At 47.0% G+C, this 60,948-nt stretch overlaps 2 protein-coding genes across 2 annotated transcripts; one reads left to right on the forward strand and one right to left on the reverse strand.

Moving 5' to 3' along the window:
- Nucleotides 1-11,859: 11,859 nt before the first annotated feature.
- Nucleotides 11,860-55,397, reverse strand: utp18 (UTP18 small subunit processome component). The gene is made up of 14 exons (XM_078225856.1): nucleotides 55,171-55,397; nucleotides 49,759-49,898; nucleotides 47,595-47,690; nucleotides 45,624-45,709; nucleotides 44,394-44,476; nucleotides 37,681-37,806; nucleotides 37,308-37,482; nucleotides 33,275-33,375; nucleotides 27,854-27,944; nucleotides 25,500-25,623; nucleotides 22,303-22,477; nucleotides 16,666-16,808; nucleotides 14,665-14,701; nucleotides 11,860-13,179 (listed from the first exon to the last, which is right to left on the reverse strand). Exons 1-13 carry the CDS (start codon nucleotides 55,309-55,311, stop codon nucleotides 14,677-14,679), a joined length of 1,506 nt encoding a protein of 501 aa, XP_078081982.1. The 5' UTR covers nucleotides 55,312-55,397; the 3' UTR covers nucleotides 11,860-13,179; nucleotides 14,665-14,676.
- A 245-nt stretch (nucleotides 55,398-55,642) lies between these two features.
- On the forward strand, nucleotides 55,643-60,509 carry LOC144501813 (nucleoside diphosphate kinase). The gene is made up of 5 exons (XM_078225857.1): nucleotides 55,643-55,711; nucleotides 56,787-56,919; nucleotides 58,665-58,766; nucleotides 59,729-59,841; nucleotides 60,250-60,509. The coding sequence occupies exons 2-5, from the start codon at nucleotides 56,791-56,793 to the stop codon at nucleotides 60,365-60,367; spliced, it is 462 nt and encodes a 153-aa protein (XP_078081983.1). The 5' UTR covers nucleotides 55,643-55,711; nucleotides 56,787-56,790; the 3' UTR covers nucleotides 60,368-60,509.
- The last annotated feature ends 439 nt before the right edge of the window (nucleotides 60,510-60,948 follow it).

The raw sequence follows: 60,948 nt of genomic DNA on the forward strand, positions 1-60,948 counted from the left end.
GCCTGATCCTGGGATCAGGTGGGATTATCAAGAGGATGCGAAACATGATGTATTAAAATTTTAGAATATATGTGAGAACCTGCGCTCGTGCTCCCACTCTCTCTGTTGCTCTCTCTCTCTTTCTCTCACTCTCTCTCTCTCTCTCACTGTCTCTCTCTCTCTCCCTCTCTCTCTCCCTCTCACGCTCTCCGTCGCTCTTTCTTTCCCTCGCTCTCTCCTCTCTCTCTCCCTCTCACGCTGTCCCTCTCTTGTGCTCTCTCTCTCTCCCTCACTCCTTCACTCTTTCTCTCCCTCAATTTCTCCTTCTCTCTCCCTCTCACGCTCTCCCTCCCTTGCTCTCTCACTCTCTCTCTCTCCCTCTCACGCTCTCCCTCTCTCTCGCTCCCTCTCTCCCTCACTCTCTCTCTCACTCTCTCTCAGCCTCACTCTCTCTCTCTCTCCCTCTGTTTCTCTCTTTCTCTCACCTTCTCCCTCTATTGCGCTCTCTCTCTCCCTCACTCTGTCACTCTCTCTCTCCCTCACTCTCTCTCTCTCTCTCTCCCTCTCACGCTCTCCCTCTCTCTTGCTCCCTCTCTCCCTCGCTCTCTCTCTCTCAGCCTCTCTCTCTCTCTCTCCCTCTCTCTTCCTCCGTCCCTCTCTCTCTCTCTTTCTCTCTCTCTCTTTCACGCTCTCCCTCGCTTTCACTCTCTCTCTGCCTTCTTCACTCTCTCTCTCTCTCTCCCCCTCTCTCTCTCCCTCTCACTCTTTCTCTCTCTCTCTCCCTCTCACTCTTTCTCTCTCTCTGACTCTGATGTTTTTTATTACTCTCATTCGTCATTTTCCATGTTTTTTTCTCTGGTCTCTTTGTCTTCCTGAGATATTTGGTCGTGGCTTTCTCTCTTTTTACATGTTTCCGTTTTAGACGTATTTTTCTTTTATTCTTGTATCTATTTTTATCTCAGCTGCTGGTTCTTTTTTCTCAGTGATTTTCCACCCACTCACTGATCTCCCATGATCCACTCACTGATCTCCCGTTGTCCACTCAATTACTGATCCACAGTGATCTACTCAAATCTTTCAAGAGGATGAATCTAAAAAGATGAGTAATGGTAAAGGAGCTCAAAGCCGTGGTATGCTCCTCCTGCTCTATGTGGGAAGCCGGGAACATTTCCAGTGCCCAGGACCAGCATGCGTGCAGCAAGTGTCTCCAGCTGCAGCTCCTGGAAGCCCAGGTTTTGGAGACAAAGCCATGGCTTAGGACATAGCGAGATGGAGAGCATCGTGGATAGCACATCTCGAGAGGTGGTTATACCACAGACTAAGACTCCACAGGCAGGAAGCATATGGGTCACCATCAGGCAGAGCAAGAGGACTAGGCAGGCAGTGCAAGCATCGTCTCTGGTCACTCCCCTGCAAAACAGATATACAATTTTGGATACTGTTGAGGGGAATGGCCAAAGTTGCTGTACCACGGTTGGTTCTGCTGCAGAGGGGAGGGGTAAAAAGTGTGCCAGTGCAATAGTTATAGGAGATTCCATTGTAAGGGGGATAGACAGGTGTTTCTGTGGCCGCAAATGAGACTCCAGGATGGTATGTTGCCTCCCTGTGCTCGGGTCAAGGATGTCTCGGAGTGGCTTCAGGACATTCTCAAGGGGGAGGGTGAACAGCCAGTGATCGTGGTACACATGAATATCACTGACATAGGCAAAAAAAATGGGATGAGGTCCTAAAAGCAGAATATGGGGAGTTAGGAAGAAAGTTGAGAAGTCTGATCTCAAAGGTAGTGATCTCAGGATTACTACCAGTGCAACATGCTAGTCAGAGTAGAAACAGCAGGATACAGCGGATGAATACGTGGCTGAAGGGATGATGTGAGGGGGAGGGTTTCAGATTCCTAGGGCATTGGAATGGGTTCTCGGGTAGGTGGGACCAGTAAAAACTGGACGGGTTACACCTGGGCAGGACCGGGACTGATGTCCAAAGTGGGATATTTGCTAGAGTGGTTGGGGAAAGTTTAAACTAAAATGGCAGGGGGATGGGAGCCAACGCAAGGAGTCAGCGGAGGGGGAAATCAAGGACAAAAACAAAGACAGAGGGGAATAAGAAAAGTGATAAGCAGAGAAACCAAGGACCAGATTCAAACAGGGTCTAGTCAAAAATAGTGGTAATAGGACCAGTAACGTGAAAAAGACAAGCCTGAAGGTTTTGAGCCTTAACGCGTGGAGCATTCGCAATAAAGTGGAAGAATTAATCATGCAAATAGATTTAAATGGGTGTGATATAGTTGGGGTTATGGAGACATGGCTGCAGGGTGACCAGGGATGGGAACTGAGCATCCGGGGATATTCAGTATTTAGGAAGGACAGACAGAAAGGAAAAGGCAGTGGAGTTGCATTGCTGGTTAAAGAGGAAATTAACACCATAGTGAGGAAAGATATTCGCTCCGACAGTGTGGAATCTGTACGGGGAGGACTGAGAAAAACCGAGGGGCATAAAACATTAGTGCTGGTTAGATGCATTGACCTGAATAGGTGCCGGACTGTGGCGACTAGGGGAATTTCATAGTAACTTCATTGCAGTGTTAATGTAAGCCTTACTTGTGGCTAATAAATTAACTTTAATTTTTTAAAGACCCCCCCCCCAAACTGTCGTGGGTGATTTGGGGAATTACATTAAACAGGAAATTAGAGACACCTCTGATAAATGAACATCTGTAATTATTTGTGATTTTTATTTGCATATAGATTGGGCAAACCTTTTAGAACTGAGATGAGGAGAAATTTCTTCACCCAGAGGGTGGTGAATGTGTGGAATTCACTACCACAGGAAGTAGTTGAGGCTAAAACGTAGTCTGATTTCAAGAAGGAATTAGATATAGTTCTTGGGGCTAAAGGGATCGCGGGATATGGGAGGAAGGGGGGATCAGGATATTGAATTTGATGATCAGCCATGATCAAAATGAATGGCGGAGCAGGCTCGAAGGGCCGAATGGCCTCCTCCTGCTTCTAGTTTCTAAATCAAATTAGTCACAGCACCGTACAGGAGGAATTCCTGGAGTGAATACGGGATGATTTACTGGACCAATATGTGAGGAACCAACTAGAGAGCAGGTCATTCTGGACTGAGTATTGTGTAATGAGAAAGGAATCATTGGTAATCTATTTGTGCGAGACTCCTTGGGGATGAACGAGCATAACGTGATAGAATTCTTCATTAAGATGGAGACCTCGCTGATTCTGAGCCCAGGGTCCTGAATCTAAATGAAGGAAACTATGATATGAGGCGCGAGTTGGCTATGATGGATTGGGAAACGTTACTTAACGGGATGACGGTGAATCGGCAATTGCAAACATTCAAGAAGCACACAGGTGAACTTCAACATTTGTTTATTCCTGTCTGGAACTAAAGTAAAACTGGAAAGGTGGCCAAACCATGACTTACAGGGGAAATTAGAGATAGTATTAGATCCAAAGAAAATGCATACTAATTGGCCAGAAAAAACAGCAGACCTGAGGATTGGGAGCAGTTTAGAAATCAACAAAGAAGGACAAAGGGATTGATTAAGAAGGGGAAAATAGAGTACGAGTGTAAGCTTGCGGGGAACAAAGAAACTGACTGTAAAAGCTTGTCTTGGTATGTGAAGAAAAAAGGATTGTTGAAGATAAATGTAGGTCCCTCCATGATCTCTCGCTGTCTCTATCTCTGTAATCTCCTAGTACACAACACTGAGATCTCTGCGCTCCTCCAATTCTGGCTGCTGGAGCATCCTGGTTTACTTCAGCCCACCCTTCGTGGCTGTGCCTTTTGCTGCCTGGGAACTTACTCCTCACCTTAGACAGTGTGTAGTGAAACATAGAAAATAGGAGCAGGAGGAGGCCATTCTGCCCTTCGAACCTGCTCCACCATTCATTTTGATCATGGCTGAACATCCAACTCAATAGTCTGATCTCACCTGGGCCCCATATCCATTGATCCCCTTTGCCCCAAGTTCTATATCTAACTGCTGCTTGAAAACATTCAATGTTTTGGCCTCAATTACTTTCTGTGGTAGCGAATTCCACAGGCTCACCACTCTACGCTATATCCTCAGACTGTGACCCCTGGTTCTGGACTCCCCCACCATCGGGAACATCCTTCCTGTTTCTACCCTGTCTAGTCCTGTTCAAATTTTATAGGTTTCTATGAGATCCGCCCTCATTCATCTGAACTCCAGAGAAAACAATCCTAACCTAGTCAATTTCTCCTCATACATCAGTCCCGCCATCCCCGGAATCAGCCTGGTAAACCTTCGCTGCGCTCCCTCGAGAGCAAGAACATCCTTCCTCAGAAAAGGAGACTAAAACTGCACACAATACTCTCGGTGTGGCCTCACCAAGGCCCTGTATAATTGCAGCAAGATTTCCCTGCTCCAGTACCTGAATTCTCTCGCTATGAAGGCCAACATATCAATTGCCTTTTTTACTGCCTGCTGCACCTGCTTGCTTACTTTCAGCAACTCGTGTATGAGGACACCCAGGTCTTGTTGCATATTCCTTTCTTTCAATCGGTAGCCATTCAGAAAGTAATCTGCCTCCCATTTTTCCTACCTCACATTTATCCACTTCATAATGTATCTGCCAATCATTTGTCCACTCACTCAGCCTGTCCAAATCACACTGAAGGATCTCTGCATTCTCCTCACAGCTCACCCTCCACCCAGCTTTGTGAGTAGCAATCCAGAGACCCAAGACAATGCTCTGGGGACCCGGGTTCAAATCCCACCACGGCAGACGGCGAAATTTGAATTCAGCAGAAATCTGGAATTAAAAGTCAAATGATGACTGTCTATCGTTGTAAAAGTCACTCTGGTTCACTCATGTCCATTAGTGCCCTCTGTAATGCCCAGTGACAGAGAGAACACAGCGGCACATTGCCCCCTCTAACCGGCACAGTGCCCTCTCTAACTGGCACAGTGCCCCCTCTAACCGGCACAGTGCCCTCTGTAACCAGCACAGTGCCCCCTCTAACCAGCACAGTGCCCCCTCTAACCAGCATGGTGCCCCCTCTAACTGGCACAGTGCCCTCTGTAACCGGCACAGTGCCCCCTCTAACCGGCACAGTGCCCCCTCTAACCGGCACAGTGCCCCCTCTAACTGGCACAGTGCCCTCTATAACCGGCACAGTGCCCCCTCTAACTGGCACAGTGCCCTCTGTAACCGGCACAGTGCCCCCTCTAACTGGCACAGTGCCCTCTGTAACCGGCACAGTGCCCCCTCTAACCGGCACAGTGCCCTCTGTAACCGACACAGTGCCCCCTCTAACTGGCACAGTGCCCCCTCTAACTGGAACGGTGCCCCCTCTAACCGGCACAGTGCCCCCTCTAACCGGCACAGTGCCCTCTCTAACCGACACAGTGCCCCCTCTAACCGACACAGTGCCCCCTCTAACTGGCACAGTGCCCTCTGTAACCGGCACAGTGCCCCCTCTAACTGGCACAGTGCCCCCTCTAACTGGAACGGTGCCCCCTCTAACCGGCACAGTGCCCCCTCTAACCGGCACAGTGCCCTCTCTAACCGACACAGTGCCCCCTCTAACCGACACAGTGCCCTCTGTAACCGACACAGTGCCCCCTCTAACCGGCACAGTGCCCCCTCTAACCGGCACAGTGCCCTCTCTAACCGACACAGTGCCCCCTCTAACTGGCACAGTGCCCTCTGTAACCGACACAGTGCCCCCTCTAACTGGCACAGTGCCCCCTCTAACTGGCACAGTGCCCTCTGTAACCGACACAGTGCCCCCTCTAACCGACACAGTGCCCCCTCTAACCGACACAGTGCCCCCTCTAACTGGCACAGTGCCCTCTGTAACCGACACAGTGCCCCCTCTAACCGACACAGTGCCCCCTCTAACCGACACAGTGCCCCCTCTAACCGGCACAGTGCCCTCTCTAACCGACACAGTGCCCCCTCTAACTGGCACAGTGCCCTCTGTAACCGACACAGTGCCCCCTCTAACTGGCACAGTGCCCCCTCTAACTGGCACAGTGCCCTCTCTAACCGACACAGTGCCCCCTCTAACTGGCACGGTGCCCCCTCTAACCGGCACAGTGCCCTCTGTAACCGACACAGTGCCCCCTCTAACCGACACAGTGCCCTCTGTAACCGACACAGTGCCCCCTCTAACTGGCACAGTGCCCCCTCTAACTGGCATGGTGCCCTCTGTAACCGGCACAGTGCCCCCTCTAACTGGCACAGTGCCCCCTCTAACTGGCATGGTGCCCTCTGTAACCGGCACAGTGCCCCCTCTAACTGGCACAGTGCCCCCTCTAACCGGCACAGTGCCCTCTGTAACCGACACAGTGCCCCCTCTAACCGACAAAGTGCCACCTCTAACTGGCATGGTGCCCCCTCTAACTGGCACAGTGCCCCCTCTAACCGGCACAGTGCCCCCTCTAACTGGCATGGTGCCCTCTGTAACCGACACAGTGCCCCCTCTAACCGGCACAGTGCCCCCTCTAACCGGCACAGTGCCCTCTGTAACCGACACAGTGCCCCCTCTAACTGGCACAGTGCCCTCTGTAACCGGCACAGTGCCCCCTCTAACTGGCACAGTGCCCTCTGTAACCGACACAGTGCTCTCTGTAACCGGCACAGTGCCCCCTCTAACCAGCACAGTGCCCCCTCTAACCAGCACAGTGCCCCCTCTAACCAGCACAGTGCCCCCTCTAACCAGCACAGTGCTCTCTGTAACCGGCACAGTGCCCCCTCTAACCGGCACAGTGCCCTCTCTAACCGGCACAGTACCCCCTCTAACCGGCACAGTACCCCCTCTAACCGGCACGGTGCCCCCTCTAACCGGCACAGTGCCCTCTCTAACCGGCACAGTGCCCTCTCTAACCGGCACTGTGCCCCCTCTAACTGGCACAGTGCCCCCCTAACTGGCATAGTGCCCCCTCTAACCAGCACGGTGCCCCCTCTAACCGGCACAGTGCCCTCTGTAACCGGCACAGTGCCCCCTCTAACCGGCACAGTGCCCCCTCTAACCAGCACGGTGCCCCCTCTAACTGGCACAGTGCCCCCCTAACTGGCATAGTGCCCCCTCTAACCAGCACGGTGCCCCCTCTAACCAGCACAGTGCCCTCTGTAACCGGCACAGTGCCCCCTCTAACCGGCACAGTGCCCTCTGTAACCGGCACGGTGCCCCCTCTAACCGGCACGGTGCCCCCTCTAACCGGCACAGTGCCCTCTGTAACCGGCACGGTGCCCCCTCTAACCGGCACGGTGCCCCCTCTAACCGGCACAGTGCCCTCTGTAACCGGCACGGTGCCCCCTCTAACCGGCACGGTGCCCCCTCTAACTGGCACAGTGCCCCCCTAACTGGCATAGTGCCCCCTCTAACCAGCACGGTGCCCCCTCTAACCGGCACGGTGCCCCCTCTAACCGGCACGGTGCCCCCTCTAACCGGCACGGTGCCCCCTCTAACCGGCACAGTGCCCCCTCTAACCGGCACAGTGCCCCCTCTAACCGGCACAGTGCCCTCTGTAACCGGCACGGTGCCCCCTCTAACCGGCACGGTGCCCCCTCTAACTGGCACAGTGCCCCCCTAACTGGCATAGTGCCCCCTCTAACCAGCACGGTGCCCCCTCTAACCAGCACGGTGCCCCCTCTAACCAGCACGGTGCCCCCTCTAACCAGCACAGTGCCCTCTGTAACCGGCACAAACACACATGATTATGGGCTAAGGACATCAGGGTAAACCAGGAGGAGATATTTCTGCAGCAACTCCCCAATATTCCTTCAGCAGCTCCTCCCAAACCTGCAACCTCTGCTACGTAGGACAGGGGCAGCAGACACATGGGAACTCCACCGCCTGCAAACTCTCCTTCAAGTCACTCACCATCCTGAATTGGAAATAAATCACTATTCCTTTACTGGATCAAAATTCTGGAATCGCTTCCTAACAGCATCATGGGAGTTCCTACACCAGATGGTCTGCAGCGGTTCAAGAAGGCAGTTTAACTTCTTACCGACAACTAGGGATGGGCAATAACTGAATAAAGATTAATGCCCAGTCTGTTAGAACGTTTGATACAACAGCACCATCTTGTGGCACAATTTAATAAACACAGCTGGGTCACAAATCTGATTTCATACAGAGAGGCTACAACACAGAACACAGGCCATTCAGCCCAACTAATCTAGATCGGTGATTACCCTCCATGGAAATAATAGTTTTCATCACATTAATCCACTCCATTCCCTAATCTCTTCATTGCTCCCCTTCGGGGCAGCAGGGTGGCACAGTGGTTAGCACAGCTGCCTCACAGCGCCAGGGACCTGGGTTCAATTCATGTAACTGTCTAAATGCTTTTTAAAAGACAAAATTGTACTCGCCTCTACTCCCACCTCTGGCAGCTTGTTCCAGACACTCCACCCTCTGTGTGAAAAAATTGCCCCTCTGGACACTTTTGTATCTCTCCCCTCTCACCTTAAACCTATGCCCTCTAGTTTTAGACTCCCCTACCTTGGGAAAAGATATTGACTATCTAGCTGATCTGTGCCCCTCATTATTTTATAGACCTCTATAAGATCACCCCTCAGCCTCCTACACGCCAGAGAAAAAAGTCCCAGTCTATCCAGCCTCTCTTTATAACTCAAACCATCATACAGTAGGATATAGATCAGTTGGTGACTTGGGCGCAGAGATGGCAGATGGAGTTTAATCCGGACAAATGTGAGGTAATGCATTTTGGAAGGTCTAATACGGATAGGAAATATACAGTAAATGGCAGAACCCTTAGGAGTATTGATAAGCAAAGGGATCTGGGTGTACAGGTACACAGGTCACTGAAAGTGGCAATGCAGGTGGAGAAGGTAGTCAAGAAGGCATACGGCATGCTTGCCTTCATTGGCCGGGGTATTGAGTTTAAAAATTGGCAAGTCATGTTGATGCTTTATAGAACATTAGTGAGGCTGCACTTGGAATATAGTGTTCAATTCTGGTCGCCACACTTCCAGAAGGATGTGGAGGCTTTGGAGAGCGTACAGAAAAGATTTACCAGTATGTTGCCTGGTATGGAGGGCATTAGCTATGAGGAGAGGTTGGAGAAACTTGGTTTGTTCTCACTGGAGCGACGGAGGTTGAGGGGAGACCTGATAGAAGTCTACAAGATTATGAGAGGCATGGACAGAGTGGATAGTCAGAAGCTTTTTCCCAAGGTGGAAGAGTCAATTACTAGAGGACACAGGTTTAAGGTGCAAGGGGCAAGTTTTAAAAGAGATGTACGAGGCAGATTTTGTACACAGAGTGGTGGGTACCTGGAACTCGTTACCGGGGGAGGTAGTGGAAGCGGATACGGTAGTGACTTTTAAGGGGCGTCTTGACAAGTACATGAATGAGATGGGAATAGAGGGATATGGTCCCCTGAAGCGTGGGGGGTTTTAGTTAAGTCAGGCAGCATGGTCGGTGCAGGCTTGGAGGGCCGAAGGGCCTGTTCCTGTGCTGTAATTTTCTTTGTTCTTTTGGTGAATGCCTGGAATGCGCTGCCGGAGAAGGTGGTGGAAGCAGATTCTATAACAACATTCAAGAGGCATCTGGATAGATACATGAATAGGCAGGGAATAGAGGGATATGGACTATGTAGAGGCAAGAAAATATTAGATTACAGAGGCATCTGTGTCGGCACAAACTTGGTGGGCCGAAGGGCCTGTTCCTGTGCTGTTCTTTGTTTGTAAGCCTACTTGTGACACCAATAAATAAACTTCAAAAAAATAAACTAAGCTTAACCTAGGAAGTGCTGCACTAGAGAGTGCAGTAACGTAAGGAGCACTGGACTGGCGAGTGAGGTAAGGGAGTACTGTACTGCCATAGTCTTCTTTCTAATGAGTCATTGAACTGAGGCCCCATCTCAGGTGGATTGAGATTCCATGCTGTTATTTTGAAGCAGTGTAGTCTCCTATCCTCAAGCAACATCCTTCCCACATATTATTTGGTTATACCAGTGTGGGAGCTGCTTGTGTGTAAATTGGCTGTGATTTTAGGAGTGCACTTCAAAAGTTCTTTGAAAGCAAATTACTGCAGATGCTGGAATCTGAAAAAGCAGAAAATGCTGGGAAACCTCAGCAGGTCTGACAATATCTGTGGAGAGAGAACTTATAGACTTGACGATTCCAACACTCTCCTGACCTTCCATGAACTTCAGTCCATCCAAAACTCTGCTGTCCATATCGTAACTCTCACCAAGCCCTGTTGTCTCATCACCTCGATGTTCACTATATTGGGTCCCCATCTGGAAATACCTTGAACTTAAAATTCCCATCCCAGTTTTCAAATCCTCTGTGGTCTTCTTCACTGTAGCTTCCTCCTGTACTGCATTCTCAAGGACACTATACTCCTCCAATGCTGGCCTCTCAGGTATCCCCAATTTTAATCACTCCATTGATGGCTGCCTGGATCCTAAGTTCCGGATTTCCCTCCCTAAACCTCTCCTTTAAGACATTTGTTAAAACTTACCTCACTCCAAGCTTCTGTCTTAATATCTCTCTTTATATGAATCAGTGTCAAATTTTGTCTAATACTTTTGTGAAGCAGCTGGGTAATTCCTTTTCATTAAAGCTGCTAAATACAAATTCTTATTTTACAGCTCACACATTGAAACAGTGATTAATATCGCAGCGAAAAGTCACTTCAAAAAGAACTGAAGATTTGTTTTTATGAAACAGATTGTCATTTACGAACAGCGTGCTCTCTCAAGCAGCAGTGGCAATGACCCAACGATCTGTTTTAGTGATGCTGCTTAATGGACAACATTGGCTAAGAGACCAGGGCGAATTCGGCTGCTTTTCTGAGGAATTGGAGCCAGTGGGTGCAGGGGAGGATCTTTTACATCCACCTGAGCCAGGAGATGGAGCCTTGGTTTAATGTCTCAGTGTAAAGACGGCAGCGCAGATGCTCTCATAATCCCGCAGTATTACACTGCGAATGTCAGCCCTGATTTTGGTGCTTCGGTTTGGGACTTAAAGCCACAACTTTCTGACACTGAGAGGAGAGTGTTACCCACATGCTGGGGCTGTCATAACACTGGAGGATGCCTCTGCCATTGTTCATTCCTGTACTGAGATTGAGATGCCAATGCATGTTTCTGCAAATCCTCTGGCCTGTTGGTCCCTGGCCATCTCATTCTGATTGTGCAATGCATAGAAATGAACCTGTAACATCTGAGTTGAAAACATGTAATATAAATAGAACTGACACTTCATACTACCAAAGGAAAGGCATCTTTTTAACAATGAGAGATGCAAGAAAAATTCAATTTAAAAGAATGCTTGTACTCGCTGTGAATAGGAATCTGTGAAGTGCAAGCTGCATTCTGATCATATCAATGTTAATATGATATATAATTGTAAAACACATATAGGATTTGCACACAATTAAATCTGACTTCTGTGATTTTACATTGTCAGCGCTTATCCGATTAGAAGAGTGCAAACATCTCTCTGCTTTTAAATCATCTCTTAAATGATGTGTTGTCATTTTAATTGCACTGATTAAATTGCCAAGCAGTTAGATTAAATGTGACGTGGCATTAATTAATTATATATGAAGATTCTTTGGGATGAATTATAAATTGTTAATATCAGTTTAATTAAATAGTGACAGCTTTTAAATGGTTGCCATTAATAAATGCAGCAGAACATTGTTTGATAGTAACATGCCGGCCTCTGCAGTCAGAGCGAGAGTTCAGTGTTAGAGCACAAACACTCATAGTCACTCAACAATGGGAGCAGACCTGATCTCCCATCCAGAATATTATGGGAATGCTGTCTCACTGGGAATTCAATGGGAGCAGAACATTCATTCAAATTCAGCCACTCAAGTCTTCTCACAAATTTTCACCCAACATAAGTCAAATAACCTTTATTTAGACCATAGATAACATCCATTGGCTCTCCTTGGTCTAACCTATTTGTTATCTCTTCAAAGAACTCTAACAGGTTTGTCAGGCACGACCTCCCCTTACTAAATCCATGCTGACTTGTCCTAATCCGACCCTGCACTTCCAAGAATTTAGAAATCTCATCCTTAATGATGGATTCTAGAATTTTGCCAACAACTGAGGTTAGGCTAATTGGCCTATAATTTTCCATATTTTTTCTTGTTCCCTTCTTGAACAGTGGGGTTACAACAGCGATTTTCCAATCATCTGGGACTTTCCCTGACTCCAGTGACTTTTGAAAGATCATAACTAACGCCTCCACTATTTCTTCAGCTATCTCCTTTAGAACTCTAGGATGTAGCCCATCAGGGCCCGGAGATTTATCAATTTTCAGACCTTTTAGTTTCTCTAGCACTTTCTCCTTTGTGATGGCAACCATATTCAACTCTGCCCCCTGACTTTCCTGAATTGTTGGGATATTACTCATGTCTTCTACTGTGAAGACTGACGCAAAGTACTTATTAAGTTCCTCAGCTATTTCCTTGTCTCCCATCACCAGATTACCAGCGTCATTTTGGAGCGGCCCAATGTCTACTTTTGCCTCCCGTTTGTTTTTAATGTATTTAAAGAAACTTTTACTATCATTCCTAATGTTACTGGCTAGCCTACCTTCATATTTGATCCTCTCCTTCCTTATTTCTCTCTTTGTTATCCTCTGTTTGTTTTTATAGCCTTCCCAATCTTCTGACTTCCCACTACTCTTTGCCACATTATAGGCTCTCTCTTTTGCCTTACCCAATCTACACCCCCACCCCCTCACACACAATGCAGAATGTTCATGTTCCCGGTGATCCGATCGGTGTTTGCAGTGAGGGCTCTTCCCAGGAAAGCAGCTCCATGGAATTGGCCGATCACGTGAAGGAGGCCATTAACTTCACAAAGACCTGCTCTCTGAAACACGGAGACTCCAGAGCAGCTCCATCACTCCCAGCGCTGAACTCCAACACTCACACCGCTGCTGTATTTACATATTCCATTTATTATACACAAATGATCAAGACAGGAGCAAGGCTGAAACCCATCATACAGACCACTTATCCCATAGAAACAAATCCATTTCTTTATAAAATACTCTGCGTTTTTCTCACACTGAGCGATAAGCTGCCCCTGTACAAGGTGAGCCAACTGATGAGACTGTTCTCTTCAACCTGCAGCGCCCAGTAAAAGGCAATGATTGTATCCGGGGAGGCTGACAGCAAACAAAGTCCAAAATAGAAACTGTCCTCCTAAAAAACAAGAAACAATTTCAGCAGATTTATAATTTGTTATCTACGAGTACGGGAGAATATGCCCTTTGTCTGTGAGACGGTGCAGCTTTACTGAAAGTTGCTGTGATTTGGAATGCACTGATTTAATAAACTTTCAAAATGGAATTGGATAAATACTTGAAAAGGAAAGGTAGGGGGAGGAGGGGAGGGGAGGGGGAGGGTGAGGAGGGAGGGGAGGGTGAGGAGGGAGGGGAGGGGGAGGGTGAGGAGGGAGGGGGAGGAGTGGAGGGCAGGGGGAGGGGTATGCCCTCCCCATCCCCCATGCAGCACAATGAGAGCTTTGCTGTTTCCAGGTTTAGGTTTGGTCTGTTGTTGGTGATTGTGGCAATTGGGATTGAAGCCAATGAACCCCACCGATCTGATTGTGGTTGGTTTAAGATAAGCTGTAAATTCAACCCTCCTTCATCGAACTGCCGCCCCAGAGGAAATGCAAATTGAGGCATTAGGTCCCGGAGTCAGATTCTCCATAAGCACCTGTCCCTGAACACAGCTGGCAGTACTTACCTACTGTCCAGAGCTGGCAGTGCTACTGTCCAGAGCTAGGAGTGCTGACCTACTGTCCAGAGCTGGGGGTGCTGACCTACTGTCCAGAGCTGGGGGTGCTGACCTACTGTCCAGAGCTGGCAGTACTGACCTACTGTCCAGAGCTAGGAGTGCTGACCTGCTGTCCAGAGCTGGCAGTACTTACCTACTGTCCAGAGCTGGCAGTGCTACTGTCCAGAGCTGGCAGTGCTACTGTCCAGAGCTGGCAGTGCTACTGTCCAGAGCTGGGAGTGCTGACCTACTGTCCAGAGCTGGCAGTACTTACCTACTGTCCAGAGCTGGGAGTGCTGACCTATTGTCCAGAGCTAGGAGTGCTGACCTGCTGTCCAGAGCTAGGAGTGCTGACCTGCTGTCCAGAGCTGGGGGTGCTGACCTGCTGTCCAGAGCTAGGAGTGCTGACCTGCTGTCCAGAGCTAGGAGTGCTGACCTACTGTCCAGAGCTAGGAGTGCTGACCTGCTGTCCAGAGCTGGGGGTGCTGACCTGCTGTCCAGAGCTAGGAGTGCTGACCTACTGTCCAGAGCTGGCAGTGCTGACCTATTGTCCAGAGCTGGGTGCTCTGACCTGCTGTCCAGAGCTCGGAGTGCTGACCTACTGTCCAGAGCTGGGTGCTCTGACCTGCTGTCCAGAGCTAGGAGTGCTGACCTACTGTCCAGAGCTAGGAGTGCTGACCTACTGGCACCGTTAGACAAGTAACTGGCTTAGTCTTTGCAGTTTGTGTGTTATATTCAATCTCGGCGTGTGGGCGTTGTGGGCAAGACCACCATTTATTGACCACATAGACACCCAGTTCGCATAGAGTCCCGTGTACACAGAGCTGCCCGCGTGCACACAGGACCCCGCGCGCGCACAGTGCTGCACACGGCAGCAACAATAGGAAACATGGACAGTGATTCACTCACCAAAGTCTCAGGTTAGAAGTCTGCATAGTGCTTCACCCTAGGAGGAGACCAAATCATTTAGGAATTTAGTTGAACAACAGAACACTGGAAATATTTATAAGAACAGTAGCTTTCTGAACATTTTACACCAACAAATTTCTTTTCACAGATTAGTGAAATTTAAGTTAATTCCGCAGACCTTTCGGCTTCATCCAGTTTAACTTGGAAACAGTGAAGGTACCATTCAGATCACAGCTTCAACACAGATCAGCATGGGCCGATGGAGCTTGCATACAAATGTACGCGTTAGGAGTAGGAGGCCACTCGGCCCCTCAAGCCTGCTTTGCCATTCAATAAGATCATGGCTGATCTGATTGTAACCATTTGGATTCTGGATTCTCAGCGGTGTCTCTGTGGGGAGCAGCTTCAGTGCTCCAGAGACAGGATGGAAAATTCAGCACTGACCAACATCTCGCAACAGGCTGGGAGAGGTCACGCGGTGTGAAATGGGACACTGCTACACTTGGGGCACACTCCCGAATTTTGGCAACAGTGTGGATCAAACCATGCTGTGCCTCATCACAGCGGGAGGATCAGTTCCCAATGCCAAACCCTCTGCAATTCAATAAATAGTAAATTCACAAACAAATAGCTAACACAGTATGGACAAACAGCAACGGTGCATTGGCTGTGGAGAGATTGCATCCATGAACCAGGTGGCCTGCTCCCAATCTCCTCGTGGTTTCACTGGGAGAGGAAGGGCGAGGCAGAGGAGCCAACCTTTACACTGCAGGTATTTCCATCTCTTTGATTGGTAATCTGAAGACCGGTGCTAAAGATCACACATTGTGATGTGTGCTGTGGAGAACCCTTCAATCAGGAAATACAATGGTTAGAAGCAAGATGATTTGTTAAAAATAAACTTACAGCGGACTTAACTGCCAACCTGCATTATTTATCACAGGGAGAGTAAAAGCACCTGCCAGTAGACTGAAGAACAGCTTCTTCCCTGCTGCCATCAGACTTTTTAAGGGTCCTATCATGTATTAAACTGATCTTTTTCTTCACCCTATCTGTAACTGCAACACTATCTTCTGCGCCCTCTCCTTTCCTTCTCCCCTACATACTCTATGAACAGTATGTTTTGTCTGTGTAACACGCAAGAAACAATACTTTTCACTATATCCCAATACATGACAACAATAAATAAAATCAAAAGCCAATAAAAAAACTAATGTTAGAAACCATTCCTTAACAAACTGTTGTAAAATCAACACACAAACCACACTCTAATTCACCAACGGTTAAGGTTGCACTCCTGGGATTCATAGGGTAACGGGGGTATGGAATAGCGGAAGGGGGGGGAGAGAGAGAGAGACAGGTATGCAGAGAGTTACAGTAATGATGAAAGAGGGGTACAGAGAAAGATTTTGATAGATGGAGCGGGATAAGGACAGATAGATGCATATAGATGAAGAGTACTATAAATATAAAAGAGGCAAGGATTAAGTTGCAAAAAAATATAGAGAGATAAATAGACAGAGAGATACTGAAAGATGATTAAAAACATAAAGAAAGACAAATAAAAGGAGAAATGGATCGAAAGAAAAAGAAAACTCCTCAGACAGAATGACAGTGGGAGTCGCACTATGAAGGGAGTGGAATAGCCAGAATCCCTGACCTTATTTGCATGGTGATAACTCCTGGTTGTAGCTCACTTGTGTGGACGTCACAAGGGCAGGATCTTCACAAACTGCTGACTTTATCTGGAGAGAACTAGGGGAGAAAACCAGCTCCATGTGGAAACTGCATCATGAACCAGCAGCTTAAGGGGGAGGAACCTCCTGTTCATCACTCAGAGCAGATTAACACACAGGGAAAGAGGGTGATGGGAGAGTGCGTTAACACCCAAACCCGCAAGGAATGTACCTGAATCAAGGACTAACACAACCCAAAAACCAGTTACAAAACGTCCAGACCAAACGGCCTTGATCTGTGTTGCGAGCTGTACGTATAACACACCTGTACAACAAGGCGCGGCCTCGGTTTGTGGCTATGGAGAAGAAGCCACTTCTGGGAGAGAAATCCATTTCCTGTGCCAGGTGGATGAACTTCCGACCATTCGCTGGGAAATTGGAAAACGCTGTGAAGGACGGGATGTGGATCTGCAGGAGAGGAGAGAGAATTATGGGTAAAAATGCTGCAGTTCAAATCCTATCAGCTGTGCTGCTGAACGGAAACACTGAATAGTTGCAGGAGATCTTAACCCTTGACACACGGAATAAAACACAGCTGATACAGCAACAATTCTGCACCCAGTGACTGCGATGTTTCATTTTATGGGAGACACAGGTGGATACCCCAGGGAGGTGGGGGGTGGTGTGTGTGTGTGCGTGTGTGCACGCGCACGAGTAGTGAGAGGTGTGGAATGCTTTTGCTGAGTAAGTTATTGATATGGAACGATGTTTAACTTGGTCTGTCCCGTTTGGGAAATTGCTTCCTTCGTGAGTCAACCACGGACTAACTACCATTGCCCAGGGTGGCCATCTATAACTCACCAGCTCCTTCCCTTGACGATCAGGTTAATATTAAGTCCAGACAAAATGAACAGCAATTGCACAGATTTCCAGCTTACTCTCTGATGCTGCTGCTTTGGGAGGGTTCTTGTTTAAGAAGAGAACATAAGAACTAGGAGCAGGAGTAGGCCATCTGGCCCCTCGAGCCTGCCCCACCATTCAATAAGATCATGGCTGATCTTCTCGTGGACTCAGCTCCACTTACCCGCCCGCTCACCATAACCCTTAATTCTTTTACTGTTCAAAAATCTATCTTTGCCTTAAAAACATTCAATGAGGTAGCCTCAACTGCTTCACTGGGCAGGGAATTCCACAGATTCACAACCCTTTGTGTGAAGAAGTTCCTCCTCAACTCATTCCTAAATCTGCTCCCCCTTATTTTGAGGCTATGCCCCCTAGTTCTAGTTTCACCAAGTAGTTTACTCAGTTCTGATTTGTTTATTTGAAGCAAATCAGGTGAAAACGGCATCTCACACAGACTGTCAGGGGCATATTTTTAAAGGTGGACTGAATGTTTAGCATTTCACTGTTTGTTGACGGGCCAAGTACATCATTCCTATCCCATCGCTGCGGAGAAGCACAAGGACCACTCAGGAATGGTTATCCTCACTCAGACTCCACATCCTCGAACCAGCTTAACCAAAAGAGACACCGAACCTGCCAACACTCCAGCATCAGGCAACCTCCTCCTCAATAATCCCTGGAACATCTAACTAACACGGGAAGATTCTGCTCAGACTGAAGCAGCGACACTCTGTTAACCACAGGATGAGAACATACCTCCTCAGTCTCTGCACGAGCAGCATTAGATTATTAAAAAGCTACACCTACAATTTCAGCTGGGGAGGCGATGGCCTAGTGGTATTATCGCTAGACTATTCATCCAGAAACTCAGCTAATGTTCTGGGGACCTAGGTTCGAATCCCGCCACAGCAGATGGTGGAATTTGAATTCAATGAAAACTATCTGGAATTAAGAATCTACCGATGACCATGAAACCATTGTCGATTGTCGGAAAAACCCATCTGGTTCACTAATGTCCTTTAGGAAAGGAAATCTGCTGTCCTTACCCGGTCATAGAATCCCTACAGTGCAGAGAGAGGCCATTCGGCCCATCGAGTCTGCACCAACCACAATCCCACCCAGGCCCTATCCCCATAACCCCATGTATTTACCCTGCTATTCCCCCTGAAACTGTGGGGCAATTTAGCATGGCAAATCCACCTAACCCGCACATCTTCGGACTGTGGGAGGAAACCCACGCTGACACAGGGAGAATGTGCAGACTCCGCAGTCACCTGAGGCCGGAATTGAACCCGGGTCCCTGGCACTGTGAGGCAGCAGAGCTAACCACTGTGCCACCACGCCGCCCATGTGTCCGGCCTACATGTGTCTCCACAGCCACAGCAATGTGGTTGACTCTCAACTGCCTTCCAAGGGCAACGAGGAATGGGCAATAAACGCTGGCCAGCCAGCGACGGCCACGTCCCATAAATGGATAAAAAACAAATTTACCCCCAAATGTTCTATTTTCCCTCTGCTTTATCCTAACTACGCTGAGCATCATTGTGTAACAAACGTTCAGGATCCCAAGCAGTGTGAGAGCTGTGTGAATAGCAATAATGTCACAGGCATTCTGTTTGACTGAAGGCAGACTCCCAGAGCTGATTAAAAATTAACTGGTGTGTAAGTCAGTCCTTCACTCCACTGTTCTTGGCAATGCTAATTTAGCAGAATATTGAAAGGTTCCATTAATCAAAGAAAATGGACGGGGATGAAAAAGGCTTAAACTCAGCAACTTGCTGCTTCATCAGCTTGTTTATTTAATAAGGACACGTCAGACTGCCGGTGTCCGAACTGTCCAGGGTGGCACTCAGGCTAGTGTTCCTCAAATTTAACAGATTAAGCCGTGATTTAATTAAGTGTTTAAAATGATTCCAAGATTTAATAGCAAGAAAAGAAAGAAACTATTTCCACTAGAGAGAGAATCTGGAACAAAGCTAATTAACGATAGCCAAGCTGTTCAGGGTGATGTCAGGAAGCACTTGTTCACAAAGTGGAAACCTGCAACTCTCTGTCCCAAAAAACCAGCGCGGGGGCACTAAGAAATTCCAAACTGAGATGACTACATTTCTGTTGGTTGAAGGTTTCTCGGGATATGAAAGACAAGCAGCGACATGGAGTTAGGCTGAGGGTCAGGAATAACCGAATAGAATGGCAGAACAGGCTTGAGGGACTGATTGGCTTCCTCCTGTTCCTGGGAGCTATATGGGTGAGGATGGTGGTAGTTTGGTTTCTGATCTGAAGTATTAGTTATTCTCATCTCACTGACGGTTGTGGTGCCATAACCGACGCCAGCAGCAGTTGGAGGAGGAAAGAATTGAGAAGAATCCGGCCGGATCCCTGACTCGGAGTGTGAGAGAGGAAAGGGTTGCGTTTGACTAGAATGCCAACCAATAATCCCTTTAACTTTTCTCTATTGTGCAAAGCCTGTTTGTTCCACATGTGCTTTAAGGATGCAGTGTGGTAACACAGCTCAAGGGAACATTAGATGCACACTACCGGTTTGTTGCATGACAGGACACGTGGCCAAGTACCCGTGCAGCTTAGGGAGAATATTGATGCCAGAACTCCTCCCAACTCATACCCAAGAGCAGCCACTTGGTTTCAGCAGCTGGTTACTGGCACCCAATTAACCATAAAGCCTGACATATGTCGCTCACTTCAGGATAATGGAATGTCATAAAGTCATCGAGTTTACAGCCTGGAAACAGGCCCTTTGGCCCAACTTATCCATGCTGCCCAGTTTTTATCACTAAGTTAGTCCCAATTACTCGCATTTGGCCACTATCCCTCTATACCCATCTTACCGTCTAAAATGCTTTTTAAAAGACAAAATTGTACCCGCCTCTACTACTGCCTCTGGCAGCTTGTTCCAGACACTCACCACTCTCTGAGTGAAAACATTGCCCCTCTGGACCCTTTTGTATCTCTCCCTTCACACCTTAAACCTATGCCCTCTAGTTTTAGACTCCTCTACCTTTGGGAAAAGATATTGACTATCTAGCTAATCTGTGCCCCTCATTATTTTATAGACCTCTATAAGATCACCCCTCTTAGCCTTTTACGCTCCAGGGAAAAAAATCCCAGTCTATCCAGCCTCTCCTTATAACTCAAACCATCAAGTCCCGGTAGCATCTGAGTAAATCTTTTCTGTATTCTTAATAATATTCTTACTATAATAGGGTGAAATCAAGTGGAATAAACTCTGTACTCAATAACCTGACACAATACTGGTTCCACTTTAACTTTACCCACCAGATGTCCCTCCATTAAGGTTTATATTTCACCTCTCTGCCCCCCCCCCCCCACCCCGCCCCACTCCTTAGTTTCAATAAGTTAGTTCGACTTTGAGAAGGTGTGGTGGCAAATAGACCTCCTTTTCACCCAAGGAACCCATGCAAGGTACTGGAAAGCAACTTGTGCCCAGAAAACTGTCCTCAGTATAAGTTATGCTTAAAGGGCGTAATGACTTCTTCATTCAGTCACAGAGCTGCACAATGTAAGTCAGCAAGTTAAGCCTGTCCAAGACATTCACACTTCCTTTGGTTCCAATATCATCCATTGCTTTATTTTAGACCTATCATCTGGCATCTGCATTGGATTTTCTGTGCTCAGGCTTGATCAATACCTCGTGGGATGTTGTGCAGAGTGCACAGCGCATAAACAGGCCAATCACCCAACTGAGCCACACCAGGGTGTGTCCACACAAGTCTCTGCCCAGCCCATCAACATACCCTTCTGTTCATTTCTCCCTCAAGTGTTCACCCAACATCCCCTTAAATACATCTTTACTATTCAATTCAACTACTCTTTGTGGTAACAGGTTCCACATTCTCATTACTCTGGGAAGGTAAGAAATTCCTCCCGAATTTCATTATATTTATTTGTAACTAACTTATATTGATAAACTTTAGGAACATAGGAATAGGAATTAGGAGCAGGAGTCGGCAAGTTCAGTCCTTCGAGCCTGCTCCGCCATTCAATCAGATCATGGCTGATCTGTCCCTGGTCTCAAATCCACCTCCCCACCTGTTCCCTAAATCCCTCTTTCCCCTTTTTTTTAAATTAGAAATATATCTATCTCCCTCTTAAAACAATTCAGACTCCACCCGCTCTGGGGCAACAAGTTCCACAAATTCACTTAAGTTTGGAATTTTAAAAAATATATTTATGGGATGTGGGCGTCGCTGGCTGGCCAGCATTTATTGTCCATTCCTAACTGCCCTCGAGTGTGGTAGTGATCTGCTTTCTTGAACCGTTGCAGTCCCTAAAATGTAGGTACACCCACGGTGCTGTTAGGGAGGCATTCCAGGATTTTGACCCAGTGACAGTGAAGGGACGGCGATATATTTCCAAGTGATTATGTTGAGTGACTTGGAGGGGAACCTCCAGGTGGTGGTGTTCCCAGGTATCTGCTGCCCATGTCCTTCTAGATGGTATAGGCTGAGAGTTTGGAAGGTGCTGCCAAAGGAATCTTGGTGAGGTCCTGCAGTGCATCTTGTAGATGGTACGCACAACTGCCCTTGTTTATCGGTGGTGGAGGGAGTGAATGTTTGTAGACGGGGCAGCAATCAAGTGGACTGCACTCATCCAGGCAAGTCGAGAATATTCCATTACATTCCTGACTTCTGCCTTGTAGATCAATGACAGGCTTTGGTGAGTCAGGAGGTGAGGTTCTCGCCATAAGATTTCTAGCCTCTGACCTGCTCTGGTAGCCACAGTATTTATATGGCTGGTCCTGTTTAGTTTCTGGTCAATGGTAACTCCCCAGAATGTTGATAGTGGGGAATTCAGCAACGGTAATGCCACTGAATGTCATGGGGCGACGGTTAGATTCTCTCTTGCTGGAGGTGGTCATTGCCTGGCACTTGTGCGGCACAAATGTTATTTCCACTTATCAGCCCAGGCCTGGATATTTACTGGTTGGGGAGGGAAAATATCCAATTACTTTAATGTAATTGCTTCAAAACAGATTGAGAATCCTGTACTCTACTTGTCATTGTCCAGAAACATCACCTACCATCTTGACCGCATCATCTGTGGCTTTAGAAGCAATTGCCAAGATCTCTGTTGTTGGGTTAAAGGCCAATGACGTTGCTGTGGTAACCAGATTCCTGATGACTTTCACAGGTTTCGGGTTAGTTTGATGTTGACAGGCATCTCGGGAGTAAACGTTCACAATTCCAGAACTAGACCTGCCAGTAAAAGCAAAGCAGTAGTTTCTACTAAAGACCGAGTACTTGAAAAGAAATAACAGTAACACAAACTGTGCCAGGGCATTGGGGTAGGGAGATGGAACAGGTCTGCATTTATGTAGCAACTCATCACATCTCTCAGAAGACAATGAAGTATTTTACATACAATAAATTACCATTGTTATGTAGTCAACACAGTAACCCAACAAGCACTAAGTGTGCTCACTGCACAAACTGCTGCTTTTCATTGTTAGTTAGGAATAGTAGAAGCACTCGATGAGAACTATTCAAAGAGCTTCTCATGAGCTGGCAGGACTGTTCTCTAAAGATGGCACTTGCGGTAATGCAGCACTCCCTCAGGGCTCCTAGACAGCAGCCAGATTTGGCAGGACGTGCATTTGCACTCACCAACATTCAGTTTAGTAAGAAGTCTCAGGATAAAGTCCAACAGGTTTATTTGGAATCACGAGCTTTCGGAGCGCTGCTCCTTCTCACCCAATGAAGAAGCAGCAGTCCAAAAAGCTCGCGATTCTAAATAAACCTGTTGGACTTTAACCTGGTGTTGTGAGACTTCTTACTGTGCCCACCCCAGTCCAACGCCGGCATCTCCACATCATAACATTCAGTCTCTGCAGAGATTGGCAGAGGGTCATCATAAGAGAGTCGAGAAAAGGTTTACCAGGATGTTGCCTGATATGGAGGGTATTAGCTCTGAGGAAAGATTGAATAAACTGGAATTGTTCTCCCTGGAAAGACGGAGGTTGAGGGGCAACCTGATAAAAGTTTAGAAAATTATGAGGGGTATAGATAGGGTGAACAACTTTTTCTCAGGGCAGGATTGACAATTACAAGAGGGCACAAGTTCAAGGTCAGGGGGGAAAGGTTCAGTGGAGATGTGCTGGGGAAGTATTTTTACACAGAGGGTTGTGGGGTGGTTGAGGCAGACACATTAGCGACATTTAAGACTTATCAGGATAGACACATGAACAGACAGGGAATAGAGGGATACAGGCAGTTGGCCTAGATAGGACAACATGATCAGCGCAGGTAAACCTTTTCTGTTCTCTCTCCAAAGCCTCCACATCCTTCTGGTAGTGTGGTGACCAGAATTGGACAAATGTGTTCAAATGTGGCCTAACCAACGTTTTCTACAACTGTAACATAATTTGCCAACTTTTATACTCGATGCCCCGTCCAATGAAGGCAAGCATTCCATATGCTTTCTTCACCACCTTTCCCACCTGTGGACCTGTACTCCCAGATCTCTCTGTGTGTCGATGCCCCTGATGGTTCTGCCATTTATTTTATAGCTCCCACCTGAAATGGATCTACCAAAATGCATCACCTCGCAATTGTCCGGATTAAATTCCATCTGCCATTTCTCCGCCTAATTTTCCAGCCTATCTATATCCTGATGTGTCCTCTGACAATCTTCATCACTATCCGCATTTCTGATCCATACCCTGGCCAGGTACAAACCACTCAACGGATTTGATGCTAAGCTTCCTCAACAGGATCAGAAAATAGCTCCGTAATCCCCCGTTAATCCATGGTGGATCCATTACTTTGTGCTTATTGCTTTCAGACCTTAATAGTGGTGTTACCTGAGAGAGGAAGTTTCCCAGTGGCCCACCCATTCAGCGTGCTCCTGACTATTGCTATTTCCAATGAGGCATTGGCCACATAAGAATGGGGATGGAGTGGTTCACAGTGTGAGACAGACTGAACATGCTACCCCCCGGGAACAGATTTGCATCCTGGAATCATCCTTAAAGCCCATTATTTTCCAAATCAAATCTAGTCACATTTCTGACCTATGAGAATGTATTTATTGTGTTTGTGGTATGCAGACTTGAATTTTTATTAATTTAAGCCGATCTAAGTATATAAAAATCATGCATATTTTCCAGTAAAGTAAGGCAACAGGAGAGAGAACTCAAATAGTGTGGGGAAAATGTGGTGAGTAAAAATGGTCCTTTAAGTTTCACCATCGAATATGAGCCCTCGATGTTCTGCAGTTAACAAGCATAGCTGAAGGTCACCGATTTCCAACTAGCAGTCACATGCCACCTTTCATTGAAAGGGTGAGTACTGTAATCACTCAGTTTACACAAGGTCTGTGATAAGGCATTGAAGGGAGGTGAGGTATGATATTTATCTTGGAAATAAATTAAAGCAAGCCATGTAACCGCAGAGAGTTAGAACAAGCTGATTAGGGACATTAAATGTAAAATCCCAGCTCATACTGCACATCGGGCAGTATCAGGAAGAGAGAAGGTCCCAGGGCTGCTCAGTAACTCTAATGAGGCTGTTGTACTGTAATCCTCTCACAGGTAACACCACTATTAAGGTCTGAAAGCAATAAGCACAAAGTAATGGATCCACGCGGATTAACGGGGGATTACGGAGCTATTTTCTGATCCTGTTGAGAAAGCTTAGCATCAAATCTGTTGAGTGGTTTTGTACCTGGCCTGGGTAATGGATCAGAGAGAATTCAAAATCACTCAACACAAATTGTCACTGCGTTACCCAAAACTTGGGGTGGGTCAGAGCTCAGACAGCAATTTAGTGCTGGGATTCAGAATAAATACTTTTTATATGCTTCAGTGTATTAAAAAAGTGTTTAAATGCATAATTACTAAGGAGTTGGTGAGGCAATGTCATCACCTGGAGTATTTAAGGAATTCAAGCTGAGCTCCCACACTGACACAGCAAGTAAATGCAGACATTGCTACACAGACCTGGTTCAGTCCCTCATGCCGCTATTACTGGGGTCAGTTATGAGGCCCTTTATTACTGGAATCAGTTGCAACGCCCTTATTTCAGGGACAGTTACGATGTCCTCAGCCAATATCTGGATAAACGGAATCGTCAAGGGAGCCTGACAGAGAATCCATAGAGGAGACTATTAAAACCTTGGAAAGATAGACTGGCAGATATGGGAAGGGTCTGGCTTCTTGTTTTATCTACCACAATACTGTAGGCATGGGGGCAGCACCGTACAGTACAAGATGTAACCTACCCACAAGCGAGATACTGCCCATTCCGAGAGACAGCAATACTTGTTCCTCTCAGGCAGCCTTCGTCGACGAACCTGGTCAGACACCTCCTACTCTTCACATCCCAAATGTAAACTTCTCCTTCATCTGGAACAGGAGCACAAAGTACAGCGTTACAACACTGGCGAGAAACTCTGGCCTGTTCCACCCAATAGAATTAGCAGCTGAAAACAATTGCTATCCCGTGGACTCAGAGGTTCAGAACATTTGTTGAGGGGCCAGTGTCAATGCTGGCTATTGGACCAGCTCAGCTAGAGCACTCTTTCATTAATACTCAATAAACTGGCACCTTCTACATTCGAGAAAAGTCTGAGGTCACATACCAACCAACTCAAGAACAGCTTCTTCCCTGCTGCTGTCAGACTTTTGAATGGACTTACCTTGCATTAAGTTGATCTTTCTCTACACCCTAGCTATGACTGTAACACTACATTCTGCACTCTCTCATTTCTTCTCTATGAACGGTATGCTTTGTCTGTATAGCGCGCAAGACACAATGCTTTTAACTGTATGCTAGTACGTGACAATAATAAATCAAATCAAATCAAAAGCGCTCTGTGCAATTTCTGACACTGAGAAGAAAGGTGAATCTAATAAAAAGATTATTGAAATCCAAGAACTACTCAATTGTCCAATAAAAGGTGAGTTTTAAAGAACAAACAAAGAACAAAGAAAAATACAGCACAGGGACAGGCCCTTCGACACTCCAAACCTGTGCCGATCATGATGCCCTATCTAAAAAGAAAACATTCTGCCCTTACTTGGTCCGTATCCCTCTATTCCCTTCCTATTCATGGACCCATCCAGATGCCTCTTAAATGTTGCTAATGTGCCTGCTTCCACCACCCCCTCTGGCAGCGCATTCCAGGCACCCACCACTCTCTGTGTGAGAAACCTCCCCCGCACATCTCCCTTAAACTTTCCCCCTCACCTTGAACCTGTGCCCCCTTGTAATGGACAGCTCCATCCTGGGAAAAAGCCTCTGACTATCCACCCTGTCTATGCTTCTTATAATTTTGTAAACTTCTATCAGGTCTCCCCTCAGCCTCCATCTTTCCAGTGAAAACAATCCTAGTTTATCCAACCTCTCCTCATAGCCAACACCCTTGAGACCAGGCAACATCCTGGTGAACCTTCTTTGCACTCTCTCCAAAGCTTCCATGTCCTTCTGAAAATGTGGTGACCAGAACTGCACGCAATGCTCCAAATGCAGCCTACCCAAAGTTTTGTACAGCTGCAACAGGATTTTGCAACTCTTGTACTCAATGTCCCGGCTAATGAAGGCAAGCATTTGTCACTTTTAGGGAACTGTGGACCTGCACGCCCAGATCCCTCCGAATGTTAATGTTCCTCAGGGTTCTGCCACTTACAGTATAATTCACACCTAAACTTGATCTTCCAAACTGTATCACCTCACATTTGCCCGGATTAAACTCCATCTGCCATTTCTGTGTCCATGTCTCTAATCTATCTTTATCCTGTTGTATCCTCTGACAATCCCCGGCACTATCAGCAACTCCACCAATCTTCCTGTCATCCGCAAACTTACTAATCAGACCCCCCACATTTTCTTCCAGAATATTTATATAAACCACAAACAACAGAGGTCCCAGCACTGATCCCTATGGAACACCACTAGCTACAGATCTCCATTCTGAAAAACACCTTTCCACCGCTACTCTCTGTCTTCTATAACCAAGCCAGTGCTGTATCCATCTCGCCAGCCCGACCCGAATCCCATGAGACTTTAGTTTTTGTACCAGTCTGCCATGTGGAACCTTGTCAAACACCTTACTAAAGTCCATATAAACTACATCCACAGCCCTTCCCTCATCAATTTTCTTCATCACCTCTTCAAAAAACTCAATCAAGTTGGTGAGACATGACCTCCCCTGTACAAAACCATACTGCCTGTCACTAACTAGTCTATGCGTGTCTGCTGAGGGGGTTGGTAGGGGGTACAACATTGGAACAGGGATAGGTCATTCAGATCTCGAGCTTGTTTCACCATCCAATGAGATCAATGGTTATAGTGACTGCACAGCACTGAAACGGTCAATTGTGTGGGCTCTGAGTATCGTAAATTACAATATAGGAAACAGCAAATCACTAATGTTTCATGTACAATATTCTCAGATTAAACGACAACCATTCCATTTTCAAAAAAAACCTTCATCTCTCCTAATTGCTAAATTGGTGAAGGGGTTATTACATCCCAGTTTGATCCCCAGCTTGTTACTGATTTTCCAGTTCCAGCTCTCTGCCCCACACTAGCCTCTTACTAAATCCAAAACCACAGAGCATAATATTGGCTTACCGGAGTTTGTGTAGATCATACTCCCATCAGGACAGAAGGTGGCTGAGATTGCCTGTCCATTGATTTTCATACTACCAACAAATTCTTTAGTCTGCAGAAGGAATGCAGACAGACAATCAGAATTTTCTGTCATTAGATATTGAGCCATCAATTGAACAAAAATATTTACTGCCCTACAAAATATGGTGCAGCTGCTAAGCTCAGGAGTGAATGCATTGGTCACAACAACATAGAAAAGAGCCAATCCCTGCTCCGAACTTGGAGCAGGGAAGGACAATCCTATTCCCAGTGTTACGATCCCAGCTGGTGCTGCCACTGGGGTGGAACCCAGCTTGGTAAATCCTCACATTTAGTTTTTGTTTAGATCCCTGGAAGGTGGCTGCTGAACAGAGTCACAAGAGTCAGCTGATAACTTTTTAACAAAATAATTAAACATTTATTAAACAAAAAAAGACTATAATGCACCACTCCTTCACCTCAACAATACCTTAACAGATATATACAGATTTTTATGGATAATTTTTATGAAGATCTATCTTATACTCTAATGGTTTCAGTAAATACACACCAATAGCCAAACTGTGTGGTCAGCCACCCAACACTCAGGAACCAAGTGACAGATGCCACCCAAACTATTTCTTCAGATTTCTCATCAATTCTCTCCAGACACTTGTCTCATTGTGAACCAACTGGTTTCACTGGAACTCAGTCTTTCACACGATAGTTTATAAAATCCTCCCTCGAAGAACATCTTCTTTCAAATGACACTTTTTTTCAAATGTTGTCATTTAGGATCCACCTCCAGGGCTTCAACAGGGCAGCACAGTGGCACAGTGGTTACACTGCTGCCTCACAGGGTCGATTCCTGGCTTGGGTCACTGTCTGTGTGGAGTCTGCACATTCTCCCCGTCTCTGCGTGGGTTTCCTCCGGGTGCCCCAGTTTCTTCCCACAGTCCAAAAGATGTGCTGGTTAGGCGCATTGGCCATGTTAAATTCTCCCTCAGTGTTCCCGAACAGGCGCCAGAGTGTGGTAACTAGGGGATTTTCACAGTAACTTCATTGTAGTGTTAATGTAAGCCACTTGTGACTAATAAATAAACTTCAACTTCTTTCAATGTTCTTCCCTTGTTTCGCCACGTGCATTTATAAGCTTCTTTTCCACACAATCTCTCGGATACTCAGCCATGTCAACTTAACACTGTTTCTAGGCCATATTAAGGGTCACCTTGGACCTCTGGTTTATCACGAAACCACTTCAGTTTACATCTGCTTCCTGCAGTTGCCATTTTGGAGTCTCTCTCTGCCCTTTACTCTTCAATGAACATGACCTGTTCTTGATCTTTGTCCTCGTTCCTTGAACTTCCTGGAATTTTCTTCTATCCCATCCCATAGTTTTTGCAACTATTTTCTTTAGTTTGGGACTTGCTTTTTACCCAATGGCATTGCCCTGCCTGTTCTAGTAGCGTCTCTGGAATCTGCTTCCAACTGCACTGACATTCTCTGAACTGAATTGATTGCTGTTGCTGTCTCTGTGGGCCCCTGGTTAGAACAACCCAGTTTTTTAATACTGTCTGTTTGCCTTAATGAGTTGTAAATTCCTTTTAAAGTGAAACTAAAACTGAAGTTCATAACACATAACTGCAGAAATATAAATTAAGCATAAACTTAAAGCTATACCATATTCCTAACACACACAAATAACAATTACTTAAAACTGTATCTATTTCCTAACACTAATAACATTCGCTGGGAAGTGGGGGACAGAAGAAACTACAGGAGGCCACAGAAGCCCAAGTGAGGAGGGGGAAGTTAGTGTGGATTGTTGAGCCTTGTCTGCTATCCAGTTGAAGATATGTGTGACCAGCTGATGTAGTTATGCCCATTGGCCACATACAATGTCCCATTTAGCCAAATAGACTAGACCACACACGAAAAGTGGCCACTCAAGCAAGGTTTTACACATTTCCGAGTGGTCAGCACTCACCTGACACACCTCTGAGCTCTGAGAATACATCAGTTTCCGGAGGCACAAAGTGGTAACGGTGTAGGTGAATGTGACTGAGAGTTCCCAATCTCACCCTCACCCTTCTGGGGAAATGTTGCGGATGTGTGGGACAGGGTGGGCTGACGGGAGGGTGGGGGGGAACGTCAGCTTCCTGCCTCCTCTCAAGACTGGGTTCAAATCCCGCCACAGCAGATGGTGGAATTTGAATTCGATAAAAAATATCCGGAATTAAGAATCTACTGATGACCATGAAATCATTGTCGATTGTCTGGTTCACTAATGTCCTTTAGGGAAGGAAATCAGCCATCCTTACCCGGCCTGGCCTACATGTGACTCCAGAGCCACTGCAATACGGTTGGCTTTCAACTGCCCACTGAAATGGCCCAGCAAGCCACTCAGTTTCAAGGGCAATTAGGGATGGGCAATGATACCCATGTCCTACAAATGACAATTTTGGGCGGCACGGTGGCACAGTGGTTAGCACTGCTGCCTCACAGCGTCAGGGACCCGGGTTCGAATCCCAGCTTGGGTGACTGTCTGTGTGGACAAACAAAGAACAATACAGCACAGGAACAGGCCCTTCGGCCCTCCAAGCCTGCGCCATTCCCTGGTCCAAACTAGACCATTCTTTTGTATCCCTCCATTCCCACTCCATTCATGTGGCTATCTAGATAAGTCTTAAACGTTCCCAGTGTGTCTGCCTCCACCACCTTGCCCGGCAGCGCATTCCAGGCCCCCACCACCCTCTGTGTAAAAAAACGTCCTTCTGATATCCATGTTAAACCTCCCCCCCCTCACCTTGAACCTATGACCCCTCGTGAACGTCACCACCGACCTGGGAAAAAGCTTCCCACCGTTCACCCTATCTATGCCTTTCATAATTTTATACACCTCTATTAGGTCACCCCTCATCCTCCGTCTTTCCAGTGAGAACAACCCCAGTTTACCCAATCTCTCCTCATAACTAAGCCCTTCCATACCAGGCAACATCCTGGTAAACCTCCTCTGCACTCTCTCTAAAGCCTCCACGTCCTTCTGGTAGTGTGGCGACCAGAATTGGGCGCAGTATTCCAAATGCGGCTGAACCAACGTTCTATACAACTGCAATATCAGACCCCAACTTTTATACTCTGTGCCCCATCCTATAAAGGCAAGCATGCCATATGCCTTCTTCACTACCTTCTCCACCTGTGACGTCACCTTCAAGGATCTGTGGACTTGCACACCCAGGTCCCTCTGTGTATCTACACCCTTTATGGTTCTGCCATTTATCGTATAGCTCCCCCGTACGTTAGTTCTACCAAAATGCATCACTTCGCATTTATCTGGATTGAACTTCATCTGCCATTTCTTTGCCCAAATTTCCAGCCTATCTATATCCTTCTGTAGCCTCTGACAATGTTCCTCACTATCTGCAAGTCCAGCCATTTTCGTGTCGTCCGCAAACTTACTGATCACCCCAGTTACACCTTCTTCCAGATCGCTTATATAAATCACAAACAGCAGAGGTCCCAATACAGAGCCCTGCGGAACACCACTAGTCACTGGCATCCAGCCGGAAAAAGACCCTTCCACTACCACCCTCTGTCTTCTGTGACCAAACCACTCCACCCATCTAGCCACCTCCCCCTTTATCCCATGAGATCCAACCTTTTGCACCAACCTACCATGAGGGACTTTGTCAAACGTGGAGTTTGCACATTCTCCCCGCGTCTGAATGGGTTTCCTCTGGGTGCTCCGGTTTCCTCCCACAGTCCAAAGATGTGCGGGTTAGGTTGATTGGCCATGCTAAATTGCCCCTTAGAACCCTGGGATGTATAGGTTAGAGGGATTAGCGGTGTAAATGTGAGGGGTTGTGGGGATAGGGCCTGGGGTGGAATTGTGGTCGGTGCAGACTCGATGGGCCGAATGGCCTCCTTCTGCACAGTAGGATTCTATGATTCTATGAATAAAAAAAAATCAGGACAGCACTGTGAGGATGCCTTGCAGTGTCACAGGCTATGGACGTGCATAGCACAGCGAACAATGAAGCACAAGGAAACCACACAATCCTGTCCTCGCCCTCAGCATGAATACAAAACCAATTCCAGCAGTCATTCAGAAACTAATTTGCGTGGGCATGAAAAATTTAAGCTGTGCTAATTCCCAGGTGACACATATCTGATGTGACAGATGACCTGCAATTTTCAGAGCAAAGTAATAACACTGCAATTCCATCTAGGTAACCATGTGCATAATGAACAAGGCAATGCTGAAACCTAATTAACTTGTCCTGTCAGGAGTGAGTTTTCCCAGTGATACCGGGCACATTATCTCAGTATCCACATTTGCATGGTACACATGTGAACTTTAACCTTTTTTGTGCACTTCTTGGTAAAATTGAGAGATTAAGTAGCAGAAATCCGAGTCCATATTCTCAGTCTATACTGCTCCAATTGTCTACAAGCACCACTCGGATGAAACATGTCTGATAAATATACATCAGAATTCCAAACTTTGGTGAAAGGGAAAGACTGCAATGTCTGACTCTGAATGGTGGCATTTGTTAAGCAAAATTACACAAAATCTGTTTGCAAGTTTATCCTGAGATCTCTGCACTCTTTTACTCCAGGCCTCAGGAGCATTCCTGATTTGAACTGATCCACCACTGGCCGTCATGTCTTCAGAGCCCCAAGCTCTCCCGAAACCTTGCCCTTCTTCTACTGCTCTTCCTTCCTTTCAGATATTTGTTAAAGTTTATCTCTTTAACCAAGTTCTTATCTCTTTACGCGGCCCAGAATCAAATTTAAGTTTTAAATTCAGGTTTACTGATTAGTGTCACAAGTAGGTTTACATCAAATACATTAACACTGCAATGAAGCTACTGTGAACATTTTGCTCTTTAACACTTCTGTGAAGTGCTTTGAGATGTTTTATTCTGTCAAATACACTATATAAATTTTTTTTATTCATTCATGGAACATTTATTGCCCATCCCTAGTTGCCCTCGGAGGGTAGTCGAGCGTCAATCACACTGCTGTGGCTCTGGAGTCACATGTAGGCCAGATCAGGTAAGGACGGCAGATTTCCTTCCCTAAAGTACATTAGTGACCCAGATGGGTTTTTCCAACAATCGACAATGGTTTCATGGTCATCAGTAGATTCTTAATTCCAGATATTTTTTATTGAATTCAAATTCCACCATCTGCTGTGGCGGGATTCGAACCCGGGTCCCCAGAACATGAGCTGAGTTTCTGGATTAATAATCTAGCAATAATACCACTAGGCCAACGCCTTCCCAAATGCAAGTTGTTGTTTTCTATTGAGGTTAATGATTAAAACAGTGTCACCATAGCCACACTTATAGATAGTAATTTATATTGGACTCAGGTTTACACAGTCCCAGTAAATTACAGAGTTGATACTTAGGAACTTACCTTCATGGAGAGAAGGTGCAAATACCCTGAGGTCCCAATGAGGAGCAGAAACAAGCCATCTGGCGAAACTTCAAACTTGTTAACTTGCTGTTCTTCTAGCCCTACAAATCCAAACAGCAAAGAGCTTTAATGGCAGAGTATAGCATGCACAAAAATCAGGGAAAGGCAGACACCCACAGTGTAAAACCAAATTACTGCCGACGACGGAAGTCTGAAATGGAAGTAGAAAATGTTGCAACTGCTCAGCAGATCAGGCAGCTTCTGTGAGGAGAAACAGAGATAACATTTCAGGATGATTATCTTTCTGAGTTTCTGTCTCTCCACAGATGCTGCCAGACCTGCAGAACAATGCCAGCTGACAGCCCTGTGACCTGTCTGAATCCTCTAAAGTTACACTGGCAGATCTTTGTGTGGCTGTGAAGCAGAGAAGCAGCTTGCAGCAACATTAAAGCTGGCAGAATGAGGAGTTAATACTCAGGGCACCTGAAAGGGAATGATGGCTTTTGTAAAATTACACCCCAATTTTTACATATACACACAGCAATTCCTTTACAAGAGTAGACACTTTCTCATCTCATGCTGTGTGTGTAAAACAGGGCAGGTCCCCATTCCATAGGGGCCAGTGTCAGGAAACTCATCCTGTGAGCAGGTCCAATACAACTGAGATCATGGGTAAAGTAGTAAAGAATGAGGAATCAACAAGGGAACAAGCCATCCTGGACTGGGTGTTGTGCAATGAGAAAGGATTAGTTGGCAATCTAGTTGTGAGAGAACCCTTGGGGAAAAGTGACCATAATATCTGGAATTAAGAATCTACTGATGACCATGAAAACATTGTTGATTGTTGGAAAAATCCATCTGGTTCACCAATGTCCTTTAGGGAAGGAAATCTGCCGTCCTTACCCGGTCTGGCCTACATGTGACTCCAGAGCCACAGCAATGTGGTTGACTCTCAATTGCCCTCTGAAATGGCCTAGCCAGCCACTCAGTTAAAGGGCAACTAGGGATGGGCAATAAATGCTGGCCAGCCAGCCATACCCACATCCCATGAATTAATTTAAAAAACCATAATATGGTAGAATTCCTTGTCAAGGTGGATAGTGATGCAGTTGATTCTCAGACCAGGATCCTGAATCTCAATAAAGAGAACTATGATGGTATGAGGCATTAATTGGCCATGATGGGCCGAGAAACATTGCTAAAAGGGAAGACAGTGGACAGGCAATGTCAGGCAAAGGCATTTAAACTCTAGAAGTTGTTTATTCCTGTTTGGTGCAAGAGTGGGAAGGGAATTGTGGCCATACCATGGCTTACAAGGGAAATTAGAGATAGTATCAGATTCAAGGAAGAAGCAAACAAATTGGCCAGAAAAAGCAATAGGCCTGAGGATTGGGAGCTGTTTAAAATTCAGCAAAGGAGGACCAAGGGATTGATTAAGAAGGGAAAAATGGAGTGTAAGCTAGCATGGGACATAAAACCTGTTTGTAAAAGTTTCCATAGATATGTAAAGAGAAAAAGATTGACAAAAACGAATGTCGGCCCCTTAGGCCAGAAACGGGAGAATTCAAAGCGGGGAATAAAGAAATGGCTGAGGAATTAAATTTGTACTTTGCTTCAGTCTTCACAAAGACATGAATAATGTACCAGAAGTTCTGAGAGAAACATGTTTTAGTGAGGAGCTGAAGGAAATCAGCATTAGTAGAGAAACGGTTTTGGGGAAATTGATGGGATTGAAGGTGGATAAATCTCCAGGTCCTGATAATCTTCATCCCAGAGTACTTAAGGCAGTGGCCCTGGAAATAGTACATCCATTGGTGGTTATTTTCCAAAATTCTTTGGACTCTGGGTGGTTCCTACAGTTTGGAGGATAGCTAATGTAAGCCGGCTATTCAAAAAGGGAGGGAGAGAGGAAACAAGGAACTATATAGCAGTGAGCCTAATGTCGGAATTGGGGAAGTTGCTAGAGTCCATTATCAAGGATTTCATAACTCAACATTTGGAAGGCAGTGGTATAATCAGACACAGTCAGCATGGATTTACAAAAGGGAAATATGCTTGACAATTCTATTGGAAATCTTTGAGGATGTAACTACTGGAGTTGACAAAGGAGAACCAGTGGATGTGGTTTATTTAGACTTTCACAAGGCTTTCGACAAAGTCACACATAACAGACTACTGTGTAAAGTTAAAGCACATGGGACTGCAGGTAATGTCTGCAATCAGGATTGCAGATGGATAGAAAGCTGGTTAGCAGATAGGAAGCAAAGAGTTGGTATAAATGGGTGTTTTTCCGATTGGCAGGCAGTGACTAGTGGAGTACCACAGGGATCTGTGCTAGGATCCCAACTGTTGGTGAGACATGGAGTATCGTGTGCAATTTTGGTGTCCTTATCTGAGGAACAATGTCCTTACTATAGAGAGGATACTGCAATGGTTAATCAGGCTGATTCCTAGGATGGCAGGTCTGTCATATGAGGAGAGATTAAGTCGGTTAGGATTATATTCACTGGAGTACAGAAGAGTGAGAGAGGATCTCATAGAAACTTATAAAATTCTAACAGGGTTAGACAGGGTAGATTCAGAAAGAATGTTCCCAATGGTGGGGGGAGTCCAGAACTAGGGATCATAGTTTGAGGATAAGGGGTAAACCTTTTAGAACTGAGGCGAGGAGAAATTTCTTCACCCAGAGGGTGGTGAATGTGTGGAATTCACTCCCACAGAATGTAGTTGAGACCAAAATGTCTGATTTCAAGAAGAAATTAGATACGGTCTTGGGGCTAAAGGGATCAAGAGATATGGGAGGTTCAGGATATTGAATTCAATGATCAGCCATGATCATAATGAATGGCATAGCAGGCTCAAAGGGCCGAATGGCCTCCTCCTGCTTCTAGTTTCTATGACAGGTAAAGTGTGAGAAAACAGAGCTTGCTCACAGCTCAATATTACTCACATATCCAGCGCACTGCCTCGTGATGGAATAGAAACATAGAAGATAGGAGCAGGAGGAGGCCATCCGGCCCTTCGAGCCTGCTCCGCCATTCATTACGATCATGGCTGATCATCCAACTCAATAGCCTAATCCTGCTTTCTCCCCATAACCTTTGATCCCATTCACCCCAAGTGCTATATCCAGCCGCCTCTTGAATATGTTCAATGTTTTGGCATCAACTACTTCCTGTGGTAATGAATTCCACAGGCTCACCACTCTTTGGGTGAAGAAATGTTTCCTCATCTCCGTCCTAAATGGTCTGCCCGAATCCTCAGACTGTGTCCCCTTGTTCTGACTCCCCCACCATCAGGAACATCCTCCCTGCATCTATCCTGTCTAGTCCTGTTAGAATTTTATAAGTCTCTATGAGATCCCCCCTCATTCATCTGAACTCCAGCGAAAACAATCCTAACCTCGTCAATCTCTCCTCATACATCAGTCCCGCCATCCCCGGAATCAGCCTGGTAAACCTTCACTGCGCTCCCTCGAGAGCAAGAACATCCTTCCTCAGCAAAGGAGACAAAAACTGCACACAATACTCTGGGTGTGGCCGCACCAAGGCCCTGTATAATTGCAACAACAATGACGCAGAATGACGTGGAAAATTCTCATTCTTTATGTATTTAATTGAATGTTTCACTTTTGAAATGTATTCTTCACTGCAGACCCCGATTGTTTCACTCGTCCCACCCTCCCCCTCTGCTCTATCAGGGGTCGGTCTCTCACTAACCACACACATGCTCTTTGGAACTTTCCTCTGAATCCACTTTGCATTTCCGCTACACTCTTTCTTCAAATGTCGCTCTCAAAACCTGCCTGTGTTCACTCCCTAATTAAACTTCCCATGTACTGCCCAGTTTGCCAATCTCCTTGATTTAAAGCCACTGTTCCAGGTGACGAGCTTCAGTAAAAATACATTTTTATTAGCCACAACACTTTAAAAATTAACAGCAGCTTCTGATTGTTAACATGTCAGAATCCTTCCTGGCCATTCAGGGGGGACGTTCAAGTCAAAAATAGTTTCAGAAGGGCAGAAGTTCTCACCTCGGACATTGTAGACTGGAATGACCTTCCCTACCATCATATCGTATATATAGAACACCTTGTTGTGGACACCTGTGGCAATAACCTGCTCTCCGTCTGTGCTGAAGCGAGCTTGGTACACAGGAAACCGTTCCAGGTGAATACTCTGAATCTTGGGGTTCGTCTTCCCATCGACCTGAACAGGAGTGAAGATTGGCAGTTGCTAGTCTGAGTCAGTGTGGCCCGCACAGTTCACACACCCTCACGCAGTGGGTTGTACATGCTCACACAGGTCACTGTCAGCAATGCTCACTCACACCACGTTGCAATATGAAAGGACAGGGCGAAAGGGATAGTATTGATCGATAAGTAATAATAGGACTAGAAAACATACCTGAAAGAGTGAGATGGACTGATCAAGCCCAGCAGTTAGGATCACTTGAGCACCTGGATGGAACTGAGTAGTTGTCAGTTTTGCACCTGATGGTCTGGTGTAATTGGCACTTTTACAATTCCTTATCTATTGAAAAGCAATCGAACTCATCAGAACAAAGAAACCACTTTGTCATACAGCCTATTTTTTTAAAGATGTGCCTTAACATTTCCCCCAGAGGTACCTGGCTGCATTAGAACATGGCCCCATAGGTGCTAACTGCTTACGCAAGCAGCCATCCTTCCTTTCCGAGTTCAATGAGTTTTGGAAAGATATTAAAGATTGTGAGTATCAGCACAGCCTTTACCAGGCAACAGGAGTGACAACTAATCAACTCCTCCTGATCTACCTGCCTGAACCCGGGAGAGTGAGGCCAATGGTATTGGCCCTTACCCCTGTCCAAGCTGAGATAAAGGGTGGCAATGGCCATGCTCACACCTCACTGAGCTCACTCTACACTGCACTCACCCAAAGGTGAGCTATTTCCCACCAAAACATTCTTACAATCAAAAGCTTGGGAATCTGTTATTAATTGTCAAATCACTGGAAGTTTTAATAACACATACTGCCCACAGCGTGTCTCACTGACTGACAGGCACACCATGCAAAAGGTTGAGAATGACTGGCTGAAACTTTGGATGCACTTCTGAAAATTCACAAGCTCAAACGTTCACCCACATCAGAGCAGGTCAGAGGCAGCATCCCCACCCCTGGATCGGAAAGGCTGTTTTTTCAGTCAAGCACTTAGACTGACCCTCCTAGTCAGGGAGGGCCACACTGTCAGAGGGTCAGTACTGAGGGAGTGCCGCACTGTCAGAGGGTCAGTACTGAGGGAGTGCCACACTGTCAGAGGGTCAGTATTGAGGGAGTGCCGCACTGTCAGAGGGTCAGTACTGAGGGAGTGCCGCACTGTCAGAGGGTCAGTACTGAGGGAGTGCCGCACTGTCAGAGGGTCAGTACTGAGGGAGTGCCACACTGTCAGAGGGTCAGTACTGAGGGAGTGCCACACTGTCAGAGGGTCAGCACTGAGGGAGTGCCGCACTGTCAGAGGGTCAGTACTGAGGGAGTGCCACACTGTCAGAGGGTCAGTATTGAGGGAGTGCCGCACTGTCAGAGGGTCAGTACTGAGGGAATGCCACACTGTCAGAGGGTCAGTACTGAGGGAGTGCCGCACTGTCAGAGGGTCAGTACTGAGGTGGTGCCACACTGTCAGAGGGTCAGTACTGAGGGAGTGCCGCACTGTCAGAGGGTCGGTACTGAGGGAGTGCCACACTGTCAGAGGGTCAGTACTGAGGGAGTGCCACACTGTCAGAACATAGAACAGTACAGCACAGAACAGGCCCTTTGGCTCACGATGTTGTGCCGAGCTTTATCTGAAACCAAGATCAAGCTATCCCACTCCCTATCATCCTGGTGTGCTCCATGTGCCTATCCAATAACCGCTTAAATGTTCCATAAGGGTCTGACTCCACTATCACTGCAGGCAGTCCATTCCACACCCCAACCACTCTCTGCGTAAAGAACCTACCGCTGATATCCTTCCTGTATCTCCCACCACGAACCCTATAGTTATGCCCCCTTGTAATAGCTCCATCCACCCAAGGAAATAGTCTTTGAACGTTCACTCTATCTATCCCCTTCATCATTTTATAAACCTCTATTAAGTCTCCCCTCAGCCTCCTCCGCCCCAGAGAGAACAGCCCTAGCTCCCTCAACCTTTCCTCATAAGACCGACCCTCCAAACCAGGCAGCATCCTGGTAAATCTCCTCTGCACTCTTTCCAGCGCTCCCACATCCTTCTTATAGTGAGGTGACCAGAACTGCACACAATATTCCAAATGTGGTCTCACCAAGGTCCTGTACAGTTGCAGCATAACCCCATGGCTCTTAAACTCCAATCCCCTGTTAATAAAAGCTAACACACTATAGGCCTTCTTCACAGCTCTATCCACTTGAGTGGCAACCTTTAGAGATCTGTGGATATGAACCCCAAGATCTCTCTGTTCCTCCACAGTCTTCAGAACCCTACCTTTGACCCTGTAATCCACATTTAAATTAGTTCTACCAAAATGAATCACCTCACATTTATCAGGGTTAAACTCCATTTGCCATTTTTCAGCCCAGCTTTGCATCCTATCTATGTCTCTTTGCAGCCTACAACAGCCCTCCACCTCATCCGCTACTCCACCAATCTTGGTGTCATCAGCAAATTTACTGATCCACCCTTCAGCCCCCTCCTCTAAGTCATTAATAAAAATCACAAAGAGCAGAGGACCAAGCACTGATCCCTGCGGCACTCAGCTAGCAACCTGCCTCCAATCCGAAAATTTTCCATCAACCACCACCCTCTGTCTTCGATCAGACAGCCAGTTACATATCCAATCGGCCAACTTTCCCTCTATCCCACACCTCCTCACTTTCATCATAAGCCGACCATGGGGGACCTTATCAAACACCTTACTAAAATCCATGTATATGACATCAACTGCCCTACCTTCATCAACACACTTAGTTACCCCCTCAAAAAATTCAATCAAATTTGTGAGGCACGACTTGCCCTTCACGAATCCATGCTGACTATCCCGGATTAATCCGCATCTTTCTAATTGGTCGTAAATCCCATCTCTAAGGACCTTTTCCATCAATTTACCAACCACCGAAGTAAGACTAACCGGTCTATAATTACCAGGGTCATTTCTATTCCCTTTCTTAAACAGAGGAACAACATTCGCCATTCTCCAGTCCTCTGGCACCATCCCCATGGACAGCGAGGACCCAAAGATCAAAGCCAAAGGCTCTGCAATCTCATCCCTTGCCTCCCAAAGAATCCTAGGATACATTTCATCAGGCCCAGGGGACTTATCGACCTTCAGTTTATTCAAAACTGCCAGGACATCCTCCCTCCGAACATCGATTTCCTCCAGCCTATTAACCTGTAACACCTTTTCTTCCTCAAAAACATGGCTCTGAGGGTCAGTACTGAGGGAGTGCCGCACTGTCAGAGGGTCAGTACTGAGGGAGTGTCGCACTGTCAGAGGGTCAGTATTGAGGGAGTGCCGCATTGTCAGAGGGTCAGTGCTGAGGGAGTGCTGCACTCTCAGAGGGTCAGTACTGAGGGAGTGCCGCACTGTCAGAGGGTCAGTACTGAGGGAGTGTTGCACTATCAGAGGGTCAGTACTGAGGGAGTGCCGCACTGTCAGAGGGTCAGTACTGAGTGCCGCACTGTCAGAGGGTCAGTACTGAGGGAGTGTCGCACTGTCAGAGGGTCAGTATTGAGGGAGTGCCGCATTGTCAGAGGGTCAGTACTGAGGGAGTGTTGCACTGTCAGAGGGTCAGTGCTGAGGGAGTGCTGCACTGTCAGAGGGTCAGTACTGAGGGAGTGCCGCACTGTCAGAGGGTCAGTACTGAGGGAGTGTTGCACTATCAGAGGGTCAGTACTGAGGGAGTGCCGCACTGTCAGAGGGTCAGTACTGAGTGCCGCACTGTCAGAGGGTCAGTACTGAGGGAGTGTCGCACTGTCAGAGGGTCAGTATTGAGGGAGTGCCGCATTGTCAGAGGGTCAGTACTGAGAGAGTGTTGCACTGTCAGAGGGTCAGTGCTGAGGGAGTGCTGCACTGTCAGAGGGTCAGTACTGAGGGAGTGCCGCACTGTCAGAGGGTCAGTACTGAGGGAGTGTTGCACTATTAGGGGGTCAGTACTGAGGGAGTGCTGCATTGTCAGAGGATCAGTGCTGAGGGAGTGCCGCACTGTCAGAGGGTCAGTGCTGAGGGAGCGCCGCACTGTCAGAGGGTCAGTGCTGAGGGAGTGCCGCACTGTCGGCGGGACTGTTTTTCAGGTGGAATATTGAACTAAGGGTTCCTCTGCCTAGTCAGGTGAACAGATCATAGGAGACGCCTGAAAGTTAAAAACAAAATGTCCTGACCAACGAAAAGCTGATTGATTGATTAGATATCCTGTTTGCTTTTTGGGATTCTGCTGTATACAAATGAGTTGTCACATTTGCCTTCGCAGTGGCTACAATTCTGAGGTACCTCATTGGCTGCGAAGCACTTTGAGACATCCTGAGGACGTGTAAGTTGCTATACAAATGCAAGTTCTTTCTTTTTTTCTCTGTGGGGAGATTTGCAGGAAAATCATTTCCACAGGGACAGTCTCTTTGTTCCCTGCCCACAGAATCCCCATCTCCAACCTAATACCCACTGCCCCACAACCGCAGCCTCTGACCAGTGCTGGGATTCATCCTTCTTTGCAGCATTTCTTTAAATAAAAATAATGGAGGAATTCCTGAAAGATACTGACAATAGAAAGAAAGGATCAGACACAGTGGGATGAAAGGGGGCAGAGTGGTGAAAATCCATGAAAGACAGGAAACTGCCTTTATTCAATGGAACTGCGTGTCCGAAGAGGATCTCGAAAGGACTTTCACCATCTGTTTTGGTCAGGGAAAGTGAGGGAGGCAGAATAATGTGTAACAAACTAATTCCTTCCTGACAGGATCCATATTCTACGTAATTCGCCAGATAGTTTACTCAGCAGGGAGGTTTACAGAGGTTTGAATAAACAAGAACCGTGCTGGTTAAATAAATGTTTCTAAACCCTGTGACATCACCTGAACTCAGGCATTTGCAATCTCGAGAGTCACAACTGGGAGGACAGAGCTGATGTAATGTGCTGAGCGATTCCAAACACTGAACTCCCCAAGCTCCATATCAGCAGCCCCAGCAACACCAGTGCAGAAAGCCGACAAGCCTAAACAAGATCTCCTCCGCACTGAGTGAGAGAGGAAGCTCGAGGGGTTGTCAGGCGGGGCAGCTCTCACACGCATGTAGAGCACAGCTGGTGACAGCCTATGAGCAGCCCTTCAACCTCAACGGTTAGCATGGACCTACACTAGCTCCCAGATATCTATCCAACCATGCCTGATATCTGATGCGAGATGAGGTTATCACTTGTTATCCGAGTTATGATCTGGAATGCGCTACTTGAAAGGGCAATGGAAAGAGAGTGATTTGTAACTTTCAAAAGAGAATTGGATAAGTACTTGACAGGGAGACATTTGCAGGTCTATGGGGCAGTCAGGTTAAATGGATTGCGTTTTCAAAAAGCCAGTACAGATGCAATGGGCCAAATGGCCTCCCTTCTGCACCATACTATTCTATGAGGGACAGCTCGGTGGATAGGATATTAGTATGTAGATAGGCTGGAAAATTGGGCGGGGATCCTGGATTCAGGATTCAATCCTGGACCGGGGAGCGGCGTGGGCTTGGGGGGCCGAAGGGCCTGTTCCTGTGCTGTATTGTTCTTTGTTCTTTTGATTCTATCATCTCAATTCAAAACTGAGTGCTTTCCCCAATTAAAATCAAAATGGAACTGTTGGAATTATTGCAAAAGAGCTCCTCCAATTGTACAACAGTAACTAATTGAAGCGAGTTATCAATGGAACAGCAACGCAAAATGGTGTATCTTTCTCTCCCGACATAGTGCTCTCGAATGGATTCAGAACAGCTCACAGACAATGAATTTGAAGGGCAGAGATTGCTGCTGCATGGTATCCGTTTAGGATATCTAATTCTAACCAATAACTCAGTACCGTAGTCAGGTTTCATTCTTGTGTTTTAGGATGTTATACAGAAACCCTCGATTAGATTCCAGTCTGTAACTCACTCCCGGATCTCTGTTATTCTGTATATAAACCACCCGAACCCCTCGATTGGATTCCAGTCTGTAACTCACTCCCGGGTATCTGTTATTCTGTATATAAACCCCCCCGAACCCCTTGATTAGATTCCAGTCTGTAACTCACTCTCAGGTATCTGTTATTCTGTATATAAACCCCCCCCGAACACCTCGATTAGATTCCAGTCTGTAACTCACTCCCGGATCTCTGTTATTCTGTATATAAACCACCCCGAACCCCTCGATTGGATTCCAGCCTGTAACTCACTCCCGGATCTCTGTTATTCTGTATATAAACCACCCCGAACCCCTCGATTGGATTCCAGCCTGTAACTCACTCTCAGGTATCTGTTATTCTGTATATAAACCACCCCGAACCCCTCGATTGGATTCCAGCCTGTAACTCACTCCCGGGTATCTGTTATTCTGTATATAAACCACCCCGAACCCCTCGATTGGATTCCAGCCTGTAACTCACTCTCAGGTATCTGTTATTCTGTATATAAAGGGCATCTATTCTGCAATAGGCAATAGTCCTGCCACTTACAAAAGGGATGATTCTGACAGTCCCACAGGTGACAGTAAATCCCCCGACACCTCCTCCAAGGGGCTGTAGTCCCAGGGACTATTGACCCAACAACAGTCTAATCCTGTGCTCACCTGACATCTACACACTCTCATTTTCCAGTAGCAGACCACCAAATCCAGACTGAGGGAGCCCACAACAATCTATCCTTTCTATAGCTCAGGATGAATATATCCTCCGGTCCACTCTCCTCCTTATTATACGCTGACAGAGCATAATACAAAAAAAGAGATAATGAGGGAGCACTGCACCGTCTGAAACCCTAATCATTCAGACACAAGCATCAAATCAATACCCAAACCAGAAGAAGTACCTTAACAACTCTCCCCCTCACACACAAATTGACAAACATGCTGCACTGTGACAACCACAGCTGTTATTTTAAACACAGTGTCTCAGTGAGAACCCTCACCTCTAACAGGCCTTTGGGAAGAGCATCAGAGCGAGACACAAAATTGCCGGTTTTCCGCAACAAATCCTCGTCTTCATCACTTTCTAATAGAACAGAAAAAAAGAATACAATTCATTAGGCAAACACCAAAATATAAAAGATTGAACTTTTTAAACATCTGAGGTATCGGTTTAGGAGACCTGCATTTTAAACAATAACTCAGCACCTTCGTCAAGTTTTAATCTTGTATTTTAAGATGTCATATAAAACCCCTCGATTAGATTCCAGTCTGTAACTCACTCCCGGGTATCTGTTATTCTATATATAAACCACCCCAAACCCCTCGATTAGATTCCAGTCTGTAACTCACTCCCGGGTATCTGTTATTCTATATATAAACCACCCCGAACCCCTCGATTAGATTCCAGTCTGTAACTCACTCCCACGTATCTGTTATTCTATACATAAGAACATAAGAAATAGGAGCAGGAGTAGGCCATCTAGCCCCTCGAGCCTGCCCCGCCATTCAACAAGATCATGGCTGATCTGAAGCGAATCAGTTCCACTTACCCGCCTGCTCCCCATATCCCCTAATTCCCTTATCGATCTGAAATCTATCTACCCGTGATTTAAACATATTCAACGAGGAAGCCTCCACCACTTCAATGGGCAGAGAATTCCAGAGATTCAATACCCTCTGAGAGAAGAAGTTCCCCCTCAACTCTGTTCTGAACCGGCCCCCACTTATTTTGAGGCTGTGCCCTCTAGTTCTGGTTTCCATTCACTCCCGGGTATCTATTATTCTGTATATAAACCACCCCGAACCCCTCGATTAGAATCCAGTCTGTAACTCACTCCCGGGTATCTGTTATTCTATATATAAACCCTCCGAACTCCTCGATTAGATTCCAGTCTGTAACTCACTCCCGGGTATCTGTTATTCTATATATAAACCCCCCGAACCCCTCGATTAGAATCCAGTCTGTAACTCACTCCCGGGTATCTGTTATTCTATATATAAACCCCCCGAACCCCTCAATTAGATTCCAGTCTGTAACTCACTCCCGGATATCTGTTATTCTATATATAAACCACCCCCAACCTCTCGATTAGATTCCGATCTGTAACTCCCTCTCTGATATTAAGAATTCTCTGAATAAAGTTTGTTGTGTTTGTGTAACTGTGAAACAGTCAGCAAGAAGCAGTCTAACCCATTTACAATCAACGTCTGTTCAGATAATGGTGACTTACCATCATCCGAGTCTTCCTTGTCCTTTCTTCTCTTTTTATCTTTGCTCTCTGCCCAGGCTGGTGTTCCACCCATTGCAGTCTGGAACCTGTTATTAACGTGTTTTGGGGATGTACATTGAAATTACAGATGTATAGAATTGACCCCCTTTGGCAATGCTCCCACCCCCTGGGTAGGTGACTGTCCATTAATAGGCAGGGAAAGCAGATGTGGCATTGGACACACACATGATGGTCACTCATCTGTGCACAGTGCCTCTCACATGATCAACTCTACCAACATGCAGAGTTACCCCCACAGCTCAGCAATTTACCACCACGGGCTTTATATTTTCACTTCTACAATTAACAAGGAATGATTTCTCTCTTTGTAATGAATCTGCAAACACGCTCCTCATAATTTCATAGCAGATGGTAAACAGAAAATCTGCTCTGCAGTTTTTCCAACCCATTGCTCCACATCCTGCAGCTGTGAGAGGGCCCCTTGCTGTCAATCGAGCTGTAAGATTATATTTGGGAAGCACACAATGACACAGGGATCACACTGGTTCCTTTTCCCCTGCCCCTTAGTGTCCCAAGATGTGTAGGTTAGATGAATTAGCCATGGGAAATCATAGAAACCCTACAGTGCAGGAGGCGGCCATTCGGCCCATCGAGCCTGCACCGACAACAATCCCACCCAGGCCCATGCATTTACCCGACTAATTTGCTCTGACACTATGGGGCAATTTACCACAGCCAATCAACCTAACCCGCACATTTCTGAACTGTGGGAGGAAACCAGAGCACCCGGAGGAAACTCACGCAGACACAGGAGGATGTGCAAACGCCACACAGTCACCTGTGGGCCAGAATTGAACCAGGGTCCCTATGGCTGTGAGACAACAGTGCTAACTACTGCGCCACTTGGATTATATTATTCGGGGTTTAGAAGAGTGAGAGGGGATCTCATAGAAACTTATAAAATTCTAACAGGATTAGACAGGGTAGATTCAGAAAGAATGTTCCCGATGGTGGGAAAGTCCAGAACTAGGGGGTCATAGTTTGAGGAGAAGGGGGTAAACCTTTTAGGACTGAGGTGAGGAGAAATTTCTTCACCCAGAGGGTGGTGAATGTGTGGAATTCACTGCCACAGAAAGTAGTTGAGGCCAAAACGTTGTCTGATTTCAAGAAGAAATTAGATGTAGCTTTTGGGGCTAAAGGGATCAAGGGATATGGGGGGGAATCAGGATATTGAATTCGATGATCAGCCATGATCTGTGTGGCAGTGTCTGCATGTGCCTGCAGTGGCACAGCAAGTAAATGCAGACACTGCCACACAGAGCTGCTTCAATCACTCATGTGCCTATTACTGGAATCAATTGCGATGACCCTCAGCCAACCTCTGGACAAACAATCATCAGGGGAGCCTGACAGAGAATCCATGGTGGAAACTAAAAACTTTGGAAAGATAGACTGACAGATATGGACTTCTTTAATTTGTCCCAGTTTGTTCATTCAGTGTACCTGGTAAATGCAAAGACACACTCGCACGCTCACGCACGCTCGCACACACCCGCACGCACTCTCTCTCTCTCTCTGCAGCAAGGGCCACTAGGGGATGAGCAGGAGCAGCAAGTGCTGATTTCCTTCCACTGCCTCAGCTCTGCAAATACGGAGCAGGGAATTGAACCAAGATTCCCCGGATACATTAATCACTGTCACCAGCTGAGCCACCACAGGAGAGAACACATTCCCTGTCACAGTGTCACTGCCTTGTGTATCTGCTCCACTCTGCACACACTTCCTGCAGGAAATATAAATGGGGCCATTGTGACTGCACTGGCTTTTTGAAAGGGTTATCCACTCTTCCCCCCCACACCTCTCCTCCAACCAAACAAAGTGTCATGCCTGGAACTAAGAAGCTAAAAGTCACCCAAGTGAAAAGGAATGTGTCTGGACAGTAAAACGTGCAACTGAGGTTTTGGTACGTACTGTTCCTTCAGTCTCTGCTGCAGCTGACCCACACTCAGAGTCTTCTCTGTAGAACTCTTCTGTAAATTTTTCCGGAATCGATGAGTCATATCCACACTGTAAAGTAGAAAAGAACAAAAGTCTGTTCACAATAAACTGAATTCCATTCATTCTGTGAAACACCAGTCTGCAAGGGGAGCTGTCACCTTCTGTTCCAACTGTCCAGACCAGCCACAACTCTGTCCCTGCAGCCAGCGCCTCCTACTGTCAGACTGCTTCATTACTCCCAACACTCACTGCCCTTCACACAAGGTAATGGGGGCGATTCTCCCACCCCGCCACGCTAATTTTCTAGCGCAACATGGTGGAAGAAACTTGCGTTCAGGCAGGCATGAGATTCGTGCGTGCATTCCCACCGCGTGTGCATCTCCATGCGCCAAATTTCCAGCGGCACCTAATTTGCACTGGAAACCAGCGGGAACACCAGGTAAGTACTTTACATCTTATTTTAACGTGATTTTAATGTGACTCGTGGCCCGGACCGAATTCTCTGGGCCCACTAGCATCTCCCACCTCCCCCCCCAGGAGTACTCCACTTTCAGGGAACTGACAAGACAACCCCGCTGCAGTGAAGGGGGGATGGGGGGGGGGGGGGGGGGGGGCAATCAGGGCCCCTCAGGGGGTCGGGTGGTGCCCCCAGGAAATGGGCACCCTGGCAGTGCCAGCCTGTGTCCCCGGCACTGTCCAAGGGGCAAGGTGCCCATGCCCAGGGGGCACATTGGCACTGCCCACCGGCCATGGGGCAATGCCAATGGGGGGGGGGGCAGGGCCTATTGGGGGCGATGGGTCAAGGTGGGGGTCCCGCTGCCAGTCCGATCAATGGAGGCTGGAGGGAGGCCAGCGATGGGGGCGGGCTGGGGTGAAGAGTGGTCATGTGGGGCGGGGGTGGAGATTGGCCAGGCCAGCGGGAGGCTGACAGTTCGGGACCATTGCGCATTGGCCGCTGGTTCCAGCCTCTCCAGCGGGGATAGGCCCCGCCCCTGTAGTTTAATGACATTCGCGCTGGTGGCCTCTGCATTGCATAGAGTGTTGGGAGATTCTAGTGTGAACTCTCACTGAAAAAAAGCGTGAATTACTCCAACTTTCCCACAATTTCAACATTCTTGGGAGAGTTCCACCCAATATCTCCAGGAATTGGTTCCAAATTTCCCTGTTCTGATCCTGCTCTGCTGCATGACTTGAAAGTAATTCAGGATTCATGCAATATTTCATAAAGAATCCCTCAGTGAATCTGATCTCAAGCCTGTGGAACTTGTCAGTTTGAAATCTTTTCTCACAGTTCCTGCTGTGTGCAAGCTGCAGTTAGATTCCAAAATGCACGTTAAGTAGAATTCAAAGGTAAAAAGCACCTTGATTTCCCTCAAACGCTCAATGTTTTGGATTCCTGTTTAAAGATATTCTCTCTCTCTCGCAGATTCTATTCCACACAAACAACAATCAGGTTTATGGTCCACAAACTCGAAAGGTGTTTTGATCTGAATTTCAACTAAAAGATTTACTCGGATGCTACCGGGACTTGATGGTTTGAGTTATAAGGAGAGGCTGGGTAGACTGGGACTTTTTTCTCTGGAGTGTAGGAGGCTGAGGGGTGATCTTATAGAAGTCTATAAAATAATGAGGGGCACAGATCAGCTCGATAGTCAGTATCTTTTCCCAAAGGTAGGTGAGTCTAAAACTAGAGGGCATAGGATTAAGGTGAGAGGGGAGAGATACAAAAGTGTCCAGAGGGGCAATCTTTTCACACAGAGGGTGGTGAGTGTCTGGAACAAGCTGCCAGAGGTAGTAGTAGAGGTGGGTACAATTTTATCTTTTAAAAAGCATTTGGACAGTTACATGGGTACGATGGGTATAGAGGGATATGGGCCAAACGCGGGCAATTGGGATTAGCTTAGAAAAAAGGGCGGCATGGACAAGTTGGGCCGAAGGGCCTGTTTCCATGCTGTAAACCTCTATGACTCTAGTATGAATGCAGTCAGAGCAGGGCTGAGGATGATAATGGAAGCAGTAGACTGGAACAGAGTTCAATATTCAGAATGATTACACAATAAGAGTGTGGGAGTTTGTAACCCAAACACCAATATTTGAGCTGTCAGGCCCCTCCACTCACAGAACAAATCTCACTCACGTTTGGTCTGCTTCATCCTCTTCATCCGCCCACGCTGCTTTCTTGGCTGGAGGGAAGCCCGACTTGGCTTCATTTTCCACTTCAGAATCACTGGAGTCATCGTCAAGCAAGGTTCTGCCCCCTTTCTTCTCCTGTCCAGACTGTAGACACAGCAGAAACAGTTATAAAGACCCATCACAGATCAGCAATAAGGTAAAGTCACCATAGTCCCTTTAATGGGGGGAGGGAGGGGGAGAGAGAGAGACAGAGAGAGAGAGACAGAGCGTGCGCTGGCTAGTGGTGATTTAACCTGAGGGTCACCACACCTCAAGCGAGAGGCAAGGCTGAGAAAGCAGGGCCTTCGTGGATAACATCTGCCGGTACGGGAATTGAACCCACGTTGTTGGCATCGCTCTGCATCGTGAACCAGCTGCCCAGCCAACTGAGCCACACCGACCCCAATCGTGCCAATAGTGTCAGCCACAATACGGGATGTCGAACAATTCACCAATCATGTTTATTGAATGCATTAACTTGTAATTCAACCAAAGCCTTGCTGTCTATACCCTGACTCTCACCAAGTCCCATTGACTTATCACCCTCGTACTCATCACCTACACTGGCCCCCAATCCAGCAATCCCTCCATTCTCAGTGGCACTCCAGACACAAGCCCTTTCCTCTACATCTCAGCCACGCAGCTAAGATAGAGATAGATAATAAGATATATCCAGAGAGACAGAAAGACCACCTGAGAGACAGCAATGACTGACAGAATAATTGCAATGACTGACAGAGAACTTGCCTCAAAGAGGAGTCTCCCTCTTTTGGGGGGGGGAGGGAGAGAGAGAGAGAGAGAGAGGAGAGAGAGAGAGCCCCTGATAGGCAGCTACCAGCTGAATCTCCTTCAGAGAGTGACAACCCAAGAGAGTATCTTGCACAGAAAAACAGACTGAGATCATCATAGAGGGAGAGGAACAGATTACCCAAAGATGGCAAAAGAGAGGACAAGGTCCTGATGAGGACTACAAGAATAATTTAAAAGCTAACAATGCAGAATCTGCAGCAGGAGGCACTCACCTCGCATTTATCTAAATTAAACTCCATTTGTCAGCCCACTGGCCCAATTGATCAACGTCTTGTTGCCCCTCGAGCCCTGCTTCACCATTCGATAAGATTGTGTCTGATCTGATGGAGGTCTTCACTCCACTTCCCTGTCTGCCGCCCATAAATAATCCTCAGTCCCCTTGACCAACAGAAATCTGTCTAATTCAGCCTTCAGTAAATTCAATGACCCAGCCTCCACTGTCTCTGAGGATGGGAATTTCACAGACTAACAACCCTCAGTGAAAAATCTTCTCCTAATGGTGCTGAGTCCACTGTTATTTGTCATTAATATTAATGATTTGGATGAGAATTTAGGAGGCATAGTTAGTACGTTTGCAGATGACACCAAGATTGCTGGCATAGTGGACAATAAAGAAGGTTATTTCGGATTGCAACAAGACGTTGATCAATTGGGCCAGTGGGCTGACAAATGGAGTTTAATTTAGATAAATGCGAGGTGACGCATTTTGGTAGATTGAACCAGGGCAGGACTTACTCAGTTAATGGTAGGGCATTGGGGAGAGTTACAGAACAAAGAGATCTCGGGTACAGGTTCATAGCTCCTTGAAAGTGGAGTCACAGGTGGACAGAGTGGTGAAGAAGGCATTCGGCACGCTTGGTTTCATTGGTCAGAACATTGAATACAGGAGTTGGGACGTCTTGTTGAAGTTGTACAAGACATTGGTAAGGCCACACTTGGAATACTGTGTACAGTTCTGGTCACCCTATTATAGAAAGGATATTATTAAACTAGAAAGAGTGCAGAAAAGATTTACTAGGATGCTACCGGGACTTGATGGATTGAGTTATAAGGAGAGGCTGAATAGACTGGGACTTTTTTCTCTGGAGCGTAGGAGGCTGAGGGGTGATCTTATCGAAGTCTATAAAATAATGAGGGGCACAGATCAGTTAGATAGTCAATATCTTTTCACAAAGGTAGGGGAGTCTAAAACTAGAGGGCATAGGTTTAAGATGAGAGGGGAGAGATACAAAAGGGTCTAGAGGGGCAATTTTTTCACACAGAGGGCGGTGTGTGTCTGGAACAAGCTGCCGGAGGTAGTAGTAGAGGCAGGTACAATTTTGTCTTTTAAAATGCGTTTAGACAGTTACATGGATAAGATGGGTATAGAGGGATATGGGCCAAATGCGGGCAATTGGGACTAGCTTAGTGTTAAAAACTGGGCGGCATGGATAAGTTGGGCCAAAGGGTTTGTTTCCAGGCGGTGAACTCGATGGCTCTATGACTTTCTCTCCATTATCCTGAAGTGAGCGACATACGTCAGACTTTATGGTTAATTGGGTGCCAGTAACAAGCTGCTGAAACCAAGTGGCTGCTCTTGGGTATGAGTTGGGAGGAGTTCTGGCATCAGTATTCTCTCTAAGCTGCATGGATACTTGGCCACGTGTCCTGTCATGCAACAAACCGGTTGTGTGCATCTAATGTTCCCTTGAGCTGTGGGACTAGCTTAATGGTTTAAAAAAAAGGGCGGCATGGACAAGTTGGGCCGAAGGGCCTGTTTCCATACTGTAAACCTCTATGATTCTACAACCACAGTCTTAAATAGGAGTCATCTCATTTTTAAACTGTGTCCACTTTTTTTAAACTCTCCCACAAGGGGAAACACCCTCTCAGCATCTACCTGTCAAGATTTCTCATATGTTTCAATAAGATCACCTCTCACTCTTCTGAACACACCTTGCTCAACCTTTCCTCACAAGATAACTCCTTCGTCCAAGGAATCAATCAAATGAACTGCCTCTAATGCAAGTATATATTTTTAAGTTAGGAAACCAAAATTCTACATAATATTATAGATGTGGTCTCATCAAGGCCCAGTGCAGCTGCAGCAACACTTCCCTATTTTTATATCCAATTCCGCTTCTAACAAACGCAAACATTCCTTTTGCCTTCCTAATCACCTGCTTTATCTGCATACTAACTTGTTGTGACTCATGCACCAGGACACCCAGGTCCCTCTGTACTGCAGAGTTCTGCAATTGTTCTCCATTTAAATACCACGCTGCTTTTGCATTCTTCCTATCAAAGTGAACAAGTTCACATTCCACCCTCCATTCTACTCCATCTGTTATTTTTTTGCAATACTACTCAGTTAACCTATCTGAATGCCTCTGTAGACTCCTATGTTCTCTTGACAACTTCCTTTTCTACTCATCTTTATAACATCAGCAAATTTAGCAATACACAATGTCTTTTCAGCCAAATCATTGATATAGATTATAACTAGCTGAGACCCCAGCACTGATCCCCCAAGGCATTCCACGAGTTACAGCTTGCCAACCTGAACTTCATAGAAGAATCATAGAATCCCTACAGTGCAGAAGAGGCCATTCGGCCCACTGAGTCTGCACCAACAACAAACTCACCTAGGCCTTATCCCCGTAACCCCACATATTTATCCCGCTAATCCCTCGAACCTACACATCCCAGGACACCAAGGGTCAATTTAACATGGCCAATGCACCTAGCCAGCACGTCTTTGGACTGTGGGAGGAAACCAGAGCACCCAGGGGCAAATCCACGCAGACACGGGGAGAACGTGCAAACTCCACACAGACAGTGACCCAAGCCAGGAATTGTACCCGGGTCCCTGGCATTGTGGGGCAGCAGTGCTAACCACTGTGCCACCGTGTCACCCCTTGACCCAACTATGGCGATTCTTTGCTTCCTGTTAGCTGACCAACCCTCTGTCCGTGCCAACGTTAATATGCATGAGCCATATTGTCTCCCAAAACAAGCTCTCAATCCCGAGCTATTTCATGGCAAACTGTTAGCAGGAAGGCAGAGGAAAGGTTTCAGGGATTATCTTCAAAGCCTACCTGAAAAATTGCAACATTCCCACTGATCCGTGAGAATCTCTTGCTTGAGGCCACCCAAACTGGAGAGGAAGCATCCATGAAGGCAGCAGCCATTCCGAAAGTCTCCTACTGGCCCAAGGAGGCCAAACAGCGGAAGGAGCAGACAAAATCCGAGAATCCCATCCACCCAACACTACCTACCCCACCTGTGGCAGAGTGTGCAGATTCAACAATGGATCTTACTCCTGGACCCACAACCCCAGAGTGGAAGAAAGTCATCCTCAGTCCCAAGGGACTACCTAAGAAGATGTCAGCAAGTCTGGCAGCATCTGCAAGGAGAGAAAAGAGCTGATGTTTCGAGTCTAGATGACCCTTTGTCAAAGCCCTTCGTACAAAGGGTGATCTGGACTCGAAACATCAGCTCTTTTCTCTCCTTACAGATGCTGCCAGACCTGCTGAGATTTTCCAGCGTTTTCTCTTTTGGTTTCAGATTGCAGCACCCGCAGTAATTTACTTTTATCCTGCCTAAGAAGCTGTTACCCACCAAACAATCAGCTCTTATTCTGTGAAGAAACCTTTAACGTGGCATCTTGTCAAATGTCTTTTGGAAAGGAGATTACGAAAAACAAGGAAAATGGTTAAGAGCTGGATAAGAAAAACACAAGTGGAAAACATTCCGAATAAACCAAAAACCGTATCTGATCAGACCCTCACTGTGGGTTTGTTTAATGTGAGTGGGTGTCTCTGAAGGGCTGGTGGGCCCTGGGGGAAAAGAGGTTGTGGATGATTCAAGTACATGACAGGATTTGAGAATCTGTACTGGGTTTGACTGAAGCTGTGGCAAAGCGAGAGTGAAATCCTAAAGAGAGAGAGATCCTATAGGGAGAGAGATCCTAAAGGGAGAGAGAGATCCTATAGGGAGAGAGATCCTATAGGGAGAGAGATCCTATAGGGAGAGAGATCCTATAGGGAGAGAGATCCTATAGGGAGAGAGATCCTAAAGGGAGAGAGAGATCCTAAAGGGAGAGAGAGATCCTATAGGGAGAGAGATCCTATAGGGAGAGAGATCCTATAGGGAGAGAGATCCTAAAGGGAGAGAGATCCAATAGGGAGAGATCCTAAAGGGAGAGAGAGATCCTATAGGGAGAGAGATCCTATAGGGAGAGAGATCCTATAGGGAGAGAGATCCTAAAGGGAGAGAGAGATCATATAGGGAGAGAGATCCTAAAGGGAGAGAGAGATCCTATAGGGAGAGAGATCCTAAAGGGAGAGAGATCCTAAAGGGAGAGAGATCCTATAGGGAGAGAGATCCTATCGGGAGAGATGCTGAACTTTGACTAAACACAGAGATTTGTGGGAAGAAGCTGCTCCCCCCCCCATCCCTCCCCAACACCCCCATCCCTCCCCAACACCCCCATCCCTAACCCCCCCCCTCCCCTCCCCTCCCCTCTTCCCATCATCCCACCCCCCCAATCATCCCCGCCGCCCCCCCATCCCCAACCCCCCCGGACCTGCAGCCGCTCCAGTAGCTCCTCCTCGCCCCCGAACAGCAGCTCCTCCAGCCGCCGCTCCACCTCCACCTCCTGCTCCCCCCCGCCGCCGCCGCTGCCGCCGCTCCCGCCGCTCCTGCGCTTCCCGGGCTTGGCCGCCATGGTAGCGCCGCTCACTCTCCCCAGACCGGAAACAGCGCCAGCAGGGGGATAGCAACCGCATGCAGACTGGGGGCACGTCCGGGTCAGAGGGCAGGGCGGGGAGCTTCCGGGTCAGGGAGGGAGCGACCACAGCATGGCGGGGGAGAGTGAGACAGATTAATATCAATAATCTCAGTTACTGACACGGTGTGTAGCTCAGATCAGAGAATCAACAATAGTGTTAACAATATTCTGATTGTAAAGAGTGGGGAATTGTTGCTGATGTCTCTCAGGGCTGGCTCTGTTGAGGTTAATTCTCCAATTCCCCCCATCCTGCCAATGGTACAGGCCGGATCCGGGTTTATAAAGCGGCGCGGCGGAGCCGGCGCTCCCTCAGCGGCTGCACAGCGAGCCTGAAGCGGTAGGAGCCACGGGGAGGGGGAGCCGGAGCCGGAGCCGGAGCCGGCAATGAGCGCGGCCAGGCAGAGAGCGCCCGAGGGGGGGGAATGCGGGAGCTGCAGCGCTGAACCCGGAGGGGAGTGGATGGAGCTCCGGAAGCGGCGCCCGGCCCGGGGCCCCCGCGGATCTGAGTGTCTCCCCTCAGCCTCTGTCCCGGGGCTTTGATCCGCTTGTTGTCTCCACTCAATGGGGAGGATTCAGTCTGGGGGCCCGCGGGGGCAGAGCGAGCCCGGGGAGCGGGATACCCGGGGGTGGGGTGACCTGGCTGGGGTTGGGTCGGGGGGAGCCGTGGGGATTGGGTTGGGGGGTGGGATGGGGTGGGGTGGGATGGGGGGAGTGTGGGGCTGGTTGTGGGGGTGTGGGGCTGGTTGTGGGGGTGGGGGGAGCCGGGGGCTGGTTGTTGGGTTGGGGGGTGGGGGGAGTGTGGGGGTGGGGGGAGCCGGGGGCTGGTTGTTGGGTTGGGGGGTGGGGGGAGCCGGGGGCTGGTTGTGGGGGAGCCGCCTGTGGAAATGCTTTGTTTCCCTCCCCAGAGTCTGATCATTAAATCAGTGTCTGATCTGATTGATCCATTTCCTCTGCACCACATCCCCTCTCTCCCTGATGTCTAACTCTCTGCTATCCATCCCCCTGATTCCTGTCCCCCAAAATTACTGAGCATTTGCTGCTTCTGTTTGTGCAGCTTCTGCGAGCCTCCCTCTGAATGATTTCTACAAAGTATTGTCCCTTTGTGTTCTGGTGAAATTGCTGATCTCTGACTCTGGTGAATAAAGTCTTCCTGGTAACCCCCATATTCCAGCTGCTAAATCTGATAGTTTCTGTAGGATGTTTATTAAATAAAAGGGGTGCTGCGGTTTTCATGGGGTTCAGAGAAATATGTTGGTTGAATCCTAAATTCTCAGCAGCAACTTTGGGAACATTTTGATGAATTTTGTCTCTGTGGTTTCAGTTATGTTAAACCCAATTAAAATATCCATTAATAACTATGGAATTAATGACATTATAATTTAATGGTCTATTAATACTGTGGAATCTTTTAGAAACATGTCTGGGAACAAGGAACAAACCTTCATTGCTGTGAAGCCCGATGGCGTCCAGAGAGGCATTGTGGGTGAAGTCATCAAACGCTTTGAACAGAAAGGGTTTAAGCTGATCGCCATGAAATTCCTTCAGGTATGTGAGGGTCAGGCTGTGCGTGGAAGAAGTGATCTGAGTCACAACTGCTTGGCATTTACGGGGTTCTAGTCTTTCATGTTTGCTTTGAGCAAAATCAATTTTTCTGACTTTTATGCTGGTGATTGGGTAAAAATGACAATGTGATCCCAACCTCTGACAGTGGCAGTACAGTTAACTGAGGGACAGTGTCTTGGTTTGTAGGAGATTCGGACGCCAATGGGGAAATAAGGCTGTGAAGCATTTGCAACAATCTTCAGCCAGAGGTACTGAGTGGATTATCCATCTTGGCCTCTTTGAGTTTCCCTGTGTCAGATGCTGGATTTGGCCAATTCGCCTTCACTGATATCAAAACATCTGAAGGCACATTGTCATCTATTGCTGGAATTTAGTTTAACAATTACACAGGATTGAATTACCAGTCGTGCTATAGAATCAAACTTAACCTGGGTTTATTGTCCTCTACACTGTCCCCAACAAACACTCCAAAGATGGGTACAGATCGAGATTAGATAAAGTTCCCTCTACACTGTCCCCATCAAACACACTCCCAGGACAGGAACAGTGCAAGGCTAGATACAGACTGAAGCTCCCTCTACACTCTTATTTATAAGAACATAAGAAATAGGAGCAGGAGTAGGCCATCTGGCCCTTCGAGCCTGCCCTGCCATTCAACAAGATTATGGCTGATCTGAAGCGTATCAGTTCCACTTACCCGCCTGCTCCCCATATCCCCTAATTCCCTTATCGATCAGAAAACTATCTACCCGTGATTTAAACATGTTCAACGAGGAAGCCTCCACCACTTCAATGGGCAGAGAATTCCAGAGATTCACTACCCTCTGAGAGAAGAAGTTCCCCCTCAACTCTGTTCTGAACCGGCCCCTCCTTATTTTGAGGCTGTGCCCTCTTGTTCTGGTTTCCCTTCTAAGTGGAAAGAATCTCTCCACCTCTACCCTATCCAGCCCCTTCATTATCTTATATGTCTCTATAAGATCACCCCTCATCCTTCTAAACTCCAACGAGTACAGACCCAATCTGTTTAATCTCTCCTCATAAGCTACACCCCTCATCTCTGGTATCAGTCTCCGGTATCATATCTCTGCAGTCCAAAGATGTGTGGGTTAGGTTGATTGGCCAGGTTAAAAATTGCCCCTTAGAGTCCTGGGATGCGTAGGTTAGAGGGATTAGTGGGTAAATATGTGGGGGTAGGGCCTGGGTGGGATTGTGGTTGGTGCAGACTCGATGGGCCGAATGGCCTCCTTCTGCACTGTAGGGTTTCTATGATTTCTATGATCAACTTGGTGAACCTTCTCTGCACTCCCTCCAAGGCCAATATATCCTTTCGCAAATAAGGGGACCAAAACTGCACACAGTACTCCAGTTGCGGCCTCACCAGTGCCTTGTACAGTTGCAGCAAGACCTCCCTGCTTTTATATTCTATCCCCCTCGCGATAAAGGCCAACATTCCATTTGCCTTCTTGATCACCTGCTGCACCTGCAGACTGAGTTTTTGCGATTCGTGCACAAGGACCCCCAGGTCCCTCTGCAGTCGCACGATGTAATTTTTCTCCATTTAAATAATACTCCAATTTACTATTATTTCTTCCAAAGTGGATAACCTCACATTTGCTAACGTTATATTCCATCTGCCAGATCCTCGCCCACTCGCTCAGCCTATCCAAATCTCTTATTTGTAAGTCTTATTTCACGATATGACTGGAATTTTCCTTGTCTCCCTACAGGCTCCTGTGGATCTGCTTGAAAAGCATTACTGTGACCTTTCCGATAAGCCTTTCTATCCCAAGCTGATCAAATACATGAGTTCTGGCCCTGTTGTTGCAATGGTGAGTGAGCAGAGCAGGTTTTAGTTCCTGTCGAGCTTTGCCTGATCTGTGTGTCTGGACACCTGGCGAACAGGTGATTTTATTTGACTTGCAGCCAGGAGAGCTTGGGTGCTGTGCCTTTCTTAGAGCTGTGATGGTTTGTGGAGTGGTGGGTGGGCATTGGAAAGTTTAGCGGGTGGGGAGTGGAAGGCTGGACAGTGGGGCTGTGATGGGGTGGGGAGCTGGTTGGACAGAACTTGAGGTAGAATTGACAGTTGATTCATCGGGAAACTGGGATTATTTTTGACTTTAAGATTCTGCCAATTGGGGATTTGATGTTGGATTTTTATGGCTGTGGAAGGTGGGTGAACCCTGGGGGGTCTTCCAAGCAAATGTAAGGTTTGGTGGACACCCCTGAGTAGAGAATTCCACAAATCAATCCTTTTGAATAACTTTTTCCTTAATCCTAAACATCAGTGTTCTGGATTTCCCAGCTGGGGGCAAACTACCTCTGTCAATCCTGTGAAGCTCCTTAGTCTGAGCATCAGAGAGCTGGGGAGGGGGCGGCACGGTAGCACAGTGGTTAGCACTGCTGCTTCACAGCTCCAGGGTCCTGGGTTCGATTCCTGGCTCAGGTCACTGTCTGTGGAGTTTGCACATTCTCCTCGTGTCTGCGTGGGTTTCCTCCGGGTGCTCCGGTTTCCTCCCACAGTCCAAAGATGTGCGGGTTAGGTTGATTGGCCAGGTTAAAAATTGCCCCTTAGAGCCCTGAGATGCGTAGGTTAGTGGGTAAATATGTGGGGGTAGGGCCTGGGTGGGATTGTGGTCGGTGCAGACTCGATGGGCCGAATGGCCTCCTTCTGCACTGTAGGGTTTCTATGATGACATTGCACTGTTTTGCTGCAGCCTGATGGATGTCCACTATTGTAACCTTTGGAGTTGTGCTTGGGGCTGTTGTAACCTTGTCTGTACCTCTGTTACAGGTGTGGGAAGGTCTGAATGCAGTGAAGACAGGTAGAGTGATGCTTGGTGAGACCAATCCAGCTGATTCCAAACCTGGAACAATCCGTGGGGACTTCTGTATTCAGGTTGGCCGGTGAGTATGAAGGGATCTGTGGATTCCATTCAGGATGATTGGAGGGAATGTTGCTGTGTCCTGTTGGGTGTTTGTGTCCAGACCAATATTCCTCATTACATTTGACAGGTGCCTCAACTCGAAGCATGTGCTGACTGTACCTTGGTTCATTAACCCCTTCCCCACACAAGCTCTTGTGTGGGAAATATGTATTTGGTGTATTAGTGCTGTACAGCATTTCAAACTGCTCCATCAGTTTGTGAAAAGCGGGCCCCATGAGGATTGGCTTGTCGAAATCAGGGGTGTGATGTGCCCCCTTGTTTTGGGCTTGATAAATTAGTGCGATTCTCCTGGACCTTTTGAAAATTGCTAAAATCTTGCTCATGTAAAGATGGTGCTCTCTTGTAATGACTAAACTGTTCTCTACAGGAATATCATCCATGGCAGTGACTCTGTAGCAAGTGCACAGAAGGAGATTAAGCTTTGGTTCAAAGATGGGGAAGTGGTGGAATACCAGAACTGTGCCCAGGACTGGATCTATGAGTAAATCATTCCAATTGACAGTTGCATGGCCAGCGGCTGTCGAAATCATTCCAAATTGTCATCAGAAATTTTATTTTTTACTGGTTTCACAATGTTTGTCCTGAATGTTGGAGCAAATAACCATGCAATAAATGAATTGAAAAATACCAGTTTCCTGTAAGCATTTGTTGTCTGGTGTTTAAAATCTACTCAAGGAGCTTGATGTGGTGCTTCCAGTGAATGTTGGTGATCCCATGACTTTTAGCTGACATTTCAGCTACTTTATATTTAAAAGGGCACTATGTAAATTATCTGCAGCAACATTCATATAGAGATGTACTAAGCTTCATCATGGAGGTTTGAAAGAGAATCTTAATGAAGTGGGCACTGAGGGAGAGTTGCTGTTATTGGTAGTTACCAAGAGATTGGAACTGGTTTTGATCCTATCTTTCTCTGAATTTCTGGTACGTGACTTTTATCTGTTTTGGCAAGTTTGAGTTTGAGGAATTCTGTTGGGGAAGTTCAAACTCATACTGTATGTTGAGGTACCTCTGAGATATGACCAGCTGGAGACCAGAGCTACTGGGCATAGAGGGAATCTCTGAC

The sequence above is a fragment of the Mustelus asterias genome, chromosome 12, assembly GCF_964213995.1.
Source record: "Mustelus asterias chromosome 12, sMusAst1.hap1.1, whole genome shotgun sequence".
NCBI classification, from domain to species: Eukaryota; Metazoa; Chordata; class Chondrichthyes; order Carcharhiniformes; family Triakidae; genus Mustelus; species Mustelus asterias.

Bases quoted from the DNA above. Each gene is read 5' to 3' on its own strand.
- utp18 (XM_078225856.1), bottom strand. From the start codon at position 55,311: ATGGCGGCCAAGCCCGGGAAGCGCAGGAGCGGCGGGAGCGGCGGCAGC. The intron at 37,483-37,680 runs GTATGTTTTCTA...ACTCCTGTTCAG, and splicing joins AGTCCATCTCACTCTTTCAG to GTCGATGGGAAGACGAACCC. The intron at 33,376-37,307 runs GTGAGAACTTCT...TTGGATTTGTAG, and splicing joins TCCAGTCTACAATGTCCGAG to GGCTAGAAGAACAGCAAGTT.
- LOC144501813 (XM_078225857.1), top strand. From the start codon at position 56,791: ATGTCTGGGAACAAGGAACAAACCTTCATTGCTGTGAAGCCCGATGGC. The intron at 56,920-58,664 runs GTATGTGAGGGT...GTCTCCCTACAG, and splicing joins TCGCCATGAAATTCCTTCAG to GCTCCTGTGGATCTGCTTGA. The intron at 59,842-60,249 runs GTGAGTATGAAG...TGTTCTCTACAG, and splicing joins TTCTGTATTCAGGTTGGCCG to GAATATCATCCATGGCAGTG.